The sequence below is a fragment of the Quercus lobata genome, chromosome 9 (genome assembly GCF_001633185.2).
Source record: "Quercus lobata isolate SW786 chromosome 9, ValleyOak3.0 Primary Assembly, whole genome shotgun sequence".
In the NCBI taxonomy this organism is placed as follows: Eukaryota; Viridiplantae; Streptophyta; class Magnoliopsida; order Fagales; family Fagaceae; genus Quercus; species Quercus lobata.
Genome location: NC_044912.1, coordinates 17,207,705 through 17,272,076, shown reverse-complemented (window position 1 = coordinate 17,272,076; position 64,372 = coordinate 17,207,705). Strand labels below are relative to the sequence as shown.

The 64,372-nt window shown below is 35.2% G+C and overlaps 6 protein-coding genes and 1 non-coding gene across 10 annotated transcripts; 4 read left to right on the top strand and 3 right to left on the bottom strand.

Moving 5' to 3' along the window:
• Positions 1-4,354: 4,354 nt before the first annotated feature.
• On the bottom strand, positions 4,355-5,290 carry LOC115961313. The gene has a single exon (XM_031080312.1). It carries the CDS (start codon positions 5,288-5,290, stop codon positions 4,355-4,357), a length of 936 nt encoding a protein of 311 aa, XP_030936172.1.
• A 13,647-nt stretch (positions 5,291-18,937) lies between these two features.
• On the top strand, positions 18,938-19,133 carry LOC115962382. The gene has a single exon (XR_004085422.1). It is a non-coding gene; the product is annotated as a U2 spliceosomal RNA (small nuclear RNA).
• A 2,792-nt stretch (positions 19,134-21,925) lies between these two features.
• On the top strand, positions 21,926-27,030 carry LOC115958888 (chaperone protein DnaJ). The gene is made up of 5 exons (XM_031077148.1): positions 21,926-22,219; positions 22,308-22,385; positions 22,506-22,581; positions 26,437-26,510; positions 26,605-27,030. The coding sequence occupies exons 1-5, from the start codon at positions 22,109-22,111 to the stop codon at positions 26,674-26,676; spliced, it is 411 nt and encodes a 136-aa protein (XP_030933008.1). The 5' UTR covers positions 21,926-22,108; the 3' UTR covers positions 26,677-27,030.
• A 6,498-nt stretch (positions 27,031-33,528) lies between these two features.
• On the top strand, positions 33,529-36,778 carry LOC115960380 (sm-like protein LSM3A). The gene is made up of 3 exons (XM_031079253.1): positions 33,529-33,739; positions 33,865-33,960; positions 36,539-36,778. The coding sequence occupies exons 1-3, from the start codon at positions 33,623-33,625 to the stop codon at positions 36,617-36,619; spliced, it is 294 nt and encodes a 97-aa protein (XP_030935113.1). The 5' UTR covers positions 33,529-33,622; the 3' UTR covers positions 36,620-36,778.
• Positions 36,779-37,987: 1,209 nt separating this feature from the next.
• Positions 37,988-41,552, bottom strand: LOC115960376 (pentatricopeptide repeat-containing protein At5g18475). Of its 4 annotated transcripts, none has more exons than XM_031079250.1 (2): positions 41,297-41,552; positions 37,988-39,983 (listed from the first exon to the last, which is right to left on the bottom strand). In XM_031079250.1, exon 2 carries the CDS (start codon positions 39,947-39,949, stop codon positions 38,405-38,407), a length of 1,545 nt encoding a protein of 514 aa, XP_030935110.1. In that variant the 5' UTR covers positions 39,950-39,983; positions 41,297-41,552; the 3' UTR covers positions 37,988-38,404. The 4 variants fall into 4 exon arrangements, with proteins under 4 accessions (XP_030935110.1, XP_030935107.1, XP_030935108.1 ...); XM_031079247.1 differs by having other exon boundaries at positions 38,019-40,015; XM_031079248.1 differs by lacking the exon at positions 41,297-41,552 and adding an exon at positions 40,973-41,110 and having other exon boundaries at positions 38,019-40,015.
• A 2,634-nt stretch (positions 41,553-44,186) lies between these two features.
• Positions 44,187-47,541, top strand: LOC115960379 (14-3-3-like protein B). The gene is made up of 4 exons (XM_031079252.1): positions 44,187-44,927; positions 45,529-45,651; positions 47,009-47,125; positions 47,237-47,541. The coding sequence occupies exons 1-4, from the start codon at positions 44,430-44,432 to the stop codon at positions 47,255-47,257; spliced, it is 759 nt and encodes a 252-aa protein (XP_030935112.1). The 5' UTR covers positions 44,187-44,429; the 3' UTR covers positions 47,258-47,541.
• Positions 47,542-48,521: 980 nt separating this feature from the next.
• LOC115960378 (protein CutA, chloroplastic) lies at positions 48,522-51,681 on the bottom strand. Its single transcript, XM_031079251.1, has 6 exons — positions 51,410-51,681; positions 51,111-51,229; positions 49,999-50,061; positions 49,518-49,549; positions 49,217-49,311; positions 48,522-48,933 (listed from the first exon to the last, which is right to left on the bottom strand). The coding sequence occupies exons 1-6, from the start codon at positions 51,604-51,606 to the stop codon at positions 48,852-48,854; spliced, it is 588 nt and encodes a 195-aa protein (XP_030935111.1). The 5' UTR covers positions 51,607-51,681; the 3' UTR covers positions 48,522-48,851.
• Between the last annotated feature and the right edge of the window lie 12,691 nt (positions 51,682-64,372).

The window sequence follows — 64,372 nt, the reverse complement described above, 5'->3', positions numbered from 1 at the left end:
GCATATAAAAATAATAGATTCATTAATTAGAAAGTACTATGTACTACTGTTATGACCATAACCAAGGAACACACAATCAATGGTTCTTTATCATTTAGGAATAGGAACCACAACCTTCATCAAACACCCCCACATTTAAAGAATTTATAGAAAGACGATCACTCTTTCCATAATTTACAAGGTGTTTTAGTGGTTTCTATTAAGGCATATCAATGAACAAATAATTTGTGGAAATAATAGCTTCCCCCCACAAGTTCTACTATAATAAAAAACTTATTACATTCATTGAGTTATTTTTTAACTTCATTCTTATAATGAATGAATATCTTTAATGCCTCATCCTTGTTTACTTATAAGCACTCATAACAGACTCTCGTGCATTCCAAAACATTAGACAACTTGAGCATATCAATTAAGGCATGTAACAAATACTTCAACCAAAGAAATATTACAAACATGTATTGGGATTAAACACATTAATATCTAATCAAGTTCACACATGCCCAAAATATATATATATATATATATATATATTATTCATAAATTGCATCTCACCATTAAGATATATAAAACTGTAACATGCCAACAGAACAGAGCATCGTATCCACGCGCTAATTCAGAATAGCTGATTACTGTAGAACATAGTTTCTTGATCACATTTCAACTAAACAATCTAATGTATATATCACGAACTGGTTTAATATCAAAATTAAGAATGGCCTCTTATTAAAAAATGTCAAGAGCAAAGATAACAGAGATATTCTAATGAATAGAACACTCAGATTGGCAATATAACACTTCCTCAAAAAAAAAGAAAAAAAAGATTGGCAATATAACACAATAAACAAATATATAAATTTGTACCACCCAATACAAAGTTCACAGATTAATAATAACTACAAAATACTGTTTTAAGGCCAATCGTACAAAGGACAAGAACTTATATATCATGGCAAGATTAGCATCAGTACACGTTTACCATTCAAGATTATCAATCAAACCTGTCGTCCAATCAAAATCAAAAGCAACTTGCAATCATTAAAGATTAACTACAGTTTATGAAAAACCGTATCAAGTCAAACCAATCTCGCAGAGTCACAGTACGCGAATGAACGGGCGGATTTTTTTTTTTTTTTTTTTTGAGAAACAATACCAAGATTTCAATAGATCAACAGAAAACTCTGTCAGCAGATACAAGAGAATGGATGTCCCTAGGGAGACCATCAGACCAAAAACAAGGACAACGGGACAACTTTGCTAGTTTTGCCAAACTATCAGCAACCTTGTTTCCCTGTCTTTTAACATGGGAGAAACTAATAGAAGAGAAAAGAAGAGCACAAGCTCTGATATCATCAATGATATGGCCGTAGGAACTGGCACAGGAAGAATCTGAGTTGAGAGCTTGGATAATAGTCATAGAGTCACCTTCAAGAATTACATCCTCAATACCAAGATTCAAAGCAAAGGAGATTGCTTTTCTACAGGCAAGAGCCTCAACTACGTCCACTGTGGCAGGGAGGAAAATCCTATCAGAGAGTGCACCAATGACCATGCCATTAGGATTCCTTATCACTACTCCAATACCCGCCATTTTCTGGTCCTGGAACACAGCTCCGTCAAAATTAATTTTGCAAAACGGGCTCTGAGGAGGCTTCCATAGAGTGGGGTCAGAGATTAAGGGCTGAACCATCGAATCATGGTTCGCTAGCTTTGCTGAGTTTTTGGCTGTGCAAAACTCCTTAACACGGTCCTGCATGTCCGCATAGATTTTATTGATCGGGATACAGTTTTTCTTCAATCTAAGAGCATTGCGATTGTGCCATATACTCCATGCAATAAAAGCAAACCGATCAACCAAGGAATGGTCGATGTTGCTAGAAATTCCAAGCCATAAATCCCTGAAATCCACGAACTGAACAGCCAGTTGGTTCCTGAGGCAAGGTTCTTCCCACCAAACTTCTTTAAGGACCTGGCAGCCCCACAAAGCGTGTATCACGTCTTCAACACCGTCATGGCAGAGATCACAGGCAGCGCTACGAAGAACTTTCTTGGTGAAGAGGTTTTTCTTTGTGGGGAGCGATTCACGGCAAGCACGCCAAATGAAATGTTTAATTTTATTTGGAACTTCCAAATCCCAAATGTGGTTCCAGGAACTACTGTGGGCTGAAGGGTTTGAGGTTCCAACAGTCGGAGACCTAGAGAGCAACTTGTATGCACTCTTAGTTGTGTATTTCCCCGATGACGAATCCGCCCAAATGAGGGTGTCTTGGGCTTGGCGAGAGCTGAGGGGAATCCCCATAATGGTTTGAGCTTCTTGAGGGGAGAATTCGGCACATACACGATCTTCATCCCAGCAGCGACTATCTTCGTCAATGAGTGCACAGACTCGTGCATTGATGGGCAGATTTTTCTGGGGTGAAAGCACTCTGCACGCACATTTGTCAGGCAGCCACTTGTCACCACGGATACACACTTGCCTCCCATCGCCAATACGCCAAATTGAACCACTTTTGACTATATCCCTAGCTTTAAGAATACTTTGCCAAGCAAAGGACCCAGCAAGCTTCACATCAGAATCTAAAATGGAGCAATTTGGGAAGAATTTTACTTTGAAGACTTTGTAAAGCAAGGAATCAGTGTTATGGAGGAGGCGCCAAACCTGTTTTCCCAATAAAGCCAAGTTGAAATTTTCAATGTCTCTAAATCCCAAACCTCCTTGGGATTTTGGTAAGCAAAGCTTGTTCCAACCAACCCAGTGGATTTTTCTGGCCTCCCCCTTATAGCCCCACCAAAACTTTCGGATCATTGATTCAATATCCTTACAAAGACTCTTGGGAAGCTTGAAACACCCCATAGTAAAAGTTGGCATAGCTTGAAGAACAGATTTGATGAGGACTTCACGACCGGCTTGAGACAAAAGTTTTTCCTTCCACCCTTTGATTTTGCTCCACACTCTCTCCCTTAAGTAACTAAAACTTTGCTTTTTTGCTCTCCCAACAAAGGATGGCAAACCCAAATATTTCTCGTATTGGGAAACCGTCGGAACACCAAACAAATCAGAAATTTTGCTGCGGGTGGGCTGCTTAGTGTTTGAGCTAAAGAACAATTGAGTTTTACCTCGGTTGATCTGTTGCCTCGAAGCTTGTTCATATGTGCGAAGAATATCCAACACCGATTGACACTCATTGTCGTTTGCTTGACAAAATAGCAAACTGTCATCGGCGAAGAACAAATGAGACACTCTTGGCCCCGCTCTACACAAGGACACACCATGGAGATTTCCACTGCTTTCAGCTTGCTGGATCAAGGCATAAAGCCCTTCTGCACATAAAAGGAACAGATAAGGGGACAACGGGTCTCCTTGGCGGAGACCCCTACTAGGGTGGATCAAACCACGAGGTTCGCCATTCACCAAAATGGAAAAAGAAACAGATCTAATGCAGCAACTAATAAGTGAAATCCATTTGTTGTCAAAGCCCAAGCGCTCCATGATTTTTTCTAGAAAATTCCACTCGACCCTATCATAGGCTTTACTCATGTCTAGCTTCAAAGCCATAAAACCCGACTTTCCCTTCCTTCTATTTTTAAGGTGGTGTAAAGTTTCAAAAGCAATGAGAATGTTATCCGAGATAAGGCGTTCGGACATAAAAGCACTTTGAGTTTCCGACACAAGTTTGGGGATGATTTTTTTAAGGCGATTAGCAATTGTTTTGGAGATTATTTTATATATAACATTGCAAAGGCTAATGGGCCGGAAGTCTTTTGGGTTGGTCGGGGCATTTACTTTTGGGATAAGAGAGATGAAAGTATGGTTTATATTTGCAGGCATTACCCCATTATTCAAAACAGATAAAGAGGCTTCAATAACATCAATACCAACAATGCTCCAATAATTTTTAAAGAAAAGAGGAGGCAAACCGTCTGGACCGGGGGCAGTCAAAGACTTCATTTGTTTCAAGGATTGTTCCACCTCAAAGGCTGAAAAAGGCTGCGTTAATTCAGAGTTCATTTGAGCTGTGACCTTCGGTTCAATACCATGAAGAAGAGGGTCGAGGTTGGAGGTAGGGGCAGCTTTAAATAAATTTGCGAAATATCCCACCAAGGCTTCCCCGATACCTTGATCATCCTCCATAATTGAGCCGTCTTCAAGCACCAGCTTGGAGATGAAGTTTTTTCTATTCCTCTGATTTGCACGGCTATGAAAATAACTGGTATTCATGTCCCCTGCCTTCAGCCAATCCACTCTCGATCTCTGGTGCCATAAGAAATCTTCTTTAACCATCAGCTCATAGACCTCGCCGCAGAGGATTTTTACCTGTTCATGGTTCCTGCCAGCCATAGACAATGCTTCAGCTTAGACCAGCAGCTTTTTCTTTTGATACAATAGACTACGAATGTTACCAAAAGAAAGTTTGCTCCAGGTTTGGAGCGAGGAACGACAAACATCAACTTTCCCCACCAGCCTATCCATTGGATTTTCTAAGGTATTACCAGCCCAAGCATTTTTAATCACACCATCGCAACGGTCATCAGTCAACCAAACTGCCTCAAAGCGGAAAGGTCTTCCCCTCTTGTAAAATCTAACATTCTCATCATTCGAGCATACCCACAATGGGCAGTGATCCGATAGAGAGCCTGCAATGTGATGGACTCTGACTGAAGGAAAGAGCTGTGTCCAAGCCGTATTAGCTACTCCCCTATCCAATCTAATCCAAGTTACCACCCCATCAAATTGATTATTACACCACGTATAGGGTGAGCCAACAAACCCCAAATCACAAAAACCACAAAAATCAAGAGCTGCTCTAAAGTTAGTCATTTGTCTTTCCCTACGAGGAGCACCACCTATTTTTTCTTCTGCCTTAACGATTTCATTAAAGTCACCTAAGCATAGCCAGGGCAGGTCCATTTTGAGGCAAAGATGCTTAAGTAGCATCCAAGAGAGTTCCCGGTTAGCTGTTACCGGGTTTCCGTAAAAACCGGTGAACCGCCAAGCGTCATCCCCTCCTGGATTGACTACTGCATCTATGTGAGAAGGAGAAGAATCAAGAATATGCAAGTCAATCCCATTCTTCCAGAACAGAGCTAAACCGCCCCCTGTGTTGAGGCGAGGGACAATGTGAACATTTTCTACGTTCAGTTTTGACCGGAGATTTTTGAGAGTACAAATTTTTGATCTAGTTTCCATGAGAAAAATTATTGAAGGGGAGTATTTTTTCACCATCTCAGTGAGTTCAAGAACTGCACGTGGTCTCCCCAATCCGCGGCAGTTCCAACTTATACAATTCATGATGATCGACGTGACTGGTTGCCAGCCACCGCCGTTTGGTTAAGGTTTGGAACCTCCTCACTACTCACTGCCAGACGCTTCAAGGGACGAACATCTTCGGGTTGTATAAGCTGCCTACGTTTTTCACTATCTATCATTATTGATTCACTATGTGTTTCATTAATGTTACGGGCTCTCCTAACCCAAGTTGATTTCATGGCCGTTTGGTCAAGAGGCTTTTCAGAATTCCTGGTGGGCTTTGGTTCTGGGAAAGGCCCGTTACTTAAGGATTGAGATTGGGCTACCAAGCAAGGCTGCTCTTTCCTTTTTAATGAACGGGCGGATTGATAAAGAAGTTTGGGTAATATTGTTGGTGGTTTTTTGAAATATATGTACATTAAAATGTGTGTAATGTTGTTTAAAAACTGAAAATATATTATTTTAGATAATCTACCCAATAGGGCCAACGTTTTCAAGAAATCAAAGTTCACAGTTTAACAGATAGATATATACGACATCTGATAAACACAAACCCAATTTTGCCAAAATTTTGTGCATATTAAAACCAATTGCCGATAATGTGTTTTTAACCATCACAAAAATCTTTTCACCGTGAATCACAAAAATAAATTAAAAAATATTTTTAAATCTGATTTAAAATTGTTAGATATATTTTAACAATTTACTTTTATGATATTGTTGGTGGTTTTTTGAAATATATGTACATTAAAATGTGTGTAATGTTGTTTAAAAACTGAAAATATATTATTTTAGATAATCTACCCAATAGGGACAACGTTTTCAAGAAATCAAAGTTCACAGTTTAACAGATAGATATATACGACATCTGATAAACACAAACCCAATTTTGCCAAAATTTTGTGCATATTAAAACCAATTGCCGATAATGTGTTTTTAACCATCACAAAAATCTTTTCACCGTGAATCACAAAAATAAATTAAAAAATATTTTTAAATCTGATTTAAAATTGTTAGATATATTTTAACAATTTACTTTTATGATAAAGTAAAATGAATAATACATAGATCTAAGAATAAGTAATAACACAAATAGATGTGATAGACAAAAGTAATAAACAAATATTGAATATATATAAGAAGAAATCTGCATATAATTAAAAACTCACAGACCAAATGTATGAAGGATGAATGAATCAGATTAAGTCTTGTGCTTGACACAATCTCCTTAAAACAGATTTTGTCCCTCACACAATCACTGTGGTGCTTTGAGACTCATGGACATTTGCCTCCCAAGATAAAATGATTTACAGCACGAAAACGAAGCACACAAGGTCGTGCATTCGTGCTCTGCAAACTACTCAATGTCCCTTTCTCTCTCTCTAACACAAAATGAATGCACAAAAATATTATCACTTTGAGAGTTGTTTTCTGAAAAGTTGTTTTCATGAATGAGGGATTATGAATTATTATACGTCTCTATTTCAGTAATAATTGTTGTGCATAGACTAACTGACTCAAAAATTAAAATAATAAAATATTATTATTTGGACAAGTGGGCCCAGTCCACATATGCCAAAAGCTCAACCCAATGTCCAACTCATGAGCATATAAACTCATATATTATCTATTTCCTTTCCTATGTGAGACTCATGATTTTTACCACTTTTAATAACAATAATAACATCTTCAAGTGAACATAGAAAACATCAATTTCTTATTCACTTCATGCTATTTTTCCAACATATATCACTTATAAGTTTTTATAATTACTCATTTTTCTTTTTAACTTTAAAATATAGGTTCAATATAAAAGGTATTTGATAAGTCTAAAATAAAATGAATATTTATATGAGTTAAAAAATTTGTTTTAAATGGGTCGTTTTGCGTTAACACATATAAATTAATGTATCAAATGTGTGAATTGAGAGTCACGTAGGTTGATTCACTTATTTTCCTAACCCGTAAAACATATATCGTATTTGTGTCATGTTCGCAAATTATGTCAAACATTGACACTTCTAATTAAAATATAGTTGTACTTAGAAAAAAAAATGAGGCTTTAAAAAACTACACAACAATGAAATTAAAAAGCTAAAAGGATTAGCATGAACTTAAAGCACAAAATTTCCACTAAGTTGCTCAAGAATTGAAGCAAAAAGTATAATGATTGCATTTTTTTTCTATAGTATTTTATGTAGTGGTCGTCTGGCTTGTAATAACAAATACAATTTGTAGAGTGCTTTTCGGGTTGTTTTATTTTCCAATTCAAGGACTAATAATAGTTTTACATTTTATTAATTGAATTCTCACCATGTTCTTTAAACTACAACAAGCATTATAAAATAATAATAAAAAGTCACGCATAGAGATCCTTGTACCGCCCACAAATAAGCGCTTCTGCCATTGTATTTATTGGTCTCAAGAACGAATCCCACATCGCGTAAAAAAGAGCAAGGGGGAGGCGAAGCAAGGAAATAAAAGAAGAAGTGAAGTACGGAGCAACTCTTACCTTTTTCGGCTTTTTAGCTAATATTAAGAGTCTGTCTGGATATTGTTTATTTGCTGAAAATTGAAAACTTGATAATATCTGATACGTGGCCCCATTTGGTCACGCGATATTAAAATTATTTCTAGAGTGGGAGATCCCACCACAATAGCTTGCGTTGCACTATTTTGCACGGGCCTGGCGCACCCCACCAAATTAAGTTTAAAAGATTAATTCGAAACCCGGAACTGAATGAATAACACTGAATAGGGCTGGGCCGACAGGCACAAGCACAATAATTTTAACGATCAATTGGGTTTTTTATTTTTGTCATTATTCATACTGGGCCGAAAGCGAGTATATCAAAAGAACAGGGTCGGGTCATATTTTATTTCACAGTTTTTCTTCACCAACTATTTACTTACACTAATTTTTCTTTTATAGGCCCAAGACCGAAATATAGACTGGACTGTGGTGAGCCCAGAGACCGATCAGGTCCTAAAGAAGGCCCAATACTGGATTGGATTGGATCACGTTCAGCTCTACTCATGGTATCAAAGAAAATAGGGCGTAAAATAAATAGATAAATGCTAAAATTATAAACTATTTTATAATAATTATTATTATTATTTTGTGAAATAGTCCCACATCCTGCAAAAGAAAAGAGAGCTTATAAACTCCACTTTTATATACCCTTTAAAAAAAAAAAAATTTCTCATTATTTCAAAGTACAACTATACTTTACCACATTTAGAGCATTCTTATCAAGCATGCTAAAAATACTAAAAAGCCAATTTTAGCACCAATATACAAAAATATGAACAAAGTTTCTCTCCAAACTAGTTTTGAGAGAAACCCTACAAACTCATCATATATATTTATATTGAGTGTAAATTTTGAAAATCTAACCGTTAGATTGCATATTCTTATTACATCCTTAATGCTTACAAAATTTCAAGAAAATCAAAGATTAATTGCTACGTCATCAAATAAATGTTATAATTTCAAATTTTTATAATCTAAAATTGTATATAAAAAATAAGTTAATTGATCAAATAGTAAATAATATCCGATTTGAGCGAAATTTGATATGCATGTTAAGAACATAAGGAACATGAAATTCAACGGTTAAATTTTCAAAATTCATACCCAAAAAAGAAATATATGAGAAGTTTGAAGAGTTTCTGAGAAACTTTGTTTGCATTCCGTTATAGTGAGTTGTCATCTATTACAACTCACTGTAACTGAATCTTAAAACCAAAAAATATTTTTTTAATCCCTCAGCCTTTAAGGGGGTGTTGGTTTGTATTTTCAAACAATAATTTTCAGTTTTTAAACAACATTACACGTATTTCCACACACTTTTTCACCCACACGTATTTCCACAAATGTTTTAAAACAACAATTTTCAGTTTTTAAACACATGTACCAAACAAGCCTTAACCCTCTCCCTCTTTCTCTCTTTCTCACACGACCCCTTTTCCATATGTTTTCTGTTGGTTCTCCCTTAGCCCCAACCCTTCCCTTCCCTTCTCCCATGCCTGAGACCGAACCCAACCTTGAAACTTTTTTACCAGCGAGGGCATCGATGTGGGCATTAGTGTTGAGGTGAGATCGACGTGGAGATCGGTGTGGGTTATTAGCATGGAGATTTGTGGGTCATCGGCGTGGAATGGTGGTGGTTGTTTTGGGTTTCGTGGGTTTGAGTTGTGTGAAATTCATGGGTTTGGGTATGATGGGTGGGTTTTTGTTGGTTGTGGTATGGGTGGGTTTGACGTCGTTGATGATGGTTGTGATTGTTGTGTCCGTGGTGGCTAGTGGAAATGGCAGTGGGTGTGGGTTTGAGTTTGTGATTTGATTTTGGGTTTGTGATTGGTTTTGAGTTTGTGATTTGATTTTGGGTTTGTGATTGGTTTTGAGATTGTGATTTGGTTTTGGGTTTGTTTTTGTTTGTGATTGGGGGTTGAGGTTGTGGGTAGTGGTGGCTGTGTCAGTGGGTGCCAGTGGTGGTGGCTGGTGGTAGTGGGTTGGGTGTTTTTGTTTTGAAGAAGATACACGTACAAAAGAGAGAGAAAGAAAGAAAGAGGGAGGAATAGATGAGGTTAAGAATAATAAATAATTATAACATAATTTTTTTTTTAGAGAGTTTCAACCTATAACGTCCGCTTCTGATGATTGTTCTTTATCATCAAACCAAGACACCAATCAGTTTTTGGTGTAGGCGGGAATTGAACTCCAGATCTCTTATACAACCATCAGAGACTTTACTAGTTGAGTTAACTGGAACCTACAATTATAAAATATTTAAGAAATAATATTTTAACGAAGTGCTAAAAAATATAAAACCTTTGATGTTGGTTATATTATAAAGTAAGGTGTTAAAATTGATAAAGTAGTGTTTTGAAATGCTAAATGCTATATTTTTTAGCATTCTTGATGTGAATGCTCTTATAACAAAAAAAAAAATTAAATAAGTTGTTTATAAACGGACACTAAGGCCACAAAAACTTACTCAATTTTTGCTATGATTTGCCATGTGGTGAGTTATGAGTGGTGGAAATATGGACCAACCACTTTTTTTCTTTCACTCATAAATTGCCATTGAGTTGTACCAAAATTGTGTTCTAATTAGTTTAATATACTGCCGTGCACTCTTGGCATGATGGTAACTCCACAAGTACAAAGTTCTCATGGAGTGTGGGGGGCAAGGGTCTGGGTTCAAGTCTTTAAGAGGAAATTTCACAAACATATATACTTAAATTAGGCTAAACTATAATTTATATTTTGTCTAAAAAAATTAGTTTAATATTTGGTATGTGAGCCGATGGTCCACATGATATTAAAAATGGCCATCACAATTTAATTTGCATGTTGTTTATTTTTTTAGGTCAAAAGAAAGAAAAAAAATTATTATGTTGCTAAAAAGAAATTATTAGTAAGTTAATTATTTTTTTATGCAAAAATATAAGTCAATAAACTGTAGTTATACTCTTCTCAGCAAACAAAGAAGGCAGATGCACCAGGTCAGAGGGGCAATCTGCAGCAGGGGACTAGCAACTAATTATCAAACTTGCAAGAGCTAGAAGCAGGAGACCATATAGATATGGCACTGCTTATGAACCTCTAACAATTCAAGAGATAGGGTGTTTTTTGGAGTGAATAGTAGCAATGCTAGAACATCAATTGGGGCACTGTTGGAGGCTGTGGTTGAAGCTGGTCTGGCAGCACAGGACCAAGGTTTTCACCATGTTTTGTTTCTCACTTCTCACTAACAGCAAGAACTTTATGCAGACTTTCAAGATGAAAACAACATCTAATTGGCTTGATAGTACTAGACTAGTTGGTCATAGTTTTTTTTTTGTCCCAGTCTGGTTTTCATTGTGATGTGTTTTGTGTACCCCATATGGTTGTTAAAGAGTCATGGTCTATAGCTAAATTGGCAACCTTGTTAGTGTGGCTTGAATTTGCCACAAGCCCATAAAGCCCAATCCGGCCATAGATTGACCTAATACAAGTTGTATTGGGAATCCTACTTCAGCCGACTTTTTATAAAGTAACATATATATATATATATATATTGCTTTATTATATGAGGCTACATTGAATAGAATTGATTCAAGAAAAATTCCAATTAACCTAGTGAGCAAGCCACATGAGAGAAAATAGAGAAAAGAGAGGCAGTCAGCTTCTATTCTTAATTTTTCTGTGAGAGAGTGCTAGGGTGTAATTGGGATTTGGGTTTCTTGAGAGTGTTCTTGTGCACTATTGTATTTTCCCTGATAATAGTGAAATTCCTGCAACTCCATGGACGTAGGCTAATTGCCGAACCACGTAAATATTGTCTTGTGCTTGTGATTATTTTCTTTGACGTGTGTTTTCTCTATTTGTTTTGTTTCTCACAGGTTAGGAATTTTTGGTTAAATTCCCTACAACTGGTATCAGAGCCTAGGGTTAGATTTAAGTGAGAGCAATGGCAGAGGAAGCAGGAAAGGCGTTTGGAATAGAAAAGTTCGATGGCACAGACTTTGGATTTTGGAGGATGTAAATCGAGGATTACCTTTATGGGAGGAAGTTGCATCTACCGCTTCTAGGGGAAAAATCTGAGACTATGAAGGCTGAGGAATGAGCTCTTCTTGACAGACAGGTACTAGGAGTTATCAGGTTAACTCTGTCTAGGTCTGTTGCACACAATGTTGTAAAGGAGAAGACCACAGCAGATTTGATGAAGGCTTTGTCTGGTATGTATGAAAAGCCGTCAGCAAACAATAAAGTCCACTTGATGAAGAAACTGTTCAATCTGAAGATGGCAGAGAATGCATCAGTAGCACAACATCTGAATGAATTTAATACTATCACAAATCAATTGTCGTCTGTAGAAATTGATTTTGATGATGAGATTCGTGCTCTGATCGTCTTGGCTTCTTTGCCAAACAGTTGGGAGGCAATGAGGATGGCAGTAAGCAATTCTACAGGAAAGGAAAAACTCAAGTACAATGATATACGAGATTTAATTCTGGCTGAGGAGATTCGCAGAAGAGATGCAGGTGAATCCTCAGGATCTGGTTCTGCCCTAAACCTTGAGACAAGAGGCAGAGGTAATAACAGAAATTCAAATCGGGGCAGATCAAAATCCAGAAATTCTAATCGGAACAGAAGTAAATCTAGATCAGGCCAACAAGTACAATGTTGGAATTGTGGGAAAACATGTCACTTTAGGAATCAATGCAAAAGTCCTAAGAAGAAGAATGAAGATGATTCTGCTAATGCTGTAACAGAAGAGGTACAGGATGCATTACTTCTTGCGGTAGACAGTCCACTTGATGATTGGGTTTTGGATTCAGGAGTTTCGTTTCATACCACTCCACACCGAGAAATCATACAGAATTATGTTGCAGGTGATTTTGGTAAGGTGTATTTGGCTGATAGTTCAGCCTTGGATGTTGTGGGTATGGGAGATGTTCGAATATTGTTGCCCAATGGGTTTGTTTGGTTACTGGAAAAGATTCGACATATTCCTAACCTGAGGAGGAATCTGATTTTTGTTGGACAACTTGATGATGAAGGACATGCAATACTATTTGTTGGTGGTACTTGGAAGGTTACAAAGGGAGCTAGGGTATTGGCTCGTGGAAAGAAAACTGGTACTCTGTACATGACCTCAAGTCCAAGAGACACAATTGCAGTTGCTGATGCAAGTATTGATACAAGCCTATGGCACCGCAGACTTGGTCATATGAGTGAGAAAGGGATGAAGATGCTGCTGTCAAAAGGAAAACTACCAGAATTGAAGTCCATTGATTTTGACATGTGTGAAAGTTACATCTTAGGAAAGTAGAAAAAGGTGAGCTTCTTGAAAACTGGTAGGACACCGAAGGCTGAAAAATTGGAGTTAGTACACACTGATTTGTGGGGGCCTTCTCCGGTTGCATCCCTTGGAGATTCAAGGTACTACATCACTTTCATTGATGACTCAAGTAGAAAGGTATGAGTTTATTTTCTAAAAAATAAATCAGATGTATTTGAAACCTTTAAGAAGTGGAAGGCCATGGTTGAGACAGAAACATGTTTGAAAGTAAAATGTTTGAGGTCAGATAATGGAGGAGAGTACATAGATGGAGGGTTCAGTGAGTATTGTGCTGCACAGGGAATTAGGATGGAGAAGACCATTCCTAGGACACCACAGCAGAATGGTGTGGCTGAGCGCATGAATAGAACTCTCAATAAGCATGCTAGGAGTATGAGGTTGCATGCTGGACTACCAAAAACTTTTTGGGCTGATGCTGTTAGCACTGCAACTTACCTGATAAAAAGAGGACCTTCAGTTCCCATGGAGTTCAGACTTCCTGAGGAGGTTTGGAGCGGTAAAGAGGTAAAGTTTTCACACTTAAAAGTTTTTGGTTGTGTTTCCTATGTTCATATTGATTCTGATGCTCGTAGTAAACTTGATGTAAAGTCTAAAATATGTTTTTTCATTGGCTATGGTGATGAGAAATTTGGCTATAGGTTTTGGGATGAACAAAACAGGAAAATCATCAGAAGTAGAAATGTGATATTTAATGAACAGGTTATGTACAAGGACAGGTCAACTGTAGTGCCAGATGTTACAGGGATAGATCAAAAGAAATCTGAGTTTGTCAACTTAGATGAATTGACTGAAGGTACTGTCCAGAAAAGGGGTGAAGAAGATAAGGAGAATGTAAATTCACAGGTAGATCTGAGTACACCTGTAGCTGAAGTTCGCAGATCTTCCAGGAACATTAGACCTCCACAGCGTTATTCACCCACTTTAAATTATCTCTTGTTGACTGATGGTGGTGAGCCAGAGTGTTATGAAGAAGTCTTGCAAGATGAGAATTCAAGCAAGTGGGAGTTAGCCATGAAGGATGAGATGGATTCTTTGTTGGGGAATCAGACATGGGAACTGACTGAATTGCCAGTAGGAAAGAAGGCTTTGCACAACAAATGGGTATACAGAATAAAGAATGAGCATGATGGTAGCAAACGTTACAAGGCCAGATTAGTTGTTAAAGGGTTCCAGCAGAAGGAAGGCATTGACTACACAGAAATATTTTCTCCAGTTGTGAAGATGTCAACAATCAGACTAGTACTGGGAATGGTGGCTGCAGAAAACTTATATCTTGAGCAGTTAGATGTGAAGACAGCATTCCTTCATGGTGACTTGGAGGAAGACCTTTACATGATTCAGTCAGAATGGTTCATTGCTCAAGGACAAGAGAATTTAGTCTGCAAACTGAGAAAGAGCTTGTATGGCCTAAAACAAGCTCCTAGATAGTGGTACAAGAAATTTGACAGTTTTATGCACAGAATTGGTTTCAAGAGATGTGAAGCTGATCACTGTTACTATGTTAAGCTTTTTGACAATTCTTACATCATATTACTGTTGTATGTGGATGATATGCTTATTGCAGGGTCTAGCATTGAGGAGATTAATAATCTGAAGAAACAATTATCCAAACAGTTTGCAATGAAGGATTTGGGAGCTGCAAAACAAATCCTTGGTATGAGAATCATTAGAGACAAGGCTAATGGTACATTGAAACTTTCACAGTCAGAGTATGTGAAGAAAGTTCTCAGCAGGTTCAACATGAATGAAGTTAAACCAGTAAGCACACCCTTGGGTAGTCATTTCAAACTAAGCAAAGAACAATCACCGAAGACAGAAGAAGAAAGGGACCACATGAGTAAGGTGCCCTATGCCTCAGCTATTGGTAGCTTGATGTATGCTATAGTGTGTACAAGGCCAGACATTGCACATGCAGTGAGAGTTGTGAGTAGATTCATGAGTAGGCCTGGAAAGCAGCATTGGGAGGCAGTCAAGTGGATTCTGAGATATCTGAAGGGTTCATCAGATACATGTCTTTACTTCACAGGTGCAAGTTTGAAACTGCAGGGTTATGTAGATGCTGATTTTGCTGGTGATATTGATAGTAGAAAGAGTACTACTGGGTTTGTTTTTACTCTGGGTGGTACAGCTATATCATGGGCTTCAAATCTACAGAAGATTGTTACTTTGTCTAGTACAGAAGCTGAGTATGTTGCAGCAACTGAAGCTGGAAAGGAGATGATTTGGCTACATGGTTTCTTAGATGAATTGGGTAAGAAGCAGGAGATGGGTATTCTACACAGTGACAGTCAGAGTGCAATCTTTCTTGCCAAGAATTCGGCTTTTCATTCAAAGTCGAAGCACATACAGACAAAATACCACTTTATCCGTTATCTTGTTGAAGATAAGCTGGCAATACTTGAGAAGATTTGTAGATCTAAGAACCCGGCAGACATGTTGACTAAGGGTGTCACTATTGAGAAATTGAAGCTGTGCGTATCTTCAATTGGTCTTCTAGCTTGAGGACAGGAGGATGAGTTGTAGGGATGAGGGATTGTGTTATGGAGGATTGTGGCTGATGTTTGCAGCTTGTGAGCCCTTAAGGGCTAAGGTGGAGCTGATGGAGGAGTTTGCTAGTGTAGCTTGATCAATTCAAGCCAAGGTGGAGATTTGTTAGTGTGGCTTGAATTTGCCACAAGCCCATAAAGCCCAATCCGGCCATAGATTGACCTAATACAAGTTGTATTAGGAATCCTACTTCAGCCGACTTTTTATAAAGTAACATATATATATATATATATATTGCTTTATTATATGTGGCTACATTGAATAGAATTGATTCAAGAAAAATTCCAATTAACCTAGTGAGCAAGCCACATGAGAGAAAATAGAGAAAAGAGAGGCAGTTAGCTTCTATTCTTAATTTTTCTGTGAGAGAGTGCTAGGGTGTAATTGGGATTTGGGTTTCTTGAGAGTGTTCTTGTGCACTGTTGTATTTTCCCTGATAATAGTGAAATCCCTGCAACTCCGTGGACTTAGGCTAATTGCCGAACCATGTAAATATTGTCTTGTGCTTGTGATTATTTTCTTTGACGTGTGTTTTCTCTATTTGTTTTGTTTCTCACAGGTTAGGAATTTTTGGTTAAATTCCCTACAAACCTGTGTGCCAATTCATTTTTGCTGGTTTTGTCTAGTTGGTGCTGATATTTTGTAACTTGTACCGTGTATATGCCTTCTCCCATGAAATGGTATGGAAAAAACAAAAAAAAAACTGTAATTATAAAGGTTTCAAGAGCCATGTATTTGCTCTAACATTAGTTATATTACAAACATCTAAGTGGTAGTTATATAGTATTATTTTTCCTTAACTTTTGCTTTCTCTTAATAAAAAAGATAAAAATTTACACTCTTTTAAGCTTAGGATTGCTTCTAAATCTATTTCTGAACTTTAAAAATGTTTAAAACATTGAGTATTGGGTAAAAGAAGTGAAAATTAGATTTTCGAAGTATTTAATTCCAGTTATTTTAACTTAAAGCACGTGAACAAAACCATAGTGCTTTTTGATAGTATAACTCAGGTACTCACCTACATGGTATTGGTGAATGATTGAATGGCTGATCATGTATTTGAATGTAAGTTGCACGTGCTCATGTTTGGTTAGCCATATCCATTTCTTAATCAATTAAGTTAAGTGTTTGGCATACAAAAATATTTTGATGCTTAACCTGTTAGTCTAAGAAGTCTGTTAAGCACAGCTTAAAACCAAAAAAGATCTACATTCATATTTAGACACTTAAGGTATAAGAAAATGGGATTCATTTCCCAGCTGCCCTTCTTGCAACTATTACCAATGATACCAACTTTTCCACTGTTTGTGAGAATAATAACCCCTGTAAAACCTATTACTTTCAATCTTATCAAAGCCTACTTTAATGTGCATTTGGATGAGTTTATTTATTTATTTATTTTTTTGAAAAACGAGTTTATTTTATTTATAAAATAAAAGTACAATTTTATACTTTTATTTTGAAAACTATGACACTTTAAAAAGTTGTACATTTTCTTTTAAGATAAAAATAAATTGATCTAAATAAGTTGTCACTCCTTTGTTATTATTATTTTCGATAATAGATGTGATCCAAATTTGAGTGTTAAATAACCATGACTCAGATGACTATCTACAACAAGCATATTATTTAAATAGTCGTAACCAATGGTTACTATTGCATCTAAAGGTCTGCATGTTTAATTTATAGATAAAACAACTACCTCATGGTTTCATCATTGTGTGCCTCTCCAAGATATCAAAAGTTCTTGACTTTTAGATAGGCACAAGAGACTCCTAACTTGTTTTCTGCCCCTTGGATCCTTTCTTGTCCGAGGCTTTTAATTACTTTCAGAAGACAACACCCCATTCGCAAATGGCTAACTAGTTCTAAATTTTGTCCAAACTGCCATTGAAGTTATTCAAGAGAGGGTGAGAAATTTCCACGTTATTGGTGTTATTACTTATTGATTTCTTCCTCCATCTTTACCTACATAGTTCACAAAATGCGAATAAATAACACATTAAAACACAAATATGAGAAATCACTAAACACGTGAGAGAGAGAGAGAGAGAGCAGTGAATTGACTATTGAGTGAAAGAGAGCAATAAGCGGTTTGGGGTATGAGAATTGAGAGTAGGAGGGCATGAGATTGTGAGAGTGAGTACATCTAAAATAAAATAAAATTAGATACTTATATGAAAGGTTTAGAGATTTAGGGTTCGTAAAGTTTCAACTTACAATTATATCACTTCTAAATTTTTTTAATTACTTTGAGGGGCTGTTTGGTAGAATTGTTTAAACACATGTTTTTAATTTTTTAACAAAATTACACGCATTTTCACACACTTTTTCACCCATACGTATTTCCACACATGTTTTCAAACAACAAAATACATGTTTTCAAACACATATACCAAACACCCCCTCAATTTTCTTTTTAACTTTAAAATGTAGGTTCAATATAAAAGGTATTTGATAAATCTAAAATAAAATGAATATTTATATGAGTTGAACAATTGTTTTAAATTGGTCGTTTCACGTTAACACATATAAATTGGCGTATTAAATGTATGAATTGCGGGTCACGCAAGTTGATCACTCATTTCCCTAACCTGTAGAAACATGTGTCGTGTTCGTGTCGTATTTGCAACTCATGTCAAATATTGACACCTCTAGTTAAAATATAGTTGTACTTAGAAAAAATAAGGGCTCGTTTGGTATGGTATTTTGAGCAACAGTTTTCAGTATTTAAACAACATTACATGTGTTTTCACACGCTTTTTTACTCACATGTATTATCAAGAAATACAAACAACGTTACTACAACCTTACCAAATGGGCCCTAAGGCTTTAAAAAACTATACAACAATGAAGTTAAAAAACTAAATGGATTAGCATGAAATTAACTCACAAAATTTCCACCAAGTTGCTCAAGAATTGAAGCAAAAAGTATAATGATTGCATTTGTTTTCTATAGTATCTTATGGGGTGGTTGCTGGCTTGTAACAACACATACAATTTGTAGAGTGGTTTTCGGGTTGTTTTATTTTCCAATTCAAGGACTAAAATAGTTTTACATTTTATTAATTGAATTCTCACCATGTTCTTTAAAGTTTAAACTACTACAAGCATAATAAAATAATAAAAAAGTCACGCATAGAGAACCTTATACGGCCAAATAAGCGCTCCTGTCCTGCGCCTGCCATTGTATTTATTGGTCTCAAGCACGAATCCCACATCGCGTAAAAACGAGTAAGTGGGAGGCGAAGCAGGGAAATAAAAGGAGAAGTGAGGAGCATAAATAAGCATACCTTTCTCGGCCTTTTGGCTAAGATCAAGTGTAGTATCTGTTCTTATCAGTTTAATATCTGATATGTGGCCCATCGGGTCACACGATATTAAATTTATTTCTTGAGGGGAAGAGCCCACCACAATAGCTTGCTATTGGGGATCTTAAGCGTCGCCCATGTGTTGCACTATTGCACGGGCCTGGCGCACCCCACCAATTAAGTTCAAAAGTTTACTAAGGGTTCGTTTGGATATAATTGAAAAATATTGTAGTGAAATAATTTTTAAATGTGTAAATAGTATTATAGGACTTATTTTAATGAAAAAATTGTTGAAAAGTAAAATTTGTGGGTTTATAAACAGTATATGATGTGTTGTGATTGGTTAAAAAAATTTGAAAAGTTAAAGTTTGCGGTTACGTGAAAAAAAAAAAAAAACGTTTTGGAAAAACGCAAGTAGGATTGGGCAAAAAATGCCCAACGCAAGTAGGATTGGGCAAAAAATGCCCAATTCAAACGCAACCTAAGAAGACTGGAAATGAATCACTATTAATATGGGTGGGCCGAAGAATAATAATTTTACTGTATTAGCGATCAATTTAGTTTTTGCTAGTTTGATTCTGTGTTTTACATTTTATCCTTTTTATATTCATTGTGGTCTGAAAGCGAGTGCAACAAAAGACCCAGTACTGGATTTTGGTTTGGGTCGGATCTACTCATGGCATCGAAGAAAATAGGGCTCTATAAATCAAAAGAAACCTATAAAAGCGCCCAAGATAAATAAACTTATGAAAAATATTAAAGTTATAAACTATTTTACAATAATTATTATTATTATTTTGTGTAAAATAACATCCTGCAAAAGAGAGCAACGGAAGTGTAGTAAGGAAATAAAAAACAGTAAATGTCTTTTTGATTGGAGGTTATAAACTTGGTTTTTATGTATAGTTTTTAAAAATCTTACTTAAAAAAAAAAAAATATTTCCTCACTATTTCCTCAAGTACAAGTATACTTTACTACATTTGTAACAAAAGGGACACTAAAACCATAAAAACTTACTCAATTTTTGCTACGAATTGCCATGTGAAAAGTTATGAGTTGTGGAGATATGGACCCATCACTTTTTTTTCTTTCACTCATAAATTTGCCATGGAGTTGTATCAAAAATTGTGTTCTAATTAGTTTAATATGTCATTGCGCATTTTTGGCATGATGGTTACTTTACAAGTACAAAGTTCTCGTGTGATGTAGAATTTATATTTTTTTTTTTTATAAAAAAGATTAGTTTAATATTTGGTATGTAGGCTAATAGTCCACACGATATTAAAAATGGCCATCACAATTTAATATGCATATTGTTTTTCCCTAGCTTTTGCTTTCTCTTAATAAAAAAATAAAAATTTACACTCTTTTAAGTTTAGGATTGCTTCTAAATCTATTTCTGAACTTTTAAAAATTGTAAAACATTGAGTATTGGGTATCTTTAAAACTTACATAACAAAAAAGTAAAGAAAGGGAATGAAAAAACATATACATATATCCAGTCGTTACGTTGACAACAAACTAATGAGATGAAGACCTAATCACATTGTTAAAGTACTAATCGTGCCTATTTGGATTACACATCAAGTATTTAACTGCACACTCCACTGTTGTCTTGTAGTATGCCACTTTCAACGAGTCCTCAAACTTTACATCACTACTTCAATTCATCTCTTCATCAATCTGGACATTCGGAGGATTGTTTTGGTGATTGAGGATTTGGATTAGATAACGTGGATAATAGTCTTCTTGAAGCGCAAGTTTGTGGTAGATGGTGAGCTTGGAGTTAGAAGCAATGAACAGAAAATAAAAAGGGGAAGGGGGGAGGAGAAGAGAAGGGTGATGAGTTTTATGTTTTTATAAATTTTCATATTTACTACTTTTGTGTGAAGAATACGTTGTTTCATTGTAGGTTAACATTGAAGTTTTGACAGATTCCGATCAAAGGGTTAGATTGACATTGTTCTAATACTTGAGGGTGTGAATTGCAAATTTTAAAGTTAATTGATCTATTTAGAAACAATCTCAAATTTAAAGGGTGTAAAATATTTTACTCTAACAAATATTATATGTATTGCGAGATTCTAAAAGTCAGTATTTTTTTTTTCAACCAAGATGTCTAGACTTTTTTGAGTATTTGATTATTTTCTCAAATGTATGTAGTCTCCTTATCCTACATGTACCAAGTTATTGTAAGAAGAAATCCTATGTAAAAGTCAGTCTCTTATATTGTCCACAGTGATAGAAATTAAGCTTATAAACTACACAACAAATTATTCAATCAACAATATTAATCGTATGCAAGCGTTTAAAAGAAACCTATAAAAGATATCTTTTTATTCTTTAAGTGGTTTTTAATCATCTTTCTTCCTTTGTGTGCTTGACTTTCTTCCTTTGTGTTTATACACAAGTTGGTCTATGTGATTCGTAAGACCTTACGCCATGCATAAACTAATATTATGATTGTATATCTCTCACAGAATTATTATATATTTAGTTTATTTTTTTAGTTTGGATTGAACTTGGTGATTAAGAGAAACTCAAAGTCACATCGATTAAATTTCACGACTTCATCACTATAAAACAAAACACCTGTCCTCCCTAATAACTTTTATATTATTTTCCTTTTCATGTTTTATCACTTAAAAATAATCCCAGTCAATCAAAGTATCCATCTGAAATTTTAGAAGAGTAATATTACTAGTAAAAGTCCTCCAAATTTTATTACATAAATCCAACAAATTAATTTATCAACTCATAACAAAAAAAGAAAGTAATTGAAATTTTATTTATATATATTTTTGACATAATACTAATCATATTTATTATCTATTATCTTGGGTTATAAATCTTTTAAAATAAAATGTCTAGTTTATTAACCCAAAAAATAAGTAGTATTCTACCTTTTTATTTTATTTATTTATTTATTTTTTTAATAGGAAAATCTTTAGCGTTTGGTTAGATTTTTAAGAGGGAGGGTTTATCTAGAATATACACACAACACAAGGACACCGGAGACAGAACCACCACAGAGGATTATCCATCAAAATCAAAATCCCAACTTCGAATTTCTGCGTTTTTAGTTGTTACGATTCTTTTAAGATTTTTGGTTGCCTGTTTTTAGTTGAAATTCATACTAAAAAAAAACATGATGTGGGACGAGTGGGACGACAACGTAAACACCGACCACGAACAATCCGACCGACACCAAGACTCCCACCTTAATTTCGATTTCCTCTCTGCCTTGTCTAAACCCAAGGTACTCTAAACTATTTGTTTTGTTTTGTTTGTTTTTGTTTTTGTTTTTATTTATTTATTTAATTTTTCTCGTTTATTTTATTTGATAGGATTACTATAAGATATTGGAGGTGGATTATGATGCTACGGACGATACCATTCGGTCCAATTATATCCGCCTAGCTCTGGTTTGTATTTTTAGTAAATTGTCGTTTAAAAAAAAAAAAAAAATTTATTTATATTATTATTATTATTGAAATGTTATTATGATTTTACTAATAAATTACTCTGTAATTTTGTGCCTGAAGAAATGGCACCCGGATAAGCAAAAAGACCAGGACAGTTCCACTTCCAGATTTCAAGATATAAATGAGGCATATCAGGGTCAGTTTTTTTATTTATTTTTTATTGGTTAGTAAATATATCAATATTACAAAGTATTTATGTGTTTGTTTTGGTGCATTGTGTGATGGCATAATTTGTAGCATAGACATTGTACTAAGGCTTTCGATTTGATTTTTTTGCTGTTGAACCATAAGTGTTTTTAGTGAGTAAAGAAGATAAGCTACTTAACTGCTTGTGTATGTGTTTAGTGTCGTATATTTTGTTTAGAGCCGGTCTTAAGCCCCCAAAAAAGTAGGGTTGTGGTAGTTTGATGGATGGTGTAAAATTTAGTCACTGCTACAAATACGTTTGTTGAGGATCCATGGCCAATCCCAAAAATTTTGGGACTAAGCTTGGTTGTTGTTGTAAATTGTAACAGTGTATTTGTTTGGGAATAAAATCTCTGTGTAGATGCATTTTTAATCTCATAAGAATTTCGAAGTTGAGTGAGTGGAGTGGATGTGTTGTTCAGAGGAGGTTCTGACTTGTGAGCTGGTTGGTGCTTTTATTTTTTGGTAAAGAGGAATATGCATTAAAAACTAGGAAGAAGATAGAGGTTCAGGACAATGCCTGTTAGAGTACAACCCTTGGCTATCAGCCTCAAACACATTCAAAAGGTCCATAGGTGGACTAGAAAACAAAACAAAGTCTAAAACTTGAGAACATCCTAAATTTGCTAAGCGATCCGCACAGCTATTAGCCTCATGGTAGACATGCCTGATGCGGTGCTGGGAAAAACTAGTGACCAATTGCCTACAATCATCAAAGAGGGTAGAAACAATGGAGTTAGAGTAGGTCGGGTTAGTAAACGCATCAACTATGGCTTTAGAATCTAGTTCTATAACAATAGCAGTCAAATTCATTTGTTGGCACAACAACAACCCGTCCCTGAGTGCCCAAAGCTCAGCCAAGAAGCTATCTGCCTTCCCAATTTTCCTGGCAAAACCCATGACCCAATTTCCTGTGTCATCCCTTAGCAAACCCCCTCCCCCTGCTATGCCCAGCGAAGAATTGGAAGCTCCATCCGTGTTAAGTTTCATCCATCCCGGATCAGGTTTCTCCCAATGAACTTGCCTGGTAATCATGATTTTGGGATTCTTAAATCAGTCAGCACAATGAAAGAACTCCGTCACTTGTCTGGCAATTTCCTTTGTAATTCTCGGATTAGGACTGTTGTTCTTGAACACTAAATGGTTTCGCTGATTCCAAATTAACCAGATGGCAAAGAGAAACATGATATCCCAAGGAGGGTCTTTAGCAACCTGCCCTTTCCTATCCACTCCCTGATATCTTGGGTAAAGAAGGTGCTGTTTGCAGCTTGGATTCCCAGTTGAAACCAGATATTTTTAATCACATGACAGTCACAGAGAGCATGGGTAATCGTTTCTACCTATCTGTAGCACAAAGGACAGGTGGTGTCTAACGCTATACCTCTCCAAGCAAGGCAATTTTTTACTCCAATACTGCTGTGCATACACTTCCAAACAAACATTTGTATTTTTGGAAGTGTATGGGGCTTCCAAATCCACCTCCCAGGGAAGGAGTGCACCTCCGAGGAGCTTGTAGCTAGAGTGTATGCACTCCTCAAATCAAAGGCACCTGATGACGATTGTTTCCAAGCCAAGTTATCACCTCCTCTTGCGATAACGGGGGTGGGGATTCCTTGTATTTCAGCTTTAATATCAGGGGGAAGCTCAAAAGGAATGAGGGACCAATCCCAACCACCAAAGCCAGCAACATCTTTAACCTTTAAGTCTAACGAATCTTGTGGAATATATAACTAGTTACGAGTTTGTGAATTAAATCCTACATGTTTTGTGGCTGAGTTTTTTCTTGAGTCTAATGTGTGAGAGAATAGGTAAGGTTTTTTTTTTTTTGTTTTTGTTTTTTTATATGATATAGCTGATCAATGTATCAATATTTGTTATTGCTAAAATTGGTGTGTTCCTTAACTCTATTAGTCTTTCCTTATGATTTGACTGTATCTGTTTCAAGGGCAGTGTGTTTACAATCGTAAACACATTGTTCTTTTTCATCAATAAAACTCTTATTATCTATCAAAAAAAAGATCATGGTGTGTTTTGGGAAGAAGAAAATGAATTATTTTAAGGATTTTGGGTTCTAATTGTGGTATTGACACATGAATTTAAGAATTAAGATGTATGTATAAATGGATTTCCACAATGGTGGAGACTGCAAAGGTCTCATTAAAGGGGCCTTCTTGTGATTACTGTTCAGCAAGGGTGTAAGATTTGTGGATTAAGAGGCATGCTCGGGGGTGTAGATTCTTCTGTTAATTTGATACTGTACTTTAATGGATTGGTGTTATTTTCTTGAAGTGACAAATGTTGTCTTTGTCAAATTAACAGAAAATTTCCAGAGCCTATTGATTTTCTTGTGTAAAAAGATCAAATTGCTGCTTGGTCCAAACTTTGACTCAACCCGTGTATTGTTTCACGTATATTGTATGAACTTTTGAGCTGCTAAGTGTAAGTTTTCTGGGAAGTATCTGATTTGAAATGTGTGAAAATTTCATGTAATTGAGAAGCATTGAGAGAGAGACATGGGAAATACAAAAGAATGAGTGGAGAAATGGCAAGAGAACTAATTGGAGGAACATGATTTCATTGCAAAATATGTGTCACAGACCTTTCTTGTGCATTGCCTTGTCAATTCTTGTGAGTGTTCTAGGTATTTCCTTAATTTTTCCAATACACTCCCCATATAAATAGACTCATCCCTTTGCCAAACAGGTTTTCTAGAAAGTGCCTTATGGGGAAGTGGTTCCTAGTACAATGTGTCTTGGAATCTTCTGAATGTCCTGCTTTAGTGTTTCTATAACAACCCTCTTCATTTCCCTAAGGTTTTGTATCCATTATGAAAATTTTTACCAGTAATTGTTTCTAGTGAAATAAAAGAGTGATTACTTATTTGGGAAAGAGGTTGCTGCTGTACTCTGTATCTTCTCATATTATTCAGTAACTCAATAGGCCAATGACCCAATTCTTCTAATGGCACCCCTCCTTGTGAGAAGCAAAGGGTGAGTATCAAGTCTTGGGTTCAACTCAAAACAGCAACAGGTTCCCCCAACCAAAAAAAAAAGGAAGACAAAACTCAATAAGATTAGCAACCAAGCACGACAGAGTCACTCAGATTCATTATGAGGTGGATATGGATGGAGGCTTGAAGTTGCAAGTAGAGTTTAGGATGGTCTAACCCCATCACTATCCCTAAAACAAGGTTGTAGAAATTAATGATTATGTTAGGATCAAGATGATGCGTGTTTAAGGTTTTATACAGAAAACGAGAAGGTGAAGAGGGATGTGGTTGAGGTAGGAACTGGTGGGAGTGATCCAATCACTTGTAATCTGATAGTAAATAGTACCCTAGAAAGTATATTATGGTGGAACAGAATATCTGCAACCAAAATAATCAATGTTGGGCCTTCAAGTTTATCTTGGTCCAAGGTATTGTATAATTCCATTTTTCCCTTATAAAAAATCTTTATTATATAGGGACAACATTCACGTCTGTCTGTCTATGAAGAAGTCCACTTAGATGCTATTCCTTGACCTCTCAGTCCCCATGTAACATGTCTTATTCCACGGTTTGATTGTGCCACAAGATAGGGTCCTTTACTTGACTGAATAGTGAATGAATAGTTATATGGATGTCAAAGGCTGTGTTGAGAGCATACATCAGCAGCTAATATTAATTCTTCACTTCTCTTCTTTTCTCAGCACATTATGCTCATTTCATAGAATTAGTTAACAGCAAAAGAATAATTTAAGCAGTAGTCAGTAATGTGTAACAATTTCTTCGTGTTTAACAAGCGTTTTTCATTTTATCCAACAGTCCTGAGTGATCCTGTCAAAAGAATAGAATATGACAAGAAAGGGATGCTTTACGTCTATGATTATAATATAATTGTAAGTGTTACTCCTCTTTCCCTGCTCTACTAAATGTTAGTTTTCCTTCATTTTTTTCTTATTCACCTTGTAATTTTTCATTTGTTGGCTGCAGGAATATCTCAACCGTTACAAAGGCCTTATATTAACATGCAATGGTCTTGGGTTAAGGCATTCAATTTGGTAAGTGGAGATAACAAGCACAGATCTCCTTCAATGCACTTGGAGAAACTTTTGTGGTGCGTGGCACGAATTTGTCGACACTTTAAACTGCATAGTTGGGGATGAGCGCTAGGTCGGGATGCATTAGTTAGTTTAATATTATGTTATGCTCATGTACAAATGTAAGACTTACCAATATTTTGTAACTTCGTCTTCTTGACCATTTTACCTCTTCTTGGAGGTTTGTTGATTATATATGTCACCTCTTTGGGTAAGATATGGCCAGGACATAATACTTCCATTCTTATTTTTTATTCTGCTGCAGTATTACGAAGTTTCACATGTATAATCAAATGATCGTGCAAACTTTTGAACGAAACTACCCCCGAGAAAAACTAAGGATGAGAATAATAGACAGTTGAGCCAATGAAAACCAGTAGGTACTTGGCCACCCCTCCCCACCCCCCAAAAAAAATAAAAACTCCTAAAAGCAGTTGGCATAGCTTTAAGAAGTGGAATAAATTAGGATCCCGTAACTGATAAAATCTATTTTATGGTTTAAATTAAATTTTACAAATTCAAAAAAATATGAAGCCTTTTCCTCGGACTTGAGCCTTTAGATTGCTCCTGCTGCTAATGGAGGAAATTTTTTGAGCTTTTGTTTAATTCACGAAGTTAGGGATGGTAAAAACATTTCACTTTGGGAGAAAGATGCATATATATTAGATACCTTCTCTTATAATACCAATAATTATCTTATATATTAGATTAGATATATGTGTCATTCTAATCACGTTGGGTTGGCCCCACAGTTATGTAGGACACGCGTTATGAGAGAAAATACACGTATGATATATCTAATACCTAAAGATACTTTCTCTAATTATACATGATTGCCTGACGTTAGACATGAAAAAATGTTAGATCACAGTACTTGGGAACTATGTTCCTAACCTACTGTCACTATTCCTTAAGGGAATGACCTCCTTGTGTATTATTTGGTGTTTGTGAATTGGGGTGATAGTTTTGTATTGTTACTATAAAAATGTGTTCTAATGCCGTGAAATTCTATTATGGTTCTTTTCATTTCATGACACCTAGTACAAGAAATCTACTATAAATATAAAAGAAATTAAATAATTGGCAAAAGATACAAAAAGGCTTAATTGTTTTTTTTTTTTTTTTGACAACTAAATACATTGTTCAAGCAGCCAATTTGACGTGCTCTAACATGAAAATACACTCATCATAAAACACTTGGTCAATAAATTTCAGCTCCAAAGGGGTTTCCTTCATTTCGTTTGAATTGAGAGCATAAACTGAATTCTATCTTATTTGATAACAAATTGAAAAATATAGGAAAAATTAGCTGCAAATAAACTTTATAGTTTCACAAATTACATTCTACTCTTTAAATTTTAACATTCCTGTTTGAAGAAAAACTAAGCAAAGCTTGAGCTTGCAAGTGAATCAAGTGAATCAGATTTACAGAGATCAACAAGAAAAGAAGAAAAGAAGAACTGAGAGTGAAAGAAAGAAAGAGAATTCTAGAAGAAATGCTTGCTTAATCAATACAAAGTACAAATGGTTCAATATATACAACTGATTGACCTCATAACTGTATAATTACAGTTCCTTAAATCACATGACTAATCCCACTAAATTAGCGAAACAGTTAAACTCAATAGAAACTAACTGTCCCGCCTAAATTTAACTAACTCTAAGCCTCCAAGAATGACAGCGTGGCATAGGCTTATTAATCCAAAACGGTGTCGTATAGATACTCTGTTTTTGGTGTTTGAAAAACTAGCCGTTAACTAACCGTTGCTATTTGCTGATGTAGAGTTGGTTAGCAATTTTAGCTTAGCAGTGGCCTGAGGTTTAGCCTTAGTCTCAACATCCCCCCTCAGTTTGCCATGAAGAAACAAGAAAGGAGGCCCAGGTAAGGGCTTAGTGAGAATATCAGCATAATTATCTTTCCCATAGATCAATTTGATCCCCAAATCACGCCTAATAACCTTCTCTCTGACAAAGTGATAATCAACTTGAATGTGCTTAGTCTTGGAATGAAAAATAGGATTGGAAGCTAAGGCAATAGCATAGATGTTATCACATCGAAGGACTGGAATGTGATAAAGATACAAACGAAGCTCCTTGAACAAGGTACGAAGCCAGGACAATTCAGCAGTTGTTGAGGCCAAAGCACGATATTTGGCCTCAGTGGAAGAATGAGAAACTGTGGATTGCTTCTGGATTAGAGCCAAGGAAGACCAACAATCTAGTTATAGACTTCCTATCAGGGGGGTCTCCAGCCCAATTTGCGTCTGAAAAGGCTGAGAGAGTAAGAGGACCTAGAGAAAGATGTATGCCAAAATGTAAAGTGCCTCTGACATAGCGTAGAACACGGTTGGCAGCCTCCAAATGGGTAGTCGTGGGGTGTTGCATAAATTAGCACAATTGATGGACACTAAATGCCAAATTAGAGCGGGTGAAAGTCAGGTACTGTAAAGCCCCAACCATACTCCTGTATTCAGATGGATCAAATAAGCAAGTGCCAGTGTAAGGAGTAAGTCTATTGGAAAAGCAGGAAGGGGTCTTAGTTGGCTTAGCATTCTCCATGTGAAATCTGTGGAGAATATCTGAGGCATACTTAGATTGACATAGAGTGAGACTAAACTTAGTAGGTACAATATGGATTCCAAGGAAATAGGAAATAACACCAAGATCTTTCAATTCAAAAGAATGGCTGAGAGCTGCAACCAGATGTGAAGTCTAAGGAGGATTATTCCCTATAATAATAATATCATCCACATGGACAAGTAGATAGATAGTGGTGTGAGAATTGTGATAAATAAAGAGAGACGAATCTACCAATGAAGCAGTGAAGCCAAGATGAAGAAGCTGAGAGGTAAAATGCTCAAACCAAGCTCTAAGAGCCTATTTGAGGCCATAGAGAGACTTATGCAACCTGCAAACATGCTGGGGAAATTTAGAATCAACATAACTAGGTGGTTGTTGCATATACACCTCCTCTTTGAGAATGCCATGAAGAAAGGCATTTGAAATATCCAATTGTCTAAGAGGCCAACTGAAACTCACAGCTATAGCCAAGATCAATTTGATTGTTGCTGGTTTAACTATTGGATTAAAAGTCTTAGTATAATCAAACCCAACTTGCTGATGAAAACCTTTGGCAACCAATCTTGCTTTATATCTAGCAATGGTGCCATCACTATGCAATTTCAGTTTGTATACCCATTTGCAGCCAACCAAATTAACACCAAGTTTAGCATGAACTAAAGACCAAGTCTGTTGCCTTTGTAATGCAGCAAATTCATCATCCATAGCTTTAGTCCATTGAGGATATTGGGAGGCTATTTTATAGGATGGGGGTTTAGTGTATGTGTAATCAAGTATGGCTTTGAAACATAGTTTAGGCTTAGTAATACCATTCTTGGATCTTGTTGTCATGGGATGAGTATTGGTGACAGGAGGTAAGGTAGGGATAGCAATATCTGTTGGTATGGGGATGTGGTCTGTTAAAATGGTATTGTGGGAAACAGTGGATGGAGGTTGAATGGGAGGTGTAGGTAAGTCGGATGAGAGGAAAGAAGCATCATTAACATGTGGTATAGGATTGGGAGGAGCATTAAAGGTGACAGTTTGGACTTGAGGCATAGGAGTGGGAGAAATAGTGGGTGAGCTATCTAGAAGAATAGTAGCAAAAGGTATATAAGGACCTAAAACAGAAGGTTGATTGGTAGAGTGCAGATAGAGAAGGTTTGACAACCAAATATCATGAGAAGGTTGAGAAACATCAGTAGCAGACTTAGAGGTAGTAAAAGACATGAAGGGAAACTTAGATTCATTGAATAGAACATGTCTAGAAGTGTACAAATGATTAGTAGTTAAGTTTAGGCACAAATATCCTTTGGAAACAGTGGAATAACCAAGGAAAAGACATTATTTGGTCCTGTTTTTCTAACTCGTGATGTGTGTAAGGCCTAAGTAAGGGATAGCAAGTACAACCAAACACCTTGAGGTAAGTTAAATCTGGATGATGACCATACAGTTTGTACCAAGGTGATAAAAGACCAAGAGTAGCAATGGAAAGAAGATTAATAAGACTCACAGTAGTTTGGATAGCAAAAGACCAGTACTGAGATGGTAAAGAAGCTTGTGAAAGGAGTGTGATGGTAGTTTCTATTAAGTGTCTATGTTTTCTCTTTACTAGGTCATTTTGTTAAGGAGTGTATGGACATGAAATCTGATGAGCAATGCCATGAAATGCAAGATAGGATGTGAAATCTTTAGAAGTATATTCACCCCCGCCATCAGACCTCAATGTCTTGATGGTAGTGGAGAATTGATTCTTTACCATAGCTTTGAAAATGAGAAATTTAGAAAAGACCTCAGATTTATTCTTTAGCAAATATAACCAAGTAAAATGGGTAAAATGATTAACAAAGAACACATAATACTTGTAAGCATTAACAGAATTTTGAGGTGCAGGACCCCACATATTAGTATGTACAAACTCGAAAGGTGAATGTGCAACAAATTTAGAATCAGGGAAGGGAAGCTTATGCATTTTGCCATGAAGGCAATGTGTACAAGTATTTACAAGATTCATACACTTATTAAAAGACAAAGTTTTATTTGAAAAAAGTAAACTAAGAACTTGGTGATTAGGATGTCCAAGTCTGCTGTGCCATAGAAGCTAGCTAGGAGTGGTTGTGAAAGCTGAATTGCAGAGTTTAGGAGAAAGAAGAAGCTTAGATGCTTTATGAGGGTAGATTGGATACACCCCACACCTTCACTCTTGCCTTTGTAGAGCACTTTCCCCGTGGCCAAAGCTTGGATAGATAAGATGTTTTCATCAAAATAACACCAACAATTGTTATCTTGACATATTTTGTGGACTGATGCAAGATTAGATGCTATTGAAGGAACTCTTAGAACATTTTTAGGATGAATGAAAAAATTTTGTGAAGGAATGAGAGAATTACCTATGTGTGAGATTGGTAGGTTTTGCCCATTTTTCACTGTGAGATGTTCTTGTCCATTATAAGGTTTGGGAAAAGAGATATGATTAAGGCTAGAGGTGAAATGATCAATGGCTGCATTGTCTACAAGCCAATGTTGATCTTGTGCAATCATTGAGTTGGATGAAGTAGCCATTGCTGCTAATTTTGTTGGTGGATGTTTACCTTGATAGGCATAGTCCATCCTATGATAGCAATCAATAGCTATATGACCAACTATAATACAAATTTGATAGATATGTCTCTTTGATCTTGTGCTTGGTGCTTGATTTAGTGAAAACTGATTTGGGGAAAATTGATTTGTAGTAGAACCTTTGCCTCTACCTCTGTTGGTATTTCCTTTACCTCGACCTCTATTGGAAGATTGATTGTAGGAATTATAGCCATTGTTATTGTCAGGCCTAGGTGCAGTGTTAACAGCCAAAGCAAAGGTGGAATCTTTGATTTCCATGCCTTCATTCAGTGATTCTTCCTCAACATTTAGCATAGTAGCTAATTTCATCAAAACTCAACTTTGTGCTTTTGGTTCTGATTGCTGACCTGAAAGCACTAAATTCTCACCCTTTCTGACATAATGCAATTCTCCCTTAAGGTTCATACATGAGATCTTGAAATGGAAAAGAATCTGTTTTCCAATACTTTTCACACTTCTAAACCTAAAGAGCAACCAATAGTCAAAGCAAGAATTGAAGGTGTTAATGTGTAGCTGATGAAGGTAAGTAAAGCCTTCTCTTTAGATTTCCAAGTGAGGTAATTTAGATTAAGAATAGTTGTCATTGAACCTAAGAGATCCTTAAGAAACTTCTCTGGAACAAGTTGAGCTTGATCAAGAAGTTCAATCATTGAGTAAGTCTCTAACACCATTGAAATCTGGTGCTTCCAAACTATATAGTTGGAATTGTTGAGCTTGACTGTCATCATGTTTGACATATTTGATAACAACAATAGAGGCTGATTAACCAAACTCATTTGAGAGATTGATGTTGATGGAGACATAGTAGAGGATGAAGTTGTTGAAGTTGAAGCTGCTATTGTTGTGTTTGTGCTAGCTGAAGTTGTGCTAGCAGTGACTGTGGGCTGCTCTGATACCATGAAGAAAAACTAAGCAAAGCCTGAGCTTGCAAGTGAAGCAGATTTACAAATATCAACAAGAAAATAAGAAAAGAAGAACTGAGAGTGAGAGAAGAAACTGAGAGTGAAAGAAAGAAAGAGAATTCTAGAAGAAATGCTTGCTTAATCAATACAAAGTACAAATGGTTCAATATATACAACTGATTGACCTCATAATTGTACAACTACAGTTCCTTAAATCACGGAACTAATCCCACTAGATCAAGGAAACAGTTAAGCTCAATAGAAACTAACTATCCTGCCTAAATCTAACTAACTTAGCTTTCAGGAGTGACAGCGTGGCATAGGCTCATTAATCCAAAACGGTGTCATATAGATACTCTGTTTTTGGTGTTTGAAAAACTAGCCGTTGCTATTTGTTGATGTAGAGTTGGTTAGCAATTTTAGCTTGGCAGTGGTCTGAGGTTTAGCCTTAGTCTCAACATTGTCAAGTTGGCCGTATCTTCCATTTACCGTTAGGCCAAAGGGTAAAATACATTCTTGAAATTTGGATTTTACACCTTAAAGTTACGTTATATTTACATTAACAATCATGCCCATATTTTCTGTTAAGAGCTTCGTAAGCTTGCATGTTTGTTTGTTCATCCGATAAATGATATCACGTGACATAATGAAAACGGTGTGTCATAATAAAAATGACGCGGTACCATTTTATTGGCCGAACTAAGCACACATAAACGGCACCATATTGTATAGTATCCTATCAGTCTATCACTGTCTAGTGACCGCCCTAAAATTAACTTGCGAGGAAAACAAAAATTGAAATCCCTAAAATTGAAGTAGACAAGAGCAAAAATGGCGAGCGAGGAAGATAGCGCTGTGAAGGAGCCATTGGATCTCATCAGACTCAGCCTCGATGAGCGCATCTACGTCAAGCTCCGATCCGACCGTGAACTCCGCGGCAAACTCCATGTACCTCTCTCTCTCTCTCTCTCTCTCTACCTTGTATAGTTTCATCAATTTGTAGCCATGTTGATTTGGCTGGTTTTGTGGTTTTCAAAAAATTTTCTGGGTTTGTATTTATTGTATTTTTTCAGGCCTATGATCAGCACTTGAATATGATTCTTGGTGATGTTGAAGAAATTGTGACCACTGTAGAAATTGATGATGAAACTTATGAAGAGATTGTTCGGGTGTGTTCTTTTCATTTCAATTTTGTTTCTTTTGTAATCTTTATTTTATTTTTTTTTGAAATATTTTAAAAATGTAATCTTTATCTTAGTTGGAAGCTAAACTATGGGAGTGGAAGAGATAAAAATGGATAGAGGTGCACTTGGGAGTGTTTTAAATTTAAGTCTTGGGAGAGCCTTTTTTTTCATTAGCTTATTGGGCTTAAAATTAAGCTGGGCAAAAGTTAGGAAGCATGGACGCTTCATTTAACGTGTTATACCCATGTCGCACCGGTGTCGTACTGGTTTCATGTTATAATTTTCAGAAATTGCTCATGTTGCTGTGTCGTACCCGTATCCGTGTCTATGTTAGTGTTCTTGCTTCTTAGGGCAAAAGTACAGTTTTTTTCCCGATAAATTCAATAGTATAGTTACAATGTGGGAGGGGGGTATTTAAATATTGAACATCTCTATTAGAAACACCAGGAGGTGCCAGTTGAGTTACTAAACTCTTTTAGGGCAATAATGCAATTGTACATAAACTAAATAAGCTGAATGAGCTGGAAAAAGCTCGGGCAAACTGACACTGTACAGGATAGCAATCTTTTTTGTCAATTGAAAAAGTATGCACATCTAGATTTTAGAAGTGTGTGTTTCTCTAGCATGAAGTCAGACATACTCTTGTGGAGTACAGTTTTCTATTGCTGCATTGAGGAGTTGGGTCCTATGTAACTTAACTGCCTCAGAGCTTGAGAGTTGCAGTTATGATTTTTCATGTCTGAAAAGTTTTTTTATCTAAACCCATCAAAATTTTGTACAAGGAAGAACTGGAGTCAATAAGTTTCTTTATCAATTTATACTATGTAATCTACTCTTAATAAAAAAAATGGCAAATGATGTAGAAATTTCATACAAGTAGAACTTGTTCGTAGGAACCACCACTAATAAGAGTTCAAGAAGATATTAGCACAAATGCATAATATGCACATTTTGGGGATTACTTGTTAATAGGAGCATGTTTGTAGTTTTGAATGTACTCTTTAAAATAAATAAATAAATTAGACAAATTATGTAGAAATTCCATATTAGTAGAACTTGGCTGTAGCCTGTTAGGAAACACCACTGAGAAGAAGTCCAGAACATATTAGCACTAATGGAACCACACCCCTCCATGCAATACAATGCCCTTAATAGGAGCATGTTTGTCAGTTCTTTTATACTTGTCAAAAAGTTTGTTGGCTCTTTTTATGAATTATTATTGTTTACATTCTAATATTTAAGAAAAGCAACCTGGGAATGATTTAGGAACTCTTAAACTTTTGTGAAGCTGATGGATAGGGTTAGTGTTACTGTGTGGTAATATAAAGAATGCAAAAATTTTTTGCTACAGTTAGGTGAGGGACGTTTCCTTGGGCAGGCTTTGAACCTGAGGTGACTCACCAAACATGCAGCTGAGCCAGGAGGCTCTTGGCTATAAGAATGCATATTCAACTAAATCATGTTGATATACTAAATGGAAATTGAGTAGTGAGTAGGAATAAAAATTAGTTGGAATATAAGTTGCTATAATGATATAAGTTTACTATTCATCTTTATAGTTGTAACAGTGAGATATGACCCAAAAAGCCACTAGTACACTGAAGCCTGCATCTTTTTAGTGTGATATAAGTATTACTATCTTTTTGTATTCAAACACTATCCAATCATCTACAAGTCCAAGAAGCAGCACACTGAAAGCTTATGTAGCCTGCTGCAGATAAATGAAGGATTTTGAATTCTTTGAAGTCAACTATTACAAAATTGTTTTTAGGATAAATAAATAATAAGAGAAATAAAAAGACAGAAGACTCAGGAGTGAGAGAGGAGAGGGGGAAGTGGGAGGAGATGACAAGGAAAGAGGGGTGGCGTAGGCAATTTGACAGTAGTTGAATAAGTTGGGGAGGAAATCAGTTGTGGATTCAAGCAATGAGGAGCAGTTTGCAATGGAGTGATTGGGTCTATTGAAGGAGAGGGAGGTGACAGGTGGCATTGACAGTAGAGATTGACTCAAGCCATAAGGGTGGGACATGATCAGAGAGAAAGAGAGAGTGAGGAAGAACAACAAGAAAACAGCACCACCAGCTTGATGCTTTGGAACTGTTTTGGTTGGTTCTGTTCAATTATGCCTTCATGATTTTCATTCACCACCAGCTTTTTATTTTTCTTTATTTGTTTTTTTGTTTTTATTCAAGTTGTTACCCAGCTAACCTTATAGCTATTCCCATGCTTTTGAGGAGAAATAGTAGTTCCTTGGACATGAGGAAGTGCTATCCTTGTAATCAAAGCCACAACCAAATGACAGAATGATTAAATCTATGAAATACGCTAAGCAGCTCACGTTATAGTAGGCTCACTATGTTGGTTGAAAAAAATCTAATCCCATTCTCCTATAAAAGACGAAAGTTTGCAAAATCTAATCCCACTCGCGTCCATTACTTATCTTGGGGCATTTTATGATCAGTATTATTTTTATTTTGTTTCATGAAAGTGCTTGTCATTTTCTTAATTTGTATGTGTGTATTTGTGTTTTTTAACTGATTACTTTTTTTTCCTTCCATTACAGACTACAAGGCGCACGGTGCCATTCCTTTTTGTTAGAGGAGATGGTGTGATATTGGTTTCCCCGCCACTAAGGACAACTTGATTTTCTAGTTGTAGTGCATGGTTCAATCTCGTAGGACACCTGATATCAGATATTTTATGTAACTGTATTCTTAACCTTATCAAGCTTATTTTGCATAGCAATGATGAATATGTTTGAGTTATATATTATTCTGGATTTATCATACTGATTTAGAAAACACCCAATTTCTATCCGTCTTGCACTCTTTGTTGTTGGTTCCCTATTCATTTTTGCATAAAAGTAAAGTACATATTTTTTTGTGATCTTTCAAAATCCTGGGATTCACAAGGCTGATACATAGTTCACAGACGCATAGGGTTATTTGGGATGGCTGAAAGAGAGATTTCTACACTGCCTTTGACCTGGTAAGGGTTGTATGCAACCAATGTCTCATAATATGTGAGGTCCAAGGGTATGTGGTTCCCATCAACTGAGACATTGGTTGCACTTAAAAATTTGTAGCCTTTATTTTGATTCTTCCCACTAACACCCTACTAAAATATAGGCTTTAATTTCTTACGCCCCTAAAAAAAATCAGTTGTGTGTGATTCTACAAAAGTTGAGTCAAGAATAAATAAAAAATAGTGATTCTACAAAAGTTTATTTTGATGATTGATTTCCTATATGCATACTTAAATGATAAATCTACAGCCATTCAGCAAAAAAAATAAAAAATAAAAATAAAAAAGATAAATCTACAGCCAAACGTCTATCTTCCCTAGATCACAAAATTATGTACACATGGAATGGCAAAAGCAAGTGGCAAAACATCCAATATCATACTGCTCTAAAGAATGGCAAAAGCAATTGACAAAAGAACCAAAGCTTATATTCTTTTATTTATTTAGGTAAATAGTAGGAAGGGATCGAGTTCAAATCATAGAAATAGAATACTATAAAAAATGTCATTACCATTGTGTTATTATTTAAACTTCGATCAATGCTTATATTATTGCATGAAGAAAAGTTGTGCCCACAAGACTGGAAAGAAGGAACAAATCATTTTTGTTTTTTTAATTAAAAAAGAAAGAAAGAATGAATGAATGAGTGGTAGGAGAACTATTCATGACACCGAAGCTCCAATTAGATTTTTTTTTTGAGGTTCAATGCTTATATTCTTTTATTTATTTAGATAAATAGTAAGGAGGGGTCGAATTCAAACCATAGACATAGAACACTATAAAAGATGTTATTACCATTGTGTTATCATTTAAACTTTGATCTTATATTATTGCATAAAGAAAAGTTGTGGCCACAAGACCGGAAGAGGGAACAAATCATTTTTGTTTTTTTTTTAATTAAAAAAAGAAAGAATGAATGAATGAGTGGCAGGAGAACTATTCATGACACCGAATCTCCAATTAGATTTTTTTTTTTTTTCCTGAATAATCAGATTCTAGAAAATCACTACTCCATCATATTCTGGTACATGAAATCTGCTCTACATATAAAAGAAATTAAATAATTGGCAAAAAGAGATACCAAAGAGTTAAATACATTGTTGGATGGAGGTCAATTTGATGCGCTCTTAACATAAAAGTACACTTATTATAATACACTTTGTCAATTAATTTCAGCTCCTGGTTTCCTTTCTTTCTTTTCAATTGACAACAGAAACTGTACCACCTCATGATAATTGACAATTTCTTACAAGCCACTGATTAAGTAGATCAAGATTGCAAAATTGATCAAACGGTGGCTGCCCATACCTTTTCTCATATTATCTACACCTACTTTCATCAGTGTCCATGTTGCTTCCCAAACCCATCAAGTTAGTTGACAATACAGTTGTGGAATCCAAGCTCTCTAACATACCAGTTCATCAAGCAGTTCAAATGCAGATAACAGCCTCCTTTCTCTGCAAACCAATTCAAGCACATGAGCCCATGAGTCAGGCTCTGGTTTAAATCCCATCTCTACTAATCCAAACATTGCAATAGCTGCATCATCTGCCATATTAGCCTTGCAAAGGTGAAACAGCAACTCATTTGAAGTTGCGTAATGTGGTACAAAGCCCCTACCCAACATCAAATCCAACAACTCTGTTGCCCTCTTCAACTCACCTTTTTGGCACAAGAAATTCAACACAATCCGGTAACTTGCTTTGTTCAGATAAACACCATCATAAGGAAGTTTCTCAAGCATATCAAGTGCCTCCTCAAACTTACCTTCTCCGCATAGTCCTTTAAGTATCACGTTGAAAGTCACAGTATCAGCTCTACATTCTCTTTCTTTCATCTCTTTGAGTAACTCTGTGGCTTCATCAATTTTCCCAGCTCTACAGAAGCAATTGATTAAAGTAGTGTAGCCAATCGTATCAGGTTTCAGACCAGAGCTCTTCATCTCATGAAAAAGTTCCTTGGCCTCTTGCACTCTTCCCTCCTTGCAAAACCCATTCATCAGGGCTGAGTAATTGAATACATTGGGACTGCATCCATTGCTCTTCATAAATTCCATTACCTTCCTAGCCCGGTCAACTTTCCCTCCACGGCAAAACCCATTGATCAAAATATTGTAAGTTAAGGCATCAGGCAAGATCTGATCCTTTGAGACCATTTCCTCAAACAGGTCAATAGCTTCTTTAAGTCTTCCACTTTCACAAAGACCATCCATCAGGGTTGAGTACGTAATCAAATTAGGATAGGAAATCTTTGACTTTTTCATTTCATTAACAACTTCAAATGCAGATTCAAGATCCCTGCTCTTGCAATGGTGCTTAACCAAGATGTTAAAAATGCAGGTATTTGGCCTCAAGTTGAGACTCTTCTTTGTATGCAAGAGAAACTCTCGTGCTAAATTAATCTGGTTTGATTCAACTAGGAGATTGAGACAAGTGCTGATGGCTTTGAGAGATGGCTTCTCACGAACATATGGCTGGATGGCATAGAACATCTTGAGCACTCTTTCATGCAGAGAGGATTTTGAAAAATGCTTCATGAGATTAAGGAATACACCCTCATGAAATTTGCAAGTTTCATAAGTCATCTGATGCAGAACAGCATCAATGGCTTCAAACTTCTTGGACCGTGCCAGCTTATCGAGGATAGTAGCATAAGTGGCGCCATTGTGATTAAATCCGTTTTGCTCTGCTACCATGTTAAATATTTCAAGAGCATGTTTTGGATCTCTCTCACGTTTGATTAAGTTGATGGCAGATTCGTGAGAGATATACTTGGGTTTCCTCCGAGTATCTATTGTTGTAGTAGTGGTTTCGGGTGGAGGGTCTGGTTTGGGCAATGCAGCTTTCAACATTTGAAGAGGAGAGATCCATGGAAGTGAAGATGAGCATGCTGATGGAGGAGAGGAGGAGAACCAGCAGCGCCTACCAATAGATACTGCCATAAAATTCATGAAAATTGTTGCTGTTTTCAAAGGGCCTCATCATCTGAAGAATCATGAGAGTCTATTAGCCTTTATCTGCGTAGCAAATAACTTTCATAAAATGGTGTAAACAGATAGACTTAGAAATGAAAAATCAAGCAGGCAGCGGCCCACTTATGTATGTTATAAACTAGCAATGAAGAACAAAATCTAGAAAAGAGACAAACCATAAAGAGAACACACACAAACTTAAGACTTGTCATCCAAATTAATTGCAAGCAATAGCAAGAATGCAGACAAGAAATATCCCATCTGAGGAATAACAGTTGGAATTTAATTAAACCATTAAGCAAACAGATAACAGGGCACATACAAAGAATCAGTGTATAAATCTTCAGAGCCATTTCTGCTGAAATTAATCAATCATCCAACACTTCGGTATCTAATTAAACAAAAAAGGTGATATTGTTCCTCTGTTGATCAAAGAATTTCAATATCTAGGAGCATCATGATCATCCATTGGGGTTTCAAATGAAATATTTGAAGACCTTTTGATTATAAAAACTGATTGTTGAGTGACCAACTGACCATTCAAACCTTTCAATTCATATATGTGGACCTTGGACCTATGAATGGGGATATTCCTGAAACTCACAAGGAAGTGAGTTAGACAAAAAGATAAGAAACTTAGACCCAAAAAGAAAGCCAACTTGGATTTAGGGAAGCCTTCACACTAACCAAGAGATAATAGGAAACATGGATGATTCAAACATCACCGTGTCAGGTTCCCAGATTTTCTTTTTCCCGATATAATTCAAGTGTTACAACAAATGGGGAGGGGGCATTTGAACCTCGTTCACTTTATATAGGAGACCAGGCAATGCCATTGAAGTATAAAGCTCTTAGCTCCCAGATGAATTTAAAAATACACTATCCAACAGTTTCACCAGCTCAACCATGAATGAAATTTAGAACACCAATCATAATGGCCCATCTTTTATTGAAAACTCATTACCACAAAATCAAAACAAAAAACAGTGTGTTATTACAGACCTACTTTAGCACACTCCATCTTCAAGCAATCACAGTAAACAGTATCAGAACTTGAAATTCATCCTGTTGTTTAATTGAAAAAACGCTCGCCTTGAATAAAAATTGGTAATTGAGATACCACCTTAAAGCTTAACATCAAGAGGGGAACCCCACCGCCCCACCCCAAAAAAAAAAAAAAAAAGACCCACCAATATTTTGATGAAGTAGCTACAGACAAATGTAAAAGGACCCATTACCCTCAAAAAATATTGAAACCAGAAAAAATAATAATAATAAAAATAAAAATTACGATGAATTCAAAGATGTATATTTTAAAAAACTCACCTCAAGGATTTACGTTGCTGAAGCAAGTGTAGTGGTGTTGTGATCAGGAATCATATTTTCCTCTCCAAAGAAAGTCATTTACAAAACCTCATTTATTAATTATCACCAAAAACAGAACTTTTTTACAGGCGGCGGCTCCGGCAGAATGACGGTAGCAGGAGGCTGACGGTGGTGGCGCCCAAGATTTCTCTCTATCTCGCTCGCTCTGTATATGCGCCTTTACTGACTCTCTCTCTCTCTACTGTACAATACTCAGTCTCTTTTAACAGCCTAAACTACATAATTTTGATTTTTTGTTTTTTTACTTAATCAAGATCAAATATTAAAATTTTGGGTAAATTATAAATTTAGTCCCTAACATTTTCGGTGTTTTTCAATTTAATCCTTAATATTTCTAATGTGTCAATTTAGTTCCCAATATTTTGGTATTGTGTTAAATTAATCTCAATCGTTAAGTGTTGGATGAAAAATATTGATGTGACTACCGACCAAAATAAAAAATAATTTTTATGTCAACTTTTTTTTTTTTGAGTAAAATGTTGATGTCAACTTAGATGCCATCTGTACTGTTGACATGGATTAAACTTAAAAAATAAAAATAAAACCTAACTTAATGAAAACACCAAGTAAGCTTTGGAACTAGAAGCAACAATACTGCCTCATAAATCATAACAGATTTTATATTACCCCTACCAAGTTGCTCTCTATTAACATTCCTTACCACAATGAATGAAACACCATCTTGGAGATATACTATTCATCGTCATTGTGCTTTGTTGTCACAATCACCTTATCAACAACAAGGTAAACTAAGTAAAACCCATCATCGAATTGACCAATGATGAGGTCGTAAATATCACCAATGAGCCATACAATTTTCGTACACTAGTAACGATACCTGCACAGCAAAGGGAGAAGACCTAAAAGAGAGCACCGGTGTGGTGCTGGCCGAATACCCTCTGAAGGTCAAGTTAGAACTATTCTCACAACCCTAGAGTGTTAGAGAAGGGTAAATTATGCGTACTTCGATTTGTAAGAGTATTGAGGCTTTTATAGTAGTAGAAGGTTGACCTCTCTTCTTTGGTGTAGAAGTCTTTTCCTTATAGAAATTCTCTTGAATAGTCTCAAACGTGATAGACAAGATATTTCATTGTAGAGAAGATCTTCATTAACGCGCGTATCTTCTGGAATTCTTTTCATGCTAAGATTCTATTTACCTTGGGATTATATGGTGATTAAGTGTGTGTCACAAGTATTTCTTATCTAGGATTTCTGCAGTATCTATCCATAACAGACCTTTGCACAAGTTGGGCTTGCCCTCTATCGGCCCATAGACATGGATCTGTCAGGCCTATTTAATGGAGGTCCGTCAGGCTATATTTTTACCCTCTTCAACCAAATCATGCTAACATTCGCTCTGGCTTGTAATACCTTATACTTCCATGAATTCGTTCGTCCCAGACCTTGCAAACCCAAATTGTTCACCAATTTGCGAACAATTTGGGTTTGCAAATTGGTGAACAATTTGCAAAGCTAAGGCCAAGCCATACAACTCCTCTACTCACTCTGACGAGGGACCTCACTCTAGCGATGACTACAAACCCTATGTCCCCCTTCCCCATCGGCAATCTGACCTTAGAAACAAAAAACCCCACATAGATTTTGACATCGTGATAAATCTAGGATTTTATCATAATTTTGCGTCTTCCTTAATATGTGTTTTGTTTGTTTTGCTTTTTGTTTTTATTACTCTGTTTTTTATTTTTTAAGTTTAATCCATGTTAGAAGTGCAGGTGGCATCTGAGTTGATATAAATTTTTTTTTTATTTTTTATTTTTTAGTCGTTAGCCACATCAGCATTTTCCATTCATCACTTAATGGTTGGGACTAATTTGATATGCTACCAAAAAGTTGGGTACTAAATTGAAATACATAAAAAAGGTCGGGGATTAAATCCATAGTTTACTTAAAATTTTATTTAAAAAAAAAAATTTAAGTTTTTAAATCTTCAAAGGAAAAAAAATGCTAATTTAGTTAAAAATTTTAAGAATACAGAGAGGGAGAGAAAGAGAGGTGCAATGCGGTGCAGTTTTCTTAACATAAAACCGCATACAGAGAGGGAGAGAAAGAGAGGTGCAATGCGGTGCAGTTTTCTTAACATAAAACCGCATACTGCACCGCACTATTGATATGTAATTTAATTGTTATTTTTTAAAAGGGAATTTTAATTGCTAAATGGTTGCACTAAATTACAATAAATTTTTTTTACATATAAATAACAAATTTTTTTTGGGAGATATGAATAACAACTTAATTGACCTTATTAATTTTTTCTATGCTTGTTTCTAAAAAAAAAATTTTAAAAATTTCTTTGCACTGAATAGACATAAAATCTTAATTATTGAAATCAATGATCAACTTGTTTTTTTTTTTTTTCTTCAATTATTTTATTCTATTATAATACACGACTTCTTTTCATTTCTTTGTTTTTTTCTTCAATTATTTTATTCTATTATAACACACTACTTCTTTTTATTTCTTTGTTTTTTTCTTCAATTATTTTATTCTATTATAATACACGACTTCTTTTTATTTCTTTGTTTTTTTCTCTTATAATATCTAAGTTGATTTAGAAATCTAACTTCATTTTACAATTTGAAATCCTATCTTTAGCCAAACTCAACTTTTCTTCTATTGGTTTTTTTTCCCCCCTCTTTTTGCCTAATAGAAGTCGAATTTTAGAAGATGTGGTTATTCCTAATTTGTTTAAACATAAAAAAACGTGGTAAAAGAGGTAGTTCTGTTCAGTCACAAGAGACTGACACATGCATAAAAGAAAGGTGTCGTGAGACTCGTGAGAGAAAACCCACAATGGGATAATCTTTCATCTCTGTCTTTCAGCTCCAATTCAAACAGAAATACCCAAACTTCCACAAATTTCAAACAAAATATCCTCATCTTCATCATCATCATAAAAATCCAACGGCCACAATTCCACTCACACCGTACACTCAAACACCACAAAACCCAATATATATACACCCACACACAAAAAAAAAATACACACACCCACACACCAAACACAAACCCATCTGTCCCTTTCTCTCTTCGATACTCTCTCAAAGTCTCAACAATGGCGACGAGCATCCCCGAAAACCTAACCAGAGACCAGTACGTGTTCCTAGCAAAGCTAGCTGAACAAGCTGAGCGCTACGAAGAGATGGTCCAGTTCATGCAAAAGCTAGTCCTGACCTCAACACCAGCTTCGGAGCTCACAGTCGAAGAGCGAAACCTGCTCTCAGTGGCTTACAAAAACGTGATCGGCTCGCTCAGAGCCGCGTGGCGTATCGTGTCCTCGATTGAGCAAAAAGAAGAGGGTCGGAAGAACGAGGAGCATGTGGCGCTCGTTAAGGAGTACAGATCTAAAGTCGAGTCCGAACTGTCTGATATCTGTGCTAGTATTCTTAATCTTCTCGAGTCGAACCTCGTACCCTCGGCTTCGGCGAGTGAGTCTAAGGTGTTTTATTTGAAGATGAAGGGTGATTATCATAGGTACATGGCTGAGTTTAAGGTTGGTGATGAGAGAAAAGCCGCGGCTGAGGATACTATGTTGTCTTACAAGGCTGCTCAGGTTTGGTTTTTTTTTTTTTTTTGGGGTTTGGATTCTTTTTGGTTGGTGGCTGAGAAAATGGAGTTCTTTTTTAGGTGAAGGTCTTTATTGGGTGTTAAAGTTTCAAACTTTGTGAACGATCTGTGAGAATTTTACGATTAGGTAGCTTTGGTTTGAGTGTTTTGACTTTGTGAGTTTTTAAAAGTTTTTTTGCTTTTTTGGGATTTTGGTTTTGGGCATTGTTTCGTTGGTTCCTGAGAAAATTGGGTTTTTTTTTTTTTTTTTTTTTTTTTTTTTGTGCGTTGAATTGGGTGTGAAAGTTTCAAAATTTGTGAACGGTCTGTGATTTAAAAAAAGAAAAAGAAAAAGAGAAAGAACTTTAGGTAGCTGTGATTCTAGGGTTTTGACTCTTTGAGTGTTCTAAGTTAGTGAATGTGGCTCTGCTAAATTGAAGTGTTTATAAATATGAATTTTTAAATTTGTTATCTAAAATAAAAACTGGGAATTTTGATCGATTTTAAAGGAAACTGGTTTTGATTAGAATAGTGGGGTTGAAATTTCAGGATTTGATTTTGTATGTTTTGTCTAATTTATGCAATGTTGATGTTTTGTGCTTTTGAAGGATATTGCACTCGCGGATCTTGCTCCAACACATCCAATAAGGTTGGGTCTAGCTCTCAATTTCTCTGTGTTCTACTTCGAGATTCTCAATCAGTCAGATAAGGCTTGCAGTATGGCTAAACAGGTAAGATTGATCTGCTTTTGCCCCATGAAAATTTCTCAAAATCGTTTCCTTGTGTTTCTGGTGAGCTTGGAAGAGAACGTAGTTCTAGATCTTTTTGTTTGTTAGTCCTTTTTTCTGGATTTTGAGATATATGATTTGGCACAGCTAAGCTAATTATGGAATTCAGTGCAGTTGAATGAGTTCCCAGTTATGGGATATTTTTTTAAGTTTAAGATTACAATTGCTTTCATTGTATTGTACTTTTTGTCAGCAATGGACATAGTTAGCAGATTCATGTGGACTACAATTGTCAAAACTGGTTTATATGTCATTGAATTAGAGGTACGGTTGGTTTTATAAAGGGCCTTTGGTCCCCTATCAAACAAAGCCGTACTAAGTCCAAAACATAACTTTAGTAATTAGTTATGACATATTTGACCACAGCCAGTTAACAGAAAAGGATATCTCTTTAGATCTGTCCAAGATGAACCTAAATTTAGAAAAAAATTTCCCGTTCTAATCATGTTTATACTTGTTTACCATCAAGGTAGTCTATTGACTGAGAGTGTAATGCCTATTCTTGATTTGTCATTTAAGTCTGCTTTGCTTATTTAATAAACTTATGAAGCATCTGGAGAAAAAAAGAAAAAGGAAAAAATGATAACAATCGCTTGCATGATTGCCTAGCCAACAAAAAGGACGGGAAATCAATCGTAAAATTTCTTTTTTAAGTCTTTGGTATGACCACAACCTATATTGACGCTATGCTCCTTTATGCTAGTTGTAGAAATGAAGTAAAAAATGTCATATACGCTCATGAAAATGAAAAAAAAAAAAAATGATAAGTGGACCATCTCAGCTGCAAGTTTTATAGTCAGTTTATGAACTTTTGTTCTCTCTCTGCAAGTGAGTGATGAATTATGTTTGCAGATTATAGGATTCTGATGAGGTTGGTTTGGAGTCAGAAAATTGCCTAATAAGATGCATATATAGTCCCACCTCTATTCCTTTGTGTGTTTGGAGGAGTGGCTGGGTAATATCGTAGTGAAACTGTTATGGCAGTCTAACCATGTGCATCATATTGGGTGAGATTAACCATATGGAAGTCTACATAATATTGTTGATTTATTGTACTCTAGTAATAGTTCACTTTTGGTGTAGTATTTCCAAAAGTTCTTAATGTAAATTAATATATGCAACTATTTCAAGTGAAATATGATGCATTAAATGCTAACATTAATAACTTACCGAAAGTCATACAAATGAAGCTTTAAATACCTGTGACCATGTTCTACTTTTTCATAGGCAAAGTTTCTGTGCTTTTTCCTCTCATCTAAACGTCTGAAATCCATTGAATTTTATTTTCTTTTTGTTCAAGGCATTTGAGGAAGCCATTGCTGAGCTAGACACTTTGGGTGAAGAATCATACAAGGATAGCACCCTTATCATGCAACTTTTAAGGGACAATCTCACTCTTTGGACCTCTGATGCACAGGTCCCTCTCTCTCACACCCTCTCATGGCTATTTCTAAGGATAATATGTGTTTTATGATTAGAGAATTAATTGATCAAGATCTAACAATTGGTTATGTTTGCCGCTTTGCAGGACCAGTTAGACGAGCCATAGAAGGTATTGTAAGCTTGACCGGTCCTTTTCTTCTAATGGAGGAGGTGGGCTTCGAATGTCATTTGTGTGCTGATTAAAAGTGTGTAATATCTTGAAAGACTCTGGGTATCAAACCCTATAACATGATGTTTAATCTTCAGAGTAAACTTGTTTCTTCTTTGGAAATTGGTTTGGAAAGGGTAGCATTTGATAAAGAGTACCTATTAGCTTTTTATATGATGCAAACTTCCTGTGTTGTGGTTAATATGATTATTAGCATTCCGAATATAATTTTTTTTGTGCTGTCTTTGTTTTTGAAAGGCCTATTGTTCCGGGGTGTTTATAACATTTTCATTCTTCAAGCACCAATAACTAACAGATAGCCCGCAATGGCTATCAACGCTATGTCGAGTATGTCGCTATCGATCCCCGACATTTCCAATGATAGAAGCACATTCATTTTATATCTGTGAGGAAGTCTTTTACTAGGATTAAGGTGTTTGTGATGACCTATGAAACCATGGTGATTTAAGCCTTTCCATGTGATCTCACATGCGTGTTGTGTTGGACCAAGGGGTGGGAAAGGATTAAACAATGTATGCGTGACGAGATTACAGTTGCACCTCCATCAGTCCCAACTACCATGCAATATTTTAGCATGATATAATTGCAAAGCAGCTATTCCGGGTTAAAAGCATACAATAATTTGCTTGCATATGGTCAATCTCTAAGTTCCATCCAAGTTGAAGAAGCTCACGTGGGTTCCACTTGTGCCAGGCAGAAAGCAAGGCAGATCATTCTCATTTCAATGAGACAATGAGGACATGAACACAATTTTCTGTATCTGTTTTTTTACAATTCTCGAGGTGGCATTTTGTGATTGTTAATATCTGGTTCCATCAGGTTGAACCTCACGTGGGTTCCACATCACATGAAAATCCTAGAGCTTGTAAGGCACACAAGCTTGTAAAAGCATACAATAATTTGCTTGCATATGGTCAATCTCTAAGTTCCATCCAAGTTGAAGAAGCTCACGTGGGTTCCATTTGTGCCAGGCACACAGCAATACAGATCATTCTCATTTCAATAAGAAAATGGGCACAATTTTTAAAAATCTTTTTTACAATTCTCGAGGCCTGTCTAAAGAGAGACTCAAAGAACAATTTTTTTTTTTTTGTAAGGACTCAATGCACAATTTGTAGCTTCAACTTTTATAGAAAAGATAGTGAAAATTTGTCCCTAACCCCACTCTTAAAAATAGCTTTACCTATCAAAACATAGAGGCTTCTTTAACTGGCCGATTTCTATTGCCAAATTATCAAGGCAGAGTCAAAAGGTTCAATCAAAGTATGGTTAGAGACTAGGAGAACAGAGATAGATATGTTATCATAGAGAGGAGACCAATGAACTCTGTCTTAGATCATAATAACAGCCGATTTCTATTGCCAAATTACAGAGATGACACGCCAGTTTATTTGAGTCTACGGCACACACCTACATACGGTCATATACACACCCACTCAGATTCCATCCACACATACAATCCAAAAGGTAACACTTGAGACTTGCAACAAATGCTTAGACAGCTTCATCAACATCTTGATGAGAGAGGAATTCAGTCCCTCGTGCTGTTTTTGATCCACTCTAGATACTGAAGATTGCCACCAGTTATGGGCAGAGAAATTACTTCTGGCACCCTGAGAGAGAAAGATAAGAGGCATAAGAGGAAAGAAATGTTATGTTTGTCCAAAGGGTTCTACTTTCAGTATCATGGGAATGCAGACAACATCTAAATTCTCGGCATAGATTTTGTGACAAGAGATCAAATAGGTAAATAAGACAGGATTGTCTACGGCATAGCAGGTAAACTACCATATGTCTACCACTTTGTTTTTCCCCTTATGCCATCACTTTACTTGCAACTCAACTTTTTCATCAATTTATTTAAGTAGAAATTACGACAAGAAGTTTTGGCCTTACTCATATTCATGGTTTGCCTTGACATGCTCTGTCAGAGCTTCTAAAAGGGACTGCCTAGTCTTGATTATAAGAAGTTCCTCGGAATCTGTCTGGATCTGTCAACCAACAATACAAAACCAAGAGAAATAAGCTAGACAAAATGTTGTAAACTTATTCAAGCAAATCACTCTTGGTTATACAAATAGACAAGAACATGTAAGCCGTCCGGTGTGAAATGAAAAGCTAAGAGCTGGAAAGGTTGATTTCCACTCTACTCTATATTCAAATGGTAATCTTGATTAATGGAGAACGTAATCCATACCTCTCCCTTCCACTCATACACTGATTCAATACCTGTAAAAACAAAATAAACATGGCTCATCAAAACTTCAATCAATGAATGACACCAATTTCATTCTTCTTGTTTTTCTTTTCTTTCTCTCCTTTGTTATGCTAAGACCCAAACCTACAAACTGTCGCAACCCAGTTCCATCTGAGCCAAGGCCTTGATGCCAATAAATATTAAACAGAAGAACCATAAAATTCAAGTATCAACCCGCAGAAATGAATTCAAAGAGAGAGAAAAAAGACATTCTTGTACTCAATAGATAACAGAATATTATGGTTTTATTTTACACAATGAATGCATAAAACAATGTCAACCAGAAAATTCAAGTTCAGCAGGTGTATACATATAAACCAACCCATATACAGATCAGTCCCATTCAATATGCCATTATCAAAACAGGGGACAAGCAACTCTATGTTGTATCTATTGAGAGATAGAACCATGAATTGTATACCTGGTACTCGGTTTACACATGCTGCAAGTTTCTCTCTAACAATGCTTTCAGCCAACTTCTTACCTACACAAAGATTTCCCCGATATTAGCAGTTTAGGACTCAAATATTTCAATATATATATAAATGACTTAACAGCCTGAAATCTAAAACATACAACTAAACAAGTACATACCACAAAGTGGAATAAAAAATATGAGCTGAATGGTTAAATCACTACCATACCACAATATATTCTTAAAGCAGAAACCCCTTTAACAATTTCTTAAGAGAACCAATGAATGAAACCCAAAAAAAGAAATAAACCAAAAGGACAAAAAATGACCATCACCATATATAAACAAAAGGGTTAATTGCATTTTTACCCACACAAGGTTTCAGTCAAACTTGATCAATCAATTGGATTTTTAGTTCATTAATTCAATGCATTCAGATTGAAACAAGTAGGTTATTTTGTTTTTAAAGTTTTCCAAAAAAAAAGTGATTTCAACATTTGATTTAGGTGGATGAATTGTAACTTTATAAACCGTAGTTAGTTCATCTGTTAAAGTCTCATACCATCAAATAAAATGATTTTTTTTTTGATAAGTATTAACACCATCAAATAAAATGATTGAATCCCGCTTACACCAAAAAGAAACTCGCTGTATCTAAAGGTAAAAAGGCAATCATCATGGAAAGCAAATGCAATAGGTTGTGTTGAGAAAATAAGGGAACAATGGAAGAACACTTTGAGTACCACTCCCTCATTCCTCGACTCTCATGCGTTCATGCATACCACTCTGTTCAAGCAAAACTGAATTTCACTAGAGCAACATTCTTAAACAAGGTTTTCTTTCATCTTTAATCATTGTTCATTCTTGTAATTTTAAAGTAGGTTCTTCTCTCACATACCACAACCTATATATATAAGCCACAATGGGAAAATCAAATTTCGGCCAAAACCACACTTGAGAAAATAAATAGTTATCCTAAACACAATAGGGTCTGGTTAACGGCCGCCTTAGGACATTCGTTAAGGTTGAATTTTATAATGCAGTCGAACCAATACTATTACATCTATTTCAAAAGCAAATGTATGACAAAATCGAAGAAAGCAAAAAAACACAAATACCTGCTTCTTTGTTAGGGACAGTTACATAGACAACGATGCTGGGCACAGTGTTGCCACTACTACCTTCCATTTTAATAGTACGTACACTCTTAGCTGGCGATTCACCTCCAAACTTAGATCTGTGGAAACCCCACAAAACCAAAAATAAAAACACACACACACTCACACACACAAATTCAACGTTACCCCATAACCAAAAATTGAAATGACACAAAAATCTTGGTGATGTTGAAGCAAAACTATATAATAGTTAAAACCCATAATAGAAAAATGGTGGTGGTGGTGATGAGTAGGGTTACCGTAAGAGAGGGACAAAAGGGAGAGACTGAGCACAACCCGTTTTGAGAGAAGAAGAGAGGCAGAGATTGGAGAGGCCAAAGCTGAGCACGCAAAACGCAGCACCGACTAGGGGTAAACGGCGTCGTAGTGTTGAGGAAGAGAGGAGGGTGGAGAAGGACGAGGTTGCTCTGGCTCTGGAACAGAGCGTGGGTACCATTTTTTTGCGATGTGGGATTTATTGTCTTTATAGTATTTGGGTTTGGGTTAAAGTTCGTTGCTTTGCTTGATGATCTTGCTGTGGAATAGGAGAGAAGCAAAGTTGCCGGTACTAGAAGTTACTGATTGTTCTGATTGTGCCACGTAAGGATGGAATTTAATCTAACGGTGGTCGTATTTCCAGCTGGATTGATATTTTAGTAGGTCCATTTCAACATGGGTTCTTTTTCAATAAAGAAACAATATTTATCACAATTATTTACATGGTATTTATGTGAAATTAATATTGCTCTAACAAAAAAAAAAAAAAAATCCTCTATTTGATGTCATTTCATCCACACTTCCGTACCATTGACACAATTGTTGATTGGTATTGGCCGGTTGATTGTCTTCCCTTAATTATGCTTGTGTGGATTCTAAAATACATCTGTGGAAGCTGTAACTCAACAACCTAGGGCTAATTGGTCTCAGGCTTCCAATTTATTTGTATTTTGGGTTGGGTTTAACCCACAATGAGAGATCCTTGAAGTGATTTTTTCTTAAGTAATCTACCCTTAGTCTTGCTTTTCAATTGGGCTACGTTAAACTAAACTTCACCAAGCAAGGTTTTAAATATACACGCTCCCTTTGAAAGTCCTAGTAGGATTTCTGTCCCTAAGATTATGTTCTTGTCTTACTCCTGTGTACTACTCTTCCAATTTTTGTTCCAACCCCTTTTTCCTCAATCCCTCTCTCTATTTATACCCTTCTTTGAGTAGGGTAGTCATGATGAGGGAATCTCTTGTGTGTTAATGGGTCCCTCCACTCACGAGACGTCAGTAGCTTTTTCAACCTAGGTTACTGTTCCCCTGTATCAAATCTTATGTCAGAGGAGGGATCCTCCCTTGCAGTCAAGGTGACCCTCTAATAACTTGTGCCCAATGCCAAATCTTGTGTTCAATTGGCTAATTCTCCCAAGGCACTATACCAATTCCTCAACACACTCATTTGAGGATACACAGGCTGAGGTGTTCTTTTCTCAAGTCCTCCTTTTAACTCTCGGTCATCATGGGCCATTTTTGGGCTGAGGTTGTCATGGACAGGGCCCATATCATTCATGATACAGGCCCACGATTCTTGGCTTCTTACAATATTTATTTGAAATTACAAGAAATATTGATAATTTTCTATGTGAGCCAAATTTTCAGTCTTTTTACTATCGAAATAAATGGAGTGTGCCCACATCTAACATCTGTTTATTAAGGCTGATGCTCCTTTCTCTCAGCCCAAGCCTAGGCCCATTGCGGCCAATTCGAAATGATAGCTGAATTTGGTGGTCTAGTCTGGATCCTGAACTAGTGGACTGGAGTACAATATTTAGCTCTAGAAACCAAAGACAGCACTGCTTGATTTTCTCTCTAGGTAGGAGCATTTCTTTTTCCTTTTTCTTTTTTTTGAGCAAAGGTAGGAGCATTTCTAAAAAGTAAAATGGACCAATCTTGCGAAGCTTGTTATGTCGATCCTCTGAGTTCATTACTCCTAAAAACTCCTAGCTAATCTTGCCCTCATTTTTTTATTTATTAAAAAAAAAAGCTTAGCTCAACAAGTCAAAATGAAGTTTGATCAAAGCTCACCATTAGTGACATAGTTTAGGCCCAAGAAATAGTTTTGATTTATGAACCAAAAAGGTCATGAATGTCCCACATGTATTTATTGTTACAGGGTCCATTGGCTGCACAAGTTAGACTATATGCCTGATTGTTGCCTTGTCAACCTAGTGGCCCATTGAGTTAATATTTGGGATTAAATTTTCCGCTCCTGATTTACCTAACCACAAAAAAGTCCAGACCACTCGTAGCAAAGTCAGTGCATCAGTCTTTTATCTGCAATAAATTGGAAATGTTGGCAGTAAGTGGCAACATTGTCTGACATTTTAATGGAAAATTCAGTGAACTCACTTTCGGCTAGAGAAATAGATGTTGACAAATAGCGACACATTTTACACAGTCATTTTGAACTGGTCATTAGAGCATTCTTATCCAAGAATGTAAAAGCCGGTTTGGTAGAGTTGTTAAGGGGTGTTTGGATCGTCAATTTTTATAATTTATAATTATGTTCCTATAAATTATAATTCAAAAATGGTGAGATTTATAGTTAGAAGTATGTTTGGCACTACTATAACTCTGTTTTCATCACTCAATTCTCTGATTTTTGAGTTATGAGTTATGGAAACTGAAAACACATTTTAATTGTTTTCAGTTTTCATAACTTATAACTCAATGGCTTTTTTGTAATTAAACACACATAGGACCCACTAGTCATAACTCAGTCGTACCTTTTAACTAATCTAACTTTTTTTTTTCCTTTCTTCTCCTGGGTTTGGTCTCGGGTGTTCTTCCTCCTTTTTTTTTTTTTTTTTTTTTTTTTTTTTTTTTTTTTTTTTCTGGGTTCGGTCTTGAGTGTTCTTCCTTTTTTTTTTCCTTTCTTTCTCTGGGTTCGGGTATTTTTTTTTTTCACTGGGTTTGAGTTTCTGGGTACTAGGGGAAAAAAATGCACTGAGTGACAGGTATGGGGCCTACAAACAGTGTGAAAAATATTGAGTGATGGCAAGTGAGTGATGGTGTCAAACGGGTGTAGTATTTTAAAATGATGAGTGATGAGTAATGGAAATTGAGTAACGAAAATTGAGTGATGAAAAAAAGCCATCCAAACAACCCCTAAACAACTCATTTTCAGTTTTTAAATAACATTACATACATTTTCAAATGTTTTTTCACTCACACGTATTTCAAAAAATTATAAACAATATTACTCAAACTTCTCTACCAAACGGACCCTAAATATTTTAGCATTTATCATCTCAAAATCTTACTTTATCAATTTTAATATTCCGCTTTACAATCCACCCAACATCAAACATTCTATTTTTTTTACAACTTCATTTAAATAATACTACCTCCGTCCCAGATTATTTGTCTTTTATTTTATTTTGAGATAATTCAAAATATTGTCCTATTTCTAAAAATAAAAATTATTAGTTTACTAATGTTTCTATTATACCCCTACTTTATTTTCAAAACTATTTGAAAAAAAAACTAATTAATATTTAAAAAAAATCAATTTAATTAGAGCACCTTTTTAGTTGCCTCATTAAGAATAACTCTTTTTAAAAAAACTGATAAATTTATTTAAGGGTTAGTTTTGTAAACTTATACATTTTTATAAGGTAAACAAGATAATAAATGATGTTCCCTTAAAAAATTTGATTTTTTAAACAAAACAAACAAATTAGAACGGAGGGAGTATTATTTTTATTTTACCATTGTGTCTCTCTCTTTCCACCACTTTCTTCTCAGTCCAAGCAACCCTAGTCACAATCACACATGGCTAGCTACTGCCAACCACCACCACCATAAAATAAAATAAAAACCACTAGCCGGCAACCACCACAATCCCTGACCACTAAGATCACAAACCCACAACCTCATCACCACCCATACCCACATACTCATACCACCATCAACCAAAAAAACAAAAACAAAAACAACCCAGAGACCCACGATTGCCATAACTAGTACTGCCTCAGCCATAACAACCACGCCTTAGCCACAGCAACCACACCTCAGTCACAGTCAACCATTGTCACAGCCATGGTCACACCCCAAACCACCACAATCACAACAAATTGCAACCCACCACATCCAAAAAAAAAAAAAAAAAAAAATTAATCACCTAAAACCATCATCAATGCCACCCACAACCTACAAATCTGAACCCCACCATCGCAGCCCAGTCTTACCCCAATACCAACAGCCACCACAAAACCCACCACCACCCCGATCTCAACCCCATCAAAACCGTCGTCGAGCACCATCGATACCCACCAAATCATGACCACAATCGTCAACCACAAACCCTTGAAGCTTAACGGAGAGCAGATGAGTTTCAGAACGGAGGCAGCGTGATGAAAAGGGAAAGGAGATGATGCCTAGGTTATAAGGGACAACCAAAGAACGAGAGGGAGAGTCTGAGAAAGTGAGTCGTGTCTAAGGAGAGAGAGAATTAGAAATCAATAAAATATTATACAATCTTGCTACAGTGCACTCTCAAAATGAGAGTGCACTGTAGCAAGATTGCAAATTTTTTAGCATATGCTGATGGAGTGGGTTTTTTGGGTTTCAGATGCTAAAATTTAAGATTTAGCATTTTTGCATATTTTTTTTTTTTATGAGAATGCTCTAAGCATGATGTTCTAACAAAGTTACAAAGTTCAATTTGAACTAGCCATTAGCAAGATGATTGTTTCGGAGTATCCTCGCTAAATAGTGTTTTTTTTTTTTTTTTTAACCAACGTGCATAAGTACTTGTAGTTGTAGCCATAGTAGTTCCCTTTTCATTGTGTGTACTGTGTAGTTGTAGCCATAGTAGTTCCCTTGATGGAGTGAGTTTTTTGGGTTTCAGATGCTAAAATTTTAGATTTAGCATTTTTTGCTTTTTTTTTTTTTTATGAGAATACTCTAAGCATGATGCTCTAACAAAGTTACAAAATTCAATTTGAACTAGCCATTAGCAAGATGATTGTTTTGGAGTATCCTCGCTAAATAGTTTTTTTTTTTTTTTTTACCAACGTGCATAATTACTTGTAGTTGTAGTTGTAGCCATAGTAGTTCCCTTTTCATTGTGTGTACTGTGTACATTTAACTATTTAAGCTTATGCAGGGATAGATGGAGCAAAATCCTTGTAGATTTGTTAAAACATCAAAGTCTAGACGCCAATTGAGTATTGGATTGATTTGCAAATGGTGGACTTCTAAACCATTCTCTTTATATTGTTCAAATAATAACAGAAAAGCTTACTTCTAGAGAAATTTTAACCTCTAAGTTTTTTTTTTCTTTTTTTTTTCTTTTTCTTAAATTAATAACTAAAACAATGGGGGATAGTAGATTCAAATCTTAGTTTTCCTAATTAATGTGAGCAAGTTATAGTACTAAACTACAAGGCTTAATCTTCTTCTTTTTTTCTTTTTTGTGTGTGTGATAGGATTTTTGGATTTTGAAGGGAGGGAACTCTTGATCTAAGTTAGATAAACCGCCAATCTCTAATTTGAAATATAATTATCCTCTATTCATCGTGTAAATTTAAATTTATACATGAATTTTTAATGAGATAGAGATAAACTCCAACTTTTGGGAATTTATCAACAAAATAAATCATAAGAAATCCTAATTCAAATTTCAAACTAATTTATCTCATCATAAACCAAGTTAACTTATTGGAATATATCATAAAATATTCATAGTCTAATCTAATTTATTTAAATCAACCACAAACACTATTCACCCAATAGGCCATACAAATAAAAATAAGAAACGTTAGTATCATTTTTTTTTTAAACTTAAATAAAGCTTTGGCACCAATCTAGACATCCCACCGCTTTGATAAGTCATGCTTTTTACAACATTTTGAGGCTCGAAATGTTTTTACTTCCTATTAAAGGTGTAGTTAGAATTAGATAGTTCATAGTTGTTGGTGTACATAGTAGATTTTATAGGTTATTTTTCATGATGATGATATTAATGCCTACAAAATAATTCTCAAATGATGTTACAAAGACAATATATGAAGAGTAAGTATGATGCCATAATGGATTAGGAATTCGGATGATGACTATTGAGTGTTGACTGATGTGCAAAGACAATTTTGATGCCATAATGGGTTAGGACTTAGGATGATTAGACTTAGAAATTTTACAGGAAGAACTACTTCAAAAGTGATCATTACCTATAACTTGTTTACAACTTAATAAGATTTTCTTATTCTCCATTGTAGTTACTTTTTAGCAAACAATCTCCCATAACATTTATATGACAGAATTGAGTTACAAAACATGACAAAATCAATGAAGACATTCAAGAAAAGACATGGCTTATTCAAGTGTTAATGTGTGAAGACAAATGAAGCAAAATGATTCATTCAACTAGATGATTTGAATTAAGGTTATGAATATCGTTTTAATCAGTCAAGGAAGCACAAGGAACTTTATGTCAGGTCAGTTGCTAATGATATTATCCTAATCACTGTTTTAGCATCCCCACAATCACAGTAAGTGTGCATTTGACTAGTGCTATTATGTGAAACATGAATCGAGATTTGATAAAAATTTAATATAAGCTTCTCTCTAATAGGGACAATACTCACTTAAAATTGGTCCCATGAAAAATGTAACCCCACACTTACCCCCCCTTTCCACAAGCATATGGTCCCAAACACCACCCCCAAAGCATACATAACCAACAATGGCTTTTTCTTATAATTTTTTTTTTTTTTTTTTTTGAGAACTTTGATAAAGACACAACTTGAGCCAGGACAGGGTGACTTTGACAGCTCAAACTGGATTTAGTAGAATATACATTATTAGTTTTAGAATGTTATGACCAATGGAAGACCAATATTAAACCACATGACCAATTTTTAAATTAAGCAATAGACAAAAAAAAGACCCTATTTTATTCCAGGTGAGTTTTTTTTTTTTTTTGGTGACATTTTTTTTTTAATTAAAAAAAATTGAAGATTAGGGTTTGTCATGGAGACACAGAAGATACGGCGGATGTTCTGGATTCTTTTGATGGCGGACCACGGCGTTGTATAGTTGTATTGCTTTGCACATGCCTAGGAAGAGATTTAATTTCTAGGCCCCCACAAAAAATAAAATAAAAAATAAAAAAAATAAGAGAGAGAGAAATGTCCACGACATTTTCATAATATTTTCACAAAAAATTATAAATGATAGATTGACAGGTTGTTAAAGGTCGTTATTAATAGACAAAAAAGTAATTTTAGTAGTAGGTTTAAATTAAAACCAATAACAACTCACCACTAATGATTTGTTGTAAAAATATTATCACTTCAATAAAAAAATAAAAAAAATCCATTGAGAAAGATGCATTTTAAAAGAAAAAAAAAAATTCTAGTTGTAATTTTTTTTTCCAATTTTGTATTATACTCACTAATTTGTTTTGCAAGTAAACGCTGCTGATTTGTTTTATATGCTGTGTTAGTTTATATTAGTGGTGAATCTCAAGGGATTATTAGTTAAAGACTTTTTTTTTGGTTGTTAATCTATACTTAGCCAATACCTTGGACTAGATTCTTGGATCTGGGTTAAGATTACTGGTTCTTTGTTTGCAATTGATATTTGATAATGTCTTATTAAGTGGTCATTTTCTCAGGAACGCTGACCCAAAAAGACAAAAGGCAAGACCTTGGAAATTCCTTTCTTGGGTACATAATATTGATATATATGTTAGTTAAAATGTAACATTATTAAAGAACTGTATGGTAGCAACTTGCAACTACTAGTCCATGGTTGAAACAATGGTCTGATTATGATAGTTGTCTTGTCAAGCATACTTCAAAAATTACACAAGGTTATATAGAAATAGTTGAAGGAAAAAACAAAGTTAAATTTGTGATTATAATTCTAATGGCTTTGTCATTTTGGTTGTTCTAAGTTCCAAAATTACTTGTTAATACTTAATAGCTGCAATTGCTTGTTATAACAGTAAGTTTTCCTCATAATTTATCATTCTGACCTTATAGATATATTTTTACAAATTATCCTTTTGGAATATTCTAGGTAAAACATACATTGATATTCCATGCCAAAGAAAAGTGATAATCAATAATGTTCACTTTTTACGCAACCCAAAAACAAGAATAAGATAATAATTATATGAATTTCAAATAGATATGGTAGATTTAAAATTTAAAATAATTATTACTTAATTTATCATCATCAGGCCTAAACATCAAACATAAACAAAGGATCAATATTGCTCATGCTCTATCATATCTATTTAGTATAAGAAATCAAATCCATGGCAATGGTACAAAACATAAATGAAAGATCCAATTTTTAAGGAGGCTGTGATCTTTAATCCGAGTATACACTATACACACTTAAAGTCATAGAGCAATAGTAGGAAACGAGTTTCATATGGGAACTACTATATAGACTTTAAAGAAAATTCATGTGCCTAACATATGACCTAACCTTGGGGTTGTAGCATATTAAAAAGGAAAAAGAAAGAAAAATAGTTCTAATGGATGAGTTAAAAAAATATAAGTGGGTGTGAATGACACTCTGTTAAGCTCGGATCTCAAACAGTATAGGAAGACTCTCTTTAGACCATAAGGAAAAGTCTAAGGGAGGAGGGGCCTCACTTCACTCGTGCTTAAGTTCTTAAAATAAAGGTGGAATATAGTCTTTGAAATTTGCACAAAACTGACATGAGGCATATGAGCAAAGTTTTTGGGGCTACTTTGGTTTTGGCTCTGATCTGAGAGGCAATTTTTTTGAGTGAAACTGCAAAAAGCAGAACAAAAAAAAAGGGGTGAATTCCAAAGAGTGAAAAAGAGCATTTCAAAGAATGAAGAGAAAAAGGGTTAGAAATTTGTGTCCCTTAAAGTCTCTTTAGGATAACTATTTTTTAGAACGTACTAGTGAATCCAAGAACAAGCATCCTAAGTAAAATTTAGTTACATAAGTTTGTGGTCCAATTCAGTCCAGTTTTTACCGTTACGAGTTCATTAACTATGGGCATTAAATTATTACAGGGTGGTTAAGTTTTTCCAATGTATGGAACCTTACTTTGGGATCTTAAGAGCATTTGCATGAATTGCCAAAAAAAGAGAGCATTTGCATGATATATTGTAAAATAGCATAGAGTTCAAAATTTACCCGATCAACTCCTAAAAAAAAAATCCATATATACTTATGTATTCATTGTGCAAAATGTAATTTTGCTACAGTGCTTATGCAAATATACACATGAATTGTTGTTGTGCACTTTAGTTTTTTATTCATTTTTTGCGTTTCCTGAAGATGAAAGAAGAAAACGAATGGTGGTCGAAATGTGTGAAAAGAGAAAAACAGTTTCTAAAAATTAAAAAAAAATATATATATATTTTAATGAAATGGAGCTTACAACCATTGAATGATGAATTATTGATTATCACTATTCTTTGACAATTTAATGTGGGTGCTTTGAAAAGTTGTTAGAGAAAATATAAAAAAAAATAGGTTCTTATAATAAAATAGACATAAACTTTTGTGTGAGCGTATGATATTGATAAACAACCATTGAATGATGAATTATCGAACCTTGTCATAAGGTATTTTAATAGGGTTCCATGGAACCATGTAATTGATATTATATGAGAGATCATTATTCCAAAATGGGTTTGATTTGCATCTAGTGTTTTTTTTTTTTTTTTGATAAGCGCATTTAGTATTTTAAACGCGACACAAGTATGACATGTATTTTAAAATGAGCACATTTCAAGATGCAATCTTTTATATATATATATATATATGTGTGTGTGTGTGTGTGTGTGTGTGATAACCACATTTAGTGTTTTAAACGCGACACAGATACAACATGTATTTTAAAATGAGCACGAATTGAGATGCAATTCTATATTCCATCCAATACACTGAAGCACTTGACAGAAGTCTTGCCCTTCATTAATCATTAGTTCAAGTTTTCACATTTACTTAATAAATAATCGACCATTCATACAACACATTAAAAAGAAAAATCAAGTCAAACAAATGCTTTCATTTATGCATTTAGGAATTAGCAAAAACAATTGCATTTATTTATGCACTTGGGTAGATCATAGTGCCCAAGGTGAAAAAAAGTAAGATCTAGGACAAAATTGCTTTTATAGGGTTCTTACTTCTTACAACATTAGGCCAATGCCAATTAGATAACCAAAACCCTTCACTCAGTAAAACCCAATAAAAAGTAAACCACAAATGAATCATTATCATCTTGCAGTGGTCTAAAACTTTTGACAATTTCCTTGCTAGTAGTGAGAAAACCTGTTGCAGTAAAACCATACAAATCTATAAGGTAAAAATTATAATTATTGGACCATCTTCTTGTAGTATTAGTTTACTAACACCGAATTCTTTGTGCACACACACAGAGGAGGGAACAAAGGAAAGTCAGATGGGTAAATAATTAGTCAATTGAGAAACACATAGTCGAGGGGCATCTGGTTAAGGATTTTGAACCAGCAAAATTGGAATGAGTTTGATTTCTTTTGCAATTTTCATGATTCAGCTCCCCACCGGCATAGAAAATAATCTTAATAGCAGCATTACCAAGGCAAAAAAAGATAGAATTTTTTTTGTCATGAATTGGCATTTCTGAATCCTCCAGTCAACATGTCTTAGACTAGTCAGAATTAGAGACACTGCTTAGTAATGCAAAAGTCTAGAGGCAAAGAACTTTTACACCCTATTGACACGGCTTAGTAATTTCATATCTACAGGACTAATGCTAGAAGCACAAAAAATTTCATTACAAATTTATGTGGGAAGTTGTTATTTTAGTAATATTTTTTTTTTATGAAATATTAATAATATTCTTAGGTTAATCGCTATTGATATCACTTTTATTGTATGCTAAAAAATTAAATCCAAAGAATAACACACACATATATATTGCTTATACATAAAGAATATTTGTAATTTTGATTTAACATATTATATTATCTTATGTAAACAAAAATGTTCACATCAAATAAGTCTTTATATCTCTGTAAAAAAAAAAAAAAAAAAGTAAGTCTTTACCTGTCTAAAAATATATAAGTCCATTTAATAAATATAAAACATAATTAAATTAATGAACCACGTATGATATAAGAGTAATTAGAGAATAGTAATGTTAAGGACACCAAATTTAGCACAACTTTGTGCCACAACTCACCACATGGCGAGTCACCACACCCTTATCAATTACAATTCGTCATGTGGTAAGTTGTGGTATAAAGTTGTGCCAAATTCGGTGTTCCAACATTATTCATTAAAGGGAACAAAAATGCATTAGTTAATTATATAAATGCATTACATATTTTTAGTAAAAATCTAGGGGTCCATAATTTAAATTTATTTCCAATTTTTTTTTTAATACCAAAATTGCAAGAATGCGGGAAGATTTTTGAAAAGCTGGGGGCCCTAAATTACACTAACCAAAAATAAAAAGTGGTTAAATTTTTGTATCCAAGTTATTGTGTCAACTTTTTCTCAAAAAAAAAAAGGTTATTGTATCAACTCTTGCTCACTAGTCATTAACTCATTCTTGTTTCGTTAAACCACATAGTTATTTCACTAATTAAGCCACCTGTCCAGTCATTGCTGAATGTTAGAGAAAATTTTGTACTTGTAAATTCTCATCCACATTTTACACGACCAAAAAGGAGCCGCGCCCAAAAGTGAAAAAAGGAGGCAAAACCGCAAAAGTACATCTCTTTTTGTTATTCGTTGGCCAGTGTAGAGACAAAGACAATCCTTTAATTTCCTCCTACAAAATTTTTGGGCTGATTTGGACAAGATTTCCTCATTTCATCATTAAAGATTTAGCTTTGCTGGTCACTGAAAATGACACAGGCCTGGGCAAATGTCCAAGTTTGGTGTGCTTGTGCACTAAATACAATACACGCTTTATGGCTTTTATATTTTTTATCACATATAAACTTGGATCCAATCTTTCATAAGAATAATTAGTTAAAGGGTAACTTCGGTAGATAAACTTCTGCCAAGAGTATGGTAAACTTTCTATCAAAAGTCTTGTAGTTTAATTTGCTTCCCTATGTATATAGTGTTTAGAATTTAGAGAGAAAATAATCGAGTTGTGGAGTTAGTAGGATATTATAACTATTAAAAAAATAAAATTTTTGGTAAACTTCCCTATACACCATTGAGATATAAATTAAAATTATCAAATTGTTTAAATAATAATAATAATAATAATAATCAATAAGTTATTCAAAGAAAAACAAAAAAAACCACCATAAGTAACTTAGCAATAATACCACCGCGCACTTTTGGCGCAATGGTCACTCTACAAGTATAAGTATTTCTGGGTGTGGGGGGTAAGGACTGAAGTTCAGGTCTATAGGAGAGAGTTTCATACACATATACACTTAAATTAGGTTAGAGTATAATTTCTATCTTGTATAAAAAAATTAAAAAAAAAAAGTAACTTAGCAATAATAATAATATTGCAACTTTTTTTTTTGTTGTAATAAACATTTTTCTTGTAGTGATTATTCTATTATAATAATAACAGTCTACAAATTTAGGTGATGTGTTTATCTTTCAAACAAGTGATAACTATTTCAATCAAATTCGCTTTATCATTGCATTATTTTGATGAAAGTGACAAGAGTAATATGATTTCATATTATTGTGCTATTTATGTGACACTGTCTTACCTATGGAAAATACTCTTCCTCGTGAGGACTACGAGTGGAAAATTTTATTTAAAAAAAATGTTCTCAAATAGTTGCATTTTTGTGACATTTATTCCTAAAATATGTAAATGCTTTCTAGACACACACACTTATCAAAATCTTGTAAATGCCCCTATTGATGTGCATATTTGATATTTCTTCTCTCTCTCTCTCTCTCTCTCCTAAAAAGAGGCACCCATTTCCTTCCTAAGCTCCTCTCAAGCAATAGTCTTTTGAGAGAGAGAGAGAGAGATGCTTCACTTCATAACAAATTTTATGTATTATGTCCCTATTTATTGTTTGTTTGATTCTTTGATGAAAAATCTCTACTATTTCATCTAAAATACTATTAAAAAAAAAACCCATAAATTTACTCAAAACCTATGTTTTCTTTTCCTTTTCTCATTTGTTGAAACTTTTTGTTTATAAAGAAATAGAGTTTTTTTTTTTGGGTCATTGGAAATGGCACCCAATTTTTTTTTTT

Bases quoted from the DNA above. Each gene is read 5' to 3' on its own strand.
- LOC115961313 (XM_031080312.1), bottom strand. From the start codon at position 5,290: ATGAATTGTATAAGTTGGAACTGCCGCGGATTGGGGAGACCACGTGCA.
- LOC115958888 (XM_031077148.1), top strand. From the start codon at position 22,109: ATGATGTGGGACGAGTGGGACGACAACGTAAACACCGACCACGAACAA. The intron at 22,386-22,505 runs GTTTGTATTTTT...TTGTGCCTGAAG, and splicing joins ATTATATCCGCCTAGCTCTG to AAATGGCACCCGGATAAGCA. The intron at 26,511-26,604 runs GTAAGTGTTACT...TGTTGGCTGCAG, and splicing joins TCTATGATTATAATATAATT to GAATATCTCAACCGTTACAA.
- LOC115960380 (XM_031079253.1), top strand. From the start codon at position 33,623: ATGGCGAGCGAGGAAGATAGCGCTGTGAAGGAGCCATTGGATCTCATC. The intron at 33,740-33,864 runs GTACCTCTCTCT...GTATTTTTTCAG, and splicing joins AACTCCGCGGCAAACTCCAT to GCCTATGATCAGCACTTGAA. The intron at 33,961-36,538 runs GTGTGTTCTTTT...CTTCCATTACAG, and splicing joins CTTATGAAGAGATTGTTCGG to ACTACAAGGCGCACGGTGCC.
- LOC115960376 (XM_031079250.1), bottom strand. From the start codon at position 39,949: ATGAATTTTATGGCAGTATCTATTGGTAGGCGCTGCTGGTTCTCCTCC.
- LOC115960379 (XM_031079252.1), top strand. From the start codon at position 44,430: ATGGCGACGAGCATCCCCGAAAACCTAACCAGAGACCAGTACGTGTTC. The intron at 44,928-45,528 runs GTTTGGTTTTTT...GTGCTTTTGAAG, and splicing joins TGTCTTACAAGGCTGCTCAG to GATATTGCACTCGCGGATCT. The intron at 47,126-47,236 runs GTCCCTCTCTCT...GCCGCTTTGCAG, and splicing joins TTTGGACCTCTGATGCACAG to GACCAGTTAGACGAGCCATA.
- LOC115960378 (XM_031079251.1), bottom strand. From the start codon at position 51,606: ATGGTACCCACGCTCTGTTCCAGAGCCAGAGCAACCTCGTCCTTCTCC. The intron at 51,230-51,409 runs GTAACCCTACTC...GGGTTTCCACAG, and splicing joins CCTTTTGTCCCTCTCTTACG to ATCTAAGTTTGGAGGTGAAT. The intron at 49,312-49,517 runs GTATGGATTACG...GTTGGTTGACAG, and splicing joins TGTATGAGTGGAAGGGAGAG to ATCCAGACAGATTCCGAGGA.